The following is a 72,089-nucleotide window of genomic DNA, read 5'->3' as shown; positions in this document are numbered from 1 at the left end:
CTATGTGTTTATTATCTTGTTATCAGAAATAAGTGGGTATCTTATAGCTCTTATTTATTTTATGTCTTATATGTTTTTTATAATATTTGGATAAGTATTAATAATAAAACAAATTAAGTCTCTCTAGTAGAAGTTGTACTTATGGTTTGCTAGACTGACTTTCAAACATAAGCTTTCCTGTTTATAAGCAATACATAAGAAATTAAGTTGGATTTTATTTTTATATTTTTATGCTCATCTCACCATAAACTTTTCTGCTAGTGTCACTGTTGTCAGCTTTCTAGAATCAGAAGTAAGAATATGTGATCATGAATAAGAGTAAAATAAAATACTCAACATGGTATACAATCACAAATTCAGAATCATTAATGTCATTAGCTGCTCTACAAGATTTATTGGCAGAATTCATTGCTGATACAGAAACAGGCCTGAAATCTTAATTAGATTCAGATTCAATCAATATTTCATAACGTGTAGGAAGTGAATTTTACAATGTAGGGCATATCAGCTTTTTCCTACTAAAAAAAAAAAAAAGCCAAGGAGAAGTACTAATATTTCTACTGTGGTTCATAGAGCTAGTAAAAATATATGTAATCAGAAAGAAATATATATGTAATTCTTCTTAATATTAGAGCATAGTTTTTGTGAGGGTTTCAAAATATTGCACCAAGAAGATGTTATTAGTTCCATGAAAATCTAAGATATTGGTACCATATTTTCTAATCTTTATTACTGTATATTGAAGTGATGAGCTTGCTCTGAATTACTTTATTGCTATTGCAGGAGCACTTACAACTTGTATTAAAATAACCAAGAATAATTACTGTCTCATTTTTATATTTCATAATTAAAAATCAAATAATGTCATAAATGTTATAAATATTATCCTATTTATTATTTTTACATTTTTGTTACTTTTTCACTTTTATTTTAAAAATTTAAGGACATGCACTCATCAAAATCTGTGCTACATTTGTATATTGGTCATCATGCTGGGCACAGGGGTTATCAGTATCTTCACTCATAAGTATGTGTGAAATACAGAGAAATGATCCCTTGCAACACTGTGAAGTAAGTGTTATTTTATAGACAGGCTGTTAAAGAAAAGAACACAAAATATGTAACAATGAAGAATAGGACCTAAAGTATATGTCTGAGGAGGACATGGAATTTATGTTATTTTATAGAAATGTTTCTATCTACACCCCTTTTTTGCATAATTATATAAAAGGCAAAAAGCCTCTGGCGCTATGCTCCTTTGATAGGGAGTATTATTCTGTCCTCATTCTGCATAAGATATGGTAAGTGTCAAGTGATCCACAATGAGGAATCAAAAAGGTGCTAGGAGGTGGCATCTACTTACTTATCTGCATCTATATACAATGCATAAAAGAAGAAGGGAAGGAAGGAAGGAAGGAAGGAGGGAAGGAAGGAAGGAAAAGAAGGAAGGAAGGGAGGAAAAACAAAAGCTGAAACTTGGTTATCTTTGTTTCAATATTTAGATGCAGATAGATAAGACCAGCTCAGTAAAAATAGAGAATTGAAGAAGAGATGGCATCTAAAATATCCCTGAGAAAATATGCACTCCTTTTCAGAGTAAATGATATTGAAGTTAATACTAAAAAATAAACAGACTAATCAGATATTTTAAAAAAGAAAACTTCTGACAAAGTTCTTGGTTCAGAATTTTGGAATTCTGGAAGTGTTAGAAAGCTTCACATGGTTGATAACATTTTAAAAAATCCAAATGATGCCCTGACTGGTGTGGCTTTGTTGATTAGGAGTTATCCTACAAAGTGAAAGCTCACTGGTTTGATTCCTGGTCAGGGCACATGCCTGCTACGCAGGTTAGGTACCTGGTTGGGCTGCATACAGGAGGCAACTAATTGATGTTTCTCTCTCACATTGATGTTTTTCCCCCTTTCTTTTTCCCTCCTTCCCCTCTCTCTAAAAGTAAATAAATAAAATCTTAAAAAAAACAAAAATGACAAGTATTTATTGTATGGTGAGACGTGATGAAATATGAGGTTGTGATGAACACGTTATGTATCTGTTTACTACCTTTTTTCCTATAGCTTCTCGAGGACAAACTCTTTGAGAAGGTAAAAGTTTGGACTGTTTTCTTCACTATACACTGCAATATCCTCACTAAAACGTGGTTAGATATTTCCAGAGAAAGTACATATTTTTACATGTTTTCTGGTTGGGGCCTCCTTTCCATAGCCAAAGTTTCCCAATTTGAATGATAAATTGTATGGTTACCTTACATAGATATTGTTCAAAATTATTTGTTGAATGGATGAATGATTGCAACATCAGGAAAGGCATAAAATTCACATTGATATTTTGTCTGGTTTAGTAATTAAAATACTAAAGCTATGCATTTTTCTCTCAGTACATTAATAGATCCTCATATATAATGTTATAGAGAAGTAAAAATTATCATACATAAACAAGTTAGGTAGTGGTTGTATAGTAAAAATAACTGAGCTTGATGGTTTAGATCAAAAGGAAAGTAAAGAGTTTGAGAAAAAATTATTGCATTTTTTATGCATAAAAGAAAATTGATTATTGTGATTACTCAAAATCTAGAGTTATCTTGTGGAGGGCGGGCTGCTTGTAGTACAGGCTTCCCCTGCTAGGTCAGCATTTTAGGAATTCATCTGTATCAGTGTACCAGATGGTAGTGTTGTGAGAGGCTGAATTTGGCTTCAGTGAATTTTTTTGAACACTCGACATGTTTGCTCATTTCATGATGGGTAGATATGAGTGCACCTACCCACACCGTGCTGAGTGTTCAGCAGTTTTTGACCAAATATGGCATGACCAATGTGTTCCACCCTTCTTACTCACCTGATCTCATCCTGAGCAATGCCTTTTTTTTCCAAAATAAAAAGAGTCCTCAAAGGACTCTTTGCTGATATGAAAGAGATAAAACAGGAAATGGCAGAAACACTTTTTAAAAGGCATCAAAATCAATGAGTTCAAAAACTGTTTTGAGCAGTGGAAAAAAATGCCTCAATAGGTGTATTGAATCAAATGGAGAGTATTTTGAAGGTGACTGAAGTTTAAACATGTTAGAATAAGTACACCATTTATTAATAAATAAATACCAGTTTTTTAAATGTATGCAAGTTAATGTCGATGGTGCTATGCACAACAAAGAACACAGGGAAATGTCTAGATAGAAGCAAGTTTTGAGCTAAGTTCAAAATCATTGAGATTGAAAACTTCTGAAACACCTGGAGTGTCAGACAGATAGTGGCAACATGTTAAGGGACTCATAAAAGAAGATTTAGCTGGGATATAATTTTAAATAGTATTTGTGTATTTCCATAACAAATCTTGCAGGTACATATAGTGTAAGAAAAGTGCCAGTGCCTTTGGGATTAAGTACCTTCAAAATTTAATGGCTACATAAAAGAGAATCACTAAAAATGGAAGAATTAGTGGGTAAAAGTCTGGGAACAAAACAGAGAATTTGTCATGGAAACCAAAAAAGTATATTTCAAGAAAAGAGAGAAATAGTCTTAATGCTGCTAAAAGATACAGTTATAAATTGAAAACATGTCAATTGGATTTAAATTATAGAAGTCATTGATGACCTTGGAATAACATTTTTAGGAATAATGTGCATAGAAAAAAGAAAGAAATGTGTTGAGACTAAGTTGAACTGGAAAAAAAGAGAATGGATGTAAATAGATCTTTTAAAGAATTAATTTTGAAAAATAGAAGATGAACAGAGAATTATATAGAGAGAACTAAGAGGTGAAATGAGATACAAACAGTTGGAAAGGATTGAACATATTTAAGACTATTGAAGTATAGTAAAGCTTTTCAATTTATAGTACAATCTACTGATTCTTTAGGAAAGAGATGAAGAAATTGTAGAGTTGAGATAATATTGGGTTGGAAATTTTGGCAAGTACACTACAAGGAATGAGAAGGGAGGTATTTTAATAACACCGGAAAGAATGTTGTTAAAAGTAAAATCTATAGAAACTAAGCTGGATAGAAAGGCAAGTGAGAAGAAGACATATGTAGTGGGCTGGAAATAAGTAAGACTGGCTAGTGGATTTAAAGACTTAATAGGTAAAAAGAAAAAGGATCAAATAGTTTAAAAAGTGCTGGAAGAAGCATCACTGTCCAATAGAAATTCCATCATTTGAACTAGTGATTTTGCAATTAGAAGCCATTATGAGTAATGACAAGATCCAATACGTGATCCAGGGAATAAAGGGCTGAGGTGAAGTGAAAGTAAGATTAATATAGATGAAATTTTAAGAAACTAGAAATTTATGTGGGATCAATCATTTTGTGTTTTTTATAGTTCCTCATGACTGTGGTTAAGACTTAGGATTTAGAGACCAAGTGAAGAGGAATAAAGGAGATCAGCACCCTGGCTGGTGTAGCTCAGTGGATTGAGCGCGGGCTGAAAACCAAAGTGTTGCAGGTTCGATTCCCAGTCAAGGTACATGCCTGGGTTGCAGGCCATGACCCCCAGCAACCACACATTGATGTTTCTCTCTCTCTCTCTCTCTCTTTCTCCCTCCCTTCCCTCTCTGAAAATAAATAAATAAAATCTTTTTTTTAAAGGAGATCAGTAGATAACAATAATGAAGGGGTTTGTGTTAGAGCTAACTCTATATGAAGAGTATAGTTTGAAAAGAGTTATATATGTGCATGCGTGTGTGTGTGTGTGTGTGTGTGTGTGTTTTAACATGGCCTTGGAAGAGAGTTAATCTGGAAATGTCAAATCAAAAATATTAGCCATACCTCCAACACTGAGCTATATGTAGCATAGGAAAGTAAATGGACACAAATAAGATGGATGGAAAGGAAGAGCATTTTTTTATTGGAATATTTAAATTCTACTCTCGCACCAATTTAATTATACAATACTTCATTATCAACTATAGTCATGTTGTGCATTAGATCCTCAGACTTTATTTAGACACATGAAGTGTTAAACTCACAGAAGTAGGTTTCAATTAAGGAATATTTCAAAATTTCTTTATCCACATAAAAAATGGTTGAAAGAAAACTTTGTTTTCTGACAACATTCTAGAAGCATTGACACAGTGCAACACAGACCATGGTCCCCACAAAGTCTACTCACTAGCAGGACCTCTCCAGAAAAACAAGGTTTTCCCCCTTTTAGTTATTGTTGAAGGAGAAAAAAGAATTTGATCTTTTATTTGAAAATAAAACAATGGGTATATTCTTGTGACACCTTTTTGTTAAACTCTATCTTATAATTTTTTTCTTATTTTGAGACATTAATATATTATTTAAACTTAATCAGAAGCTGAAAGTGATTCAGGGAGAAAAATAAAAGGAAATTTGTCCTTGGAGAACTTGTGGGACTTAATCTTTAAGAGGTTTTTATCTTTTTATGTAAATTCCTGTCCTTTTCTTTATTCTCCTTTTTTGATCCCTATAATGCAAATATTTGAGTACTTGATATTTTCCAAGAGTTCCCTTAAACTATTCTCATTTTTAAAAATTATTTTTCTTACTCTGGCTCTGATTGGTTGATTTCCACCAGCTTGTTTTCTAGGTTGCTGATCCATTATTCTGTGTTAGCTAATCTGATTTTGAATTTTTCTTATAGTTTTTTTTTTAATTAGTTATTGTATTCTTTAGGTCTGCCTGTATTTTTCTTATACTTTCTGATTCTTTGTTCCAGTTCTCCCTAAATTACTCTATTCCACTCTGAAGAATGGTGAGGATCCTTATGACCATTTCTTTGAATTTTATTACCAGGCAAATAATTTCACCTGTTAGAATGTTTTTCCTGGGTGGGGGGCGGTCTTGATCCTTCACTTTAGAGATACTCTTCTGTCTTTTCATTTTGTTTAACCTTCTATGTTTATTTAGATGAATTAGGCAAAATTGTTGTCTATTTCAGCCTTGAAAAAGTAGCCTTATGTAGAAGTGGCCTCTGTGTAGGCTGTGTATGCCGCATGGTGTGGGTAGGCCAGTAGGAGCTGAGTAGGTGGCTGAGGCTCATGGGCACTGGCTTATCAAGCCAGAGAAGCCAGTGGGGAGGCCATGTGTGTACAATAATGCACTGTTGATCTAGCCTGTTCCCTTTATTCAAGCTGAAATGGGCTCAGGTATTGTGTCCAGGAACACACTATAGCAACTCTATATCAGGCCAGAGTACCTGGATAGAGTCCCTGCTCACCCTATGGATTTTGAGGATTATTAAACAATGGTGCTTACCAAGGCCTCAGACCCCAGAAGATTCCCACAGTTCCCAAAGGTCCCCAACCTTCCCGATACAGTCTCTCTCTGGTTTGTTGAGCCAAAAGTGGTCCCTGTAGAAGAGATCTCTGTGTAGGCTCTATGTGCCAGGTAGTTTGGGGAAGTTACTTGAAGCTCAACAGACACTTACAGCCCCTGGGGAACTCATCTGACACCCCTGAGCAGCTCCCAGCAGGGAGACCAAGTGGGTGTGTTGACAACCTGATGTTCTAGCTTATTCCCTTTATTCAGAGGCAAAAGGCTCCACATGATGCAGTTCACTGCAGTGATCTAGCACAGAGACCAAAACACTGAAATAGAGCTTCAGCCTACCCTAGAGAATGCAAATAGTGATCCTCACCAGAGAGTTGCTGCAGCAACTCTTCTGGTCCCGCAGAGTTGGTGCAGCTCCTGGAGGGCTCCTTAGGCTTCCCAGCCTTCCCTGTTTGGTCTCTTTCTCCTGTTTGTTGTCAGAAGCTCTTCATTTAGCACCAGATCTTCTCCCTGGAGTTACTGCTATCTATATAGCAGTAGCCTAGACATGTATATGTCTATTTAATTTTGCTCATAGGGGAGGCGAGTTTAGCCACTTCCTATGCAGGCACCATCTTGGACTTCTAAGGGATGTTTATCTGTGTAAATTGTAACCTGATTGAACCTAGTTGTCTCTTCTTTTTGCTGTAACCTTCATGCACAACATTTCTAAATCTCTGGTTGGGAACATGCCCCTCTGCTTTAGAAAATCCTGATGATATACTTTATGAATTTTACTGATATTATCTAGTCTGAGACTACATGGCTGTATTCTCTAACAGAGTTTAGTGCCCAAATTACATCATAAAACAAACATATTTAAGACTACAATAAGCTCAATAATCTTTCTGTGTTACTTGAAAGTTTTGTAAATATTTAGAAAATTACTTTGAAGAAACAGGCTTGTGTATTTATTTTTAATTCAATGAGGTATCATAATTTATTAGGAAATTAACAGCTTCTGGATAGAATGCAACCACAAAGATTCCTTCCACCAATATACAACTAATGTATTGTGCTAATATTTTTATAACAATTTCCCATGCACAGTACTTCCAATCTCAATAAACCTCTTAAAATTCCACTGGAAAAAAATGATTAAGAATATGGTAACTGTTACATCTATGTTAGGGAGAAGTAACTTTGGACTTTGAAAGGCCTTTGTCAACTTCCCAGGTTTTGCACATTGAAGTTGTGCCTCTGTCTCCACACAACATTGTGCCCTACATCACCACTGTCACCACGGGGGGAAGGGCCACCGCTGATGGTAGCATGTAGGTGAAGAAGCAATGGATTATTAAGAGAAGATCACCACCATTTTCACATGTTTGAATTGTAAATATGTTCTAAAAGGATCATGAAATAAAGCTAACTGCAAAAAAATAAAATTCTTATCTGAATGAAGTAGTGACAATGGGAAAAAACAGCTGGAAGTTACAAAGTTATTAATTATCCTGCATCTGTTTGCAACAGAAATGAAACTAAATTTCAGATTTTTAGAACTCACATAAAGAGAGATAAACTATTTGAATGTCAGTTTTTACATTTAGATTTTTTATGTGTTAGGGAGAGGCAAAATAACATAGTTATATTTCTTAAAAGTTATCTGACATCTAATATTGACATAGACCTTAATCAAGGGGGAGATAGAGAGTAGAAATGGGTGGTTACATATAGTTCAATAACATTTTCCCTGCTGCCTGTAAACTCTAAAATATAGAAATCAATTGAAACATTTTCCTTAGTTATTAAAAATTAATTTTTGTCAAGTGGGAGTATAATTTAATAATATATAAACTTGGAGGGATTACATGCCAAATTTTAAAGAGTTTTGGAAGAAACTGAATGAATAATATAATAATTAGAATGTCAGGACTCACATCAGGAAGAACAACAAAAAAAACACAAAAGCATTAAACCCGTCCTTTAGAACAAGGCTATCATCCTCGATATAATCATCCCTATACAGTAAAATTGGTTGTCCTAAACAAAATATATAAATTGCAAGGTATATTATTTCATTTTGTGCACAGGTGGCAAACACAAGGCCTGCAGGCTGAATCTGGCCCTCCACCTTTTTCTTTCTGTCCCGGCACCTTATTTCCACTCGGGGACAGTGCTGAGCTCTCACCTAACTGATAAGGAGTAGTTACAATTATACAGTCCTAAAATTACATTGGCCCTTTGAAGGCAACTGCGAGGCTGATATGGCCCCCAGTGAAAATGAGTTTGACACCCCTGAGTTAGTGATAACTTTGTGATTGTATTTTCCAAATGTTTTTAATAAGGTGAAAATATAGACACAACAGTGTTCATTTACAAATAAATATATGTAAACAGTGCTAATGAACCCAAAAAGCAAGACCGAAGTTTAACCTGACATTTTGGTTGAAGTGGCCTGGTTGATTGGAATTTCGTTGGTTGTTAAGATAATTAAGCCAATGATCCTGTTTTTATACTTTTAACTTTTAGGAAAGCATACTTTCCAAAGGGCTTTGAGAGAAAAAAAAAAGAAAATTCTATCTCATCTCTCTTGAAATTAAATGTTTCTTATACATTAAGAAACTAAATTTCAGGGCATATAGAAAAACAACATGTAATGGAAACATGAAAGTTGCTGACAGGTAATATAAATTTAAAATATGGCATTCTAGCTTTGTCTTTATGGGGTAAGCATAGTGGATTTAAAAGAAGACATAAAATTGGCATGGAGAGCTGCATTTTAGAACTCAAAGTTTGAGAAAAATATAAAAATAACTAACTTAAGTTTCCAGGGCAATAGTAAGCGCAAAGAATTTTTATCTCTTATCTCATTTAATTCGCACAGGCAATGTCTGAGGCATGTACTAGAAGTATTCCTATTTTATGTATTAAGGAATTAAACATAGAGAAACTTGCCCAATGGCACAGAACTAAATAATGGCATACTCATGGTAATTCTCATCCAGGTATTTGGAACTGAGACATTTTTCTCTTTAATATGCATGCATGTGCATATGCATATTTATATATGTAAACACACACACAAATACACACATGCATACATGCATGTACATACACATATCTGTGTTTGCATACATGCATATACACATAAGCACAAACATTAATGCACACACACACATGGGCTAAGTGATCATGGTCTGAATTTTTAAATTCTCTACTTAATGAATGTAATAAAATATTTATAGACAACTTTATATGACATCAGTAGTAAAGAAAAAGAAAGGATGCCAAGAATACTAGTTTAACAGATGCACTCTGTGACTTTAGGCATTGAGATCTCACTTAGGTCATAAAAGGATATTACAGAAATGGCAGCCTTGCATTGTATACTTGAAAGCAATTTTAATATGCTAATTTTGATTTCTAAAAAAAGTCAATAGTTATGAGAAGCAACAGTAAATATCAAATTTGTAGTAGGTATGCAATCTGCAAAAGTCTACTATTTCCTCAGCCTTAGTATCAGAAAGATAACAAAGCTTGTGGTGTTTAGGAGTCATTCTCAAAGCTTCTTTGGATCTTTACTAGAGGAATGCTGTGCACTTCTTTAACATTGGCACCTTTATTTTTATTACCTGATCTGTCTTCTGCATTACAGTGGGATTTATTACCTCCCGAGGTCTAGTTCTTGTTTGTTTTTTTGATTATTTTTATTGAATCTCTTCCACTGGAAAAAAATCCATTTGGAATGTATTTTTTAGCATTCCCCACACTTTTTTGTTCTCAATTGTATCTTCTGTTTCATATCACCCAACCCACATTGCAATGATCTCTTACTGTCTATCATATCACTCCAAAATTAGAGATAACTTTGATGATAATTTATTTTGCTGAAGAGTCTGTGATATGGGCAGGGTGTGATGAGAAAGGTTCATCTCTGTTCTCATCATGCCAGCTAGGGAAGCTCATCTGGGTTAAGAGGATCCATTTCTAAAACTGTTCTCTCACATACCCAGCTCTAATCCATGACCTCCATTTCCCTCCACAAGGCTCTCCTCATGGAGCTACCTGGACTTCCTCATAGCCTTGTGATGGGGTTCTGAAACAGTAATGGCCACCTAAAACATGTGGAATTATTCAGAGTGGCAGAGCCAGTGTCAGCTCCCAGCATCTTGAGGCCTGGGGTCACAGATGGCAATGGATTATTTTTATCAATTTCTGAAGACTGAGCAGTCACAGAGCCCACACAGATTTAACTGTTGGGTACATAGACCACTCCTTTTGAGGAAAAATATAGCAAAAAACTTGTAGTCTTTAACCTACCACAGCCCACATACTAGCCACAAGTATCTAGTCCCCACTATGTGCAAAATATACAGTCCCCCAGTTCCATCTTACTGAATTCAGTATCTTGTTGTGTAAGTTAGGTCCAGATGTTGAGCCTTTTGGGTGCAGTTCATATTAATGTGAAGATGTGAACTAAAGGGTACCATTGTCTGCCTCCTTATATGAACATACAGTGTTGAAATCGTAGGGCAAACATTGATAACCAAAATAATTATTTCCATTCTAGAAAGGGGTAGGGGTAGAGACTGAAGACATAGAACAAACATGGGTTCCTGGGTATTCTTGAATCCCTCTTGCTGTATGTTGCTGGTTCTTTGAGTAGAGCCCAGTCCTACTGGGCTCTATTCACCATTTTTGCAGTTATTGACTCGGGCCCACGAGACAGCTCTTCCTTCCCTCCCATAATTAAAAAAAAACAATGCTCCCAGGTTTGCAGATGAGTAGCCATTTCAGCATGCCGCCTGCTCATTGAAGGTTGAGGATACCAAAAAAAATTATTTTTAGTTTTTGATCTCTTTTCCTTTTTAATCCAAGAAGTACAATGTCACAGATTTTAGGAATTGGGGCAATATACCACTCCCAGGTATAAAAACTCTACTCTGATTATCTATTGCTGTGTAACAAACCATTCCAAACTGAATGGGTTAAAATGATAGCAATTGTTTATTTTGCTCATAATTGGGTTTAAAGTCATAAATAAACTTTAATTTGGGCAGATTTTCCTGGAGGGGACAGTACTTTTTGTTTGTTCTATGTGATACCAGCTGAAACAGCTCAACAAAGCTTTTATAAAAAGGTTCATTTTAAAGAGAATGCCATCACAAAGGTGGGAGATTCATTCTCACTGTTCCTGAGAGCTCAGCAAGGCATGAAGGCAGAGGGCCATTCCCTATTCCACACAGGGACCACTCCATGATGCATTTAAACTGTTTTGTTGTTGCTGTTGTTGTTGTTGTTGTTGTTGTTTTGTTCTGTTTTTGCAGTATGGTAGCTTGTTCCCAAAAGTGAATATTCTAAGATACAAGAAATAGACCCTGAAAGCTTCTTGAGCTCCTAAAACTGCCCTGGAAATAGGTCTGAAATTAACCTTTGAATAGCGAACAGCCATAATTCTATTATCTATTATTTAAAAAGTCACAGAGTTCCCCCAGTTACAAAACATTGGGACCTAGATGCTGAGGTAATATTGTCAAAGAATTATAGTTGTTTAATCCTACAGTTCTAGTTACAACAAACACATGTGTAACATATTAGTAAAAACTAAATTATTTTAGATAAAGTCTAATGTTAAAAATTAAGATTCGAGGAGATTTAGGCAAATTTATTTATATACTTTTTATTTATTTATTTATTCACTTATTTATTTTCTGATGCTAAAATTCATAAAGCATTTTATGAATTCAAGGAGAACAACACAGTTGAAAAAATTTGGCAACACTGTATATATTAACTAGTATATTGTAGAAGAAAAAGAATGTTTTGAAAATTTAAATATGTCCCCAAAGACCAAGGATTCTTGGTTTAATACAGTGGATATTGGCTCTTGGTTCTCTTTCTTTTCAAATGATTATCTTACAAACTTTCTTACCATAACTTTACAAACCTCAAGTTTTTCCCTTATCTCAATAATTTCAATTGCTGTATTTTACGTGATTTTAAAGTTTAGTATGTGCATTCTTATAAGAGATGTATCAAATTTTATATGGTTATTTTTAAAGTGAATTATTTAGGTAATAGGTTTCAAAGACTAGTGTAAATTATCTACTATAATGGAAAAAATAAAGCTATCCTTGTATCTTGCTTTTTTATTTACATGCACAAGTGATATTGTTAAAATTAATAAAGTTTTATATTAAGAATATTAAAATATTACAGATTATTACAATGTAGTTGAAATCATCTGTACATATGTTCTTATATTTTTAGGAATAACATTTTCAAGATCATTTAAGTACTAAAAAGGTTATATCTTCAAAAGAGAGAGGAAAGAAGCAAAAAGTGCTTAAGGGAAAGATCAGACATCCTGTCCTAGGCATAGTAAACTTGATGTGATAGGAAGACATTTAAGTCGAGATGTCTGGGAGACAGAGAGCGATAAGAGACTAGACAGAAAGAAAGAGGTCAGAAATGAGAGAGATCTTTCTATCAGTGTTGATAGAAAGCTGTAAGGAAAATGAGAGCTTTAACTACATGGTAGTAAAGAGGTAAGAAACCTGAGAAAAGTCCATAAAATATAAAGGAAATTACCAGTGGCGCCTACCAAAGCAGGCTTTTTGGTGCTAATATCATTTGGATAGCTTTTTGCAATTATGAAAAGCCTTCACATGCATTATATAATTGTGATAATGTGTATAAGAGTGATAATTATCATTCTTTCACAGACACTAGTGGTCTGGTCTATTGATTTAGCAGCTATGTTTTTAACAGGGCAGAAATGTCTCTAAAGAGGTCCCAGACCCATCTAGTCAAGAAACATTAAGATAGGGAATACATTTGAATGGAGGTTCTGCTACTTCCTTCCTCACTTTAACATCTGTTTCCCATAGCCAATAATATGCTGAATGTCCTCATAATGTCTACCTACTAGCCTAAGCTTCTCTGTCCACCTGCACTGTACACACTGTAAAATTTCCCCAGATTTCTGAGCAAGTCTTTGCACTCCTTCAAACCTCTCAACAACAACAGCAATAACAATAATCATTATTATTAATAGCAAACAATTGTACATTAATTAAATGCTCTAGAAATATATTCTATTTCTTATAGACAATGAATTGTTTACATCTCATGGAAAGCTATGAATAAGAACTATTATTATTCTCATTTAATAGATAAGGAAACTGAAGTACAGAGAGGACATGTGATTTTCCCAAGGACACATAGCTAGAAAATATCAGAATTAGAGTCTAAGGTTAAGCTTTCTCTTTGTGTGTGTATGTTTGTATGTCTGTTTCATTAAAGAATGGGGGTTCTTTAAAAAATGGACTGTAAATAAGTTAATGGTCAGTACCTTAAAGTTTTGGTTTCAAATAACACAAATATTCATTTATTCTAGAAGTAACATATAAGCAACTATTATGTGGCAGAAACTCTTCTACACATAGTGAATATGTTAGTAAGCAAGACAAAACATAATGTCTGTGGTAGGACTAATCTATTCTATAAAAAACCCGAAAGGAAAAAGAAAAGTTCGTGTGTGTGTGTGTGTGTGTGTGTGTGTATACACACACACATATACACATACACATATATAGTTTTTCTATATACATATAAATATATATATTTATATAAATATTAAAAAGGGAAGGACAAAATACCTAATAGTCACTTGACAAAAGATGATATAAAATAGCCAGTATTCACAAAAGAAAAGGTACTCAGCAATGTTAATTAATAGAAAATACAAATTGAAACCAAAATGGGATATCACTTCACATTACTTACAAAGGTTAAAGCGGAGCAAACTGACAGCAGCACACACTGGTAAGGACATGAAGCAGGTGGACTCTGATAGCTTGATGATGGGAGAGCAGTGCAGTTTAACTGCTTTAGGTCACTGCTCCTGAAGGAAAGGGAAAGCAAATGCTAAAAACATGTACTGGAACTCACACAGCACATTATTCATATTACTCAAAAATTGGAAACAATCTAAATTCCCACCAAAAGAAGATTAAATAAAGAAATTATTGTATAGCCAATGCAATGGGAAATTAATTGCAACAAGAAAGAAATATGCAACACCACACACAAAATCCTAAATACATATCTCAAGCAAAAGAAGTCAGACACATAAAAGTATACACAGTATTATTCACTTTACATGAAATTCAAATACAGGCAAACAAATTTTTTGGTGCTTATCAAAATGCTGCAGTGATTTGGGAAAGTAGAGGGAAATGAATAAGGGGCGCATATAAGAAATAACTGAATGAGGAACTGCCTGAGGCAAGAGCAAAGCCTTCCGGAGTGAGGTTTGGAAATGTTTCATTTTATTTTGGGCAGTGGTTACTCAAGTGTATAAATGTCAAAACATCCAACTAATCCCTTAATATAAGTATTTTTATTGCATGTTGACTACATTGCAATAAAGAATAATTCTTTACCTGGCTGGCGTAGCTCAGTGGATTGAGTGCAGGCTTCAAACCAAAGCATCGCAGGTTCAATTCCCAGTCAGGGCACATGCCTAGGTTGCAGGCCACGGCCCCCAGCAACCGCACATTAATGTTTCTTTCTCACTCTCTTTCTCCCTCCCTTCCCTCTCTAAAAAGAAATAAATAAAATCTTTTAAAAATTGACATATTTCAAAAAAAGAATAATTCTTCATATGTCATGGCTTCATAAATTTTATTAGTAGCCTGTTTTTCCCTCTATTGTTGAGGTCCTCAGATTAAATTTTTTTCAGTATAGTCTGAAATTTGCTTTGCTACTGCTGTCTTCACTTGAGAGAGCAATATTTAAAAATTGTCTGAGCATTAGAATTTTTATAAACTGATATTGATTATAAGCTGCCAACAGGGAAACCACTTAGAGTCAGAGCTAAAGAATGGTTAATATTATTGACTATAGCATGAAGACTTTCCTTTAAAATTCCAGTTTTGCTTCTTAATAGTTGTATAATCTTTGCCAAGCTCCTTAAACTTTCTGTGCCTCAGATTTCCTTATATGGTAGTGGCCATAATGATATTTTTATCACAAAAAGATTAATAAACAAAGCAATTTGTTTAAATTAATGCTACTTTATACATAATAACTACTTCACATCAATACAGGCTGTCTATTAAGGCCTGTTGTGATTTTACCTCATTTTATGTTGACAACTTATTCTCTTTTTCTTCATTATAAGAAATTATTATATCAATTTGTAGCTGGCATGACCTTATATGTAGAAAACCCTTAGAATCTACCAAAAACTTACTAAACCTTATAAGTATGTTCAGCAAAGTAGTAAGATACAAGAATAATATATAACAGTAAGCTATAATTCTATACACTAGAATAAACAATCTGGAAATAAAAATTAAATTAGAAAAATTTTATTTATTATAAAATCACACATACAAAATGTTTAGGAATACAAAGAGGACATACAGATGGCCAACAGATATATGAAAACATGCTTAATATATCACTAATCATCAGACAAATGCAAATTAAATCTACAATGAGATACCATCTCACACCTGTCAGAACGACTACCATCAATAAATCAAAAAACAAGTGCTGGGGAGAAAGTGGAGAAAAGGGAATCCTGATGTACTGTTGGTGAGAATGCAGACTGATGCTGCCACTATGGAAAATAATACAGAAGTTCCTCAAAAAATTAGAAATGGAGCTGCCTTATGACCCAGAAATTTCACTTCTGGGTATATCGTTTGACCATAAAAAAAAGAATGAAATCTTACCATTTGCAACAGCATGAATCAACCTAGAGGGTGTTATGCTAAATAAAATAAGTGAGCCAGACAAAGAAAAATACCATATGATTTTATTTATATGTGGAATCTAAAAAACAATATAAAGAAAACAAAACAAAACAAAACAAAAGCAGACTCATAGATACAGAGAACAGAATGAAGGTTGCCAAAGGAGAGGGGACTTGGAGGACTAGGTGAAAAAGAGATGTATAGATTGGTAGCTTCAAAATAGTTGTAGGAATCTAAAGTACAACACAGGAAATATGAGGCAGGACCCAAAGAACACCAGACTTAATTTATAAAAAATTGTGTATTTAATCTTACTTGTTTAAATGTATAAACTACTACAGTAGTTTATAGTCACCTATAAACTACTCTTCATTTGATGCAACACACCTATTGAGACAGTTTTTCCACTGTTCAAAACAGTTTTTGAACTCATCCATTTTGATATCTTTTAGTGCTTCTGCCATTTTTTGTTTCATATCTACCACAACGGCAAAATGTTTCCCTTAGAAGAAACAAACAAAAAAGTTCCTCAGGGCAAGATCGGGTGAATAGCAAGGGTGTAGCACAAGGGTCATGTCATTTTGGGTCAAAAAGTGCTGAACACTCAGCATGGTGTAGACAGGTGGGCTAGTAAATCACTCATTGTGAAATGGGCAAATGTGTTGAAAAGAGTCTTTAAAAAAACATTTACTGAGGGCTAACTCAGCCTCTCAGAATGCCTCCTGGTACACTGATACAGGTGGGTTCCTAGTACACTCATCTAGTGGGGGAAGCCTGTACTACAAGGAGCCCACCCTCCAGAACATAATTCCATTTTGGGGTCTCTCTCTGGTCAATAATATTGTAATGGCTCTGCATGGTGCCAAGTGGGTACTAAAAATATCAGTGGAACACTTTTTAAAGCATATGATTTAATCAATATGCTGTACACTTGAAACTAATATAAATATTACTGAATGTAAACTGTAATTGAAAAAAAGAAAAAATTAAAAAAACATTTAAAATGCTTTAGAATAAATTCAAGTAATAGCAATATCATACACTGAACATACAAAACATTGTTGAAGGGACTTTATAAAGATGACAAGGTGAAAAATTGGTAAAATATCTGTGTTCATGTATTGAAAGACTTAATATTGTTGAAGTGTCAGTATCCACAAATTGATTTGCATATTCAACATAATTCCTAGCAAATTTCAATTGCATTTTTTACACAGTGGACCAGCTGGCACTAAAATATGTATACAAATTAAGGAAAATGAGTAGCCAAAAGAATCTTGAAAATTAAGGACAAAGTTGGAGGGTGCATGCTTCCCAATTTTAAAACATTTTGTGAATCTATAATAATCAAGACAATATGGTACTGGCTTAAGGACAGGCACATATGTTAATGAAGTAGAATTGAATATCCAGAAATCAACTCATCGATAAATAAGCCCTCTTATTTGTAGTAAACTGACCTTCTGCAAGGGTGCCAAGACCACTCAATGAGAAAAGAATAGTCTTTGTAACAAGTGCCTCTGGGACAAACAGACATCCACATGCAAAAGAATAAGCTTGCACTGCTGTCTCATACCATTTATAAACACTAACTCAAAATGGATTGAATACCTAAAAGTAAAACTTAAAATATAAAATTCTTAGTAGGAAATACAAGTGAAATCTACACAGCTTTGGATTAGGCAATGGTTTCTTAGATATGACAAAAAAGCTTAGCATTAGAAGACAAAATAAATTGTGTTTATTAAAAAAATTTGTACATCAAAGAGCATTATGAGTAAAATGAAAAAATAACCCACAGAATGGAGAAAATATATGTAAATCATATTTCAGAAAAGGGCCTACTGTCTAGCATACATAAAGTTATACCTCAAAAATAACACGACATATAATCCAATTTTTAAAATGGACAAAAGGGGTGAATAGACATTTCTTCAAAGAACATATACCGATTGACAATATGCTAAAAAAAGATGCTTCTGATATCATCAGTCATCAGGGAAATAAAATCTAATCCACAATGAGCTGTTACTTTACACCCACTGTGATAATTTAAATACATTTAAAAGATTGAAATCATATAACATATATTCTCCAATTCAAGTGACATTTAAATTAATATCAGAAAAAGATTTTGGTAAATTCCAAATAAGCAGAAATTAAACAACATATTACTAAGAAATGAGTCAAAAAAGAAACCACAAGTAAAATTAAGAAATACTTTGAAATGGTTGAAAATGAAGACATGATGTACTGAAATACAAGATGCTACTAAAGTAAATATATTACAGACCTATGACCTCCAGCAATCCTCAAGGAGAAAAACTGATTCTGGGATACTTAGGTCATTCATGGAGCTTATCAGGTCAAAGTAAGTTAACCTCAAACAAGAAATGTGCTAAGGTTGCACTATAAGTTTCTTTCAATGTGCCCCTTACGTTTAGATTCCCCACCAATTAGTGAAATAGTCCATCACATAACAATCAGTCCTAATGAGTGCACTGAGTTAACACTTCCCTATTAACATATAACTTTGTGTATTAAATAGAAGCTTATTGTGATTAAAGATATATATATGTATACCTTTTCATATAATATTATTGATATTAAACAGCAACTTGGAAATGCCACAAACTGGTACAAATAATAATTATAGGTTTATAATTATAAACCTTAGTAGTTAAACTTAAGAGCTAAACATGAGCAAAAATATATATATGTCCATTGGCAAGTCACTTAAGCCCTCTAAGATTATGTAATTGTCAGTAATTCTTCATCAAAAATATTTACCTATGTGAGGATTAGAAAAAATGTATATTTTGCTCTAGTCATATTGCAGATACTTAGTAAATATGTCATATCATGTCATTGTCTTAATTATTACAAGTTATTCTAAAATTTTTAGTAGGTCATAGGAGATCTGTCCAGGAGTTATCCAGCCATATAACATGAAAAATAGAGACATTTATTGAAGAAAGTATAAGATACAAGAAACACTGTGCATAGGACAATGACACCTCAGTCCTCTTCAAAGTAGACACCTTGGGACCTCACACAGTTCTCCCAATCACATCAACTGCCCTGTCATATTTTCCTGAATCTCATCAATGGTCTGAAATCTCTTCTCTTTCAAAGGTGATTTTAGTTTTGGGAAAAGCTAGAAGTTGCAAATCTGGTTGTAGGGGGACTGAGTCACCTGGGTGATTTGATGTTTTGCCAAAAGCTCTGCACGAGACAGTAACACATGAGGGGTGCATTGTCCCCTGATGAAGCTGCCAATCACCAGTTGCCCACAGCTTTGTCCTTCTGAATCATCCAATTAGTTTTTGCTGAGGAATGTTCAAACAATGCAAAATCTGATGCAGATTCATTGCTCTACTTGTACCATCATTTAAAATGTGATGGCCACACAGCACACGTACTCACTCAATGACATCTGCTGCCCCCCACTGATGAGTATAGTGAGGTCAATCATTGTTCGCACATGCGTATTCCAGTTCACTCTCCTCGGTTGCCAGGTTACATCAATGTCATGCAAACCACTCTCATTAGACTAACAATGGCTGGAGTTTTTCCAGATAGACCTCTCATATATAACTATGTTAATGTGCATTTGTCAAGTATCTGTAGAAATATGATAAGACATAATATAAAGATGAAAAAAACATTTTTCTAGGGTAAAATTTTAATTGTCTAGCAAAAGTTGAAAACAGTTCATCAAAAGAGATTATAAATAAAACAAATTATGCAAAATAGAGAGATAATAAAATTTTAAGTAGAGAGAAATTATAACCCCAGAATAAAATGTGGAAAATTCTGAAAATTATCCATATAATAAACCCTACAATCATGTAACATTTAACTGCTTTGGTATTTGCATTTCCACTGACACAAATAATAAACTATCAAATCAAAGTATTGTGCCTATCTAAGCCTATTATTATTCCATATTTATGGATTTTTTTCTTTGAACGCGGGTTCTTAAAGGTCCTATTTTTCACTCTCATGAAATTATTAACTTTTGAAGTGATGGTAAAACAGGTGCTTTTTATTAACAGTATTTCAAAATTCTCTAGCTCTAGCTTTGCATTTGATTTCACATTACATTTTAGATAGATAGGTACAGGGAGAGAGATAATACATGTGTGTGTGTGTGTTTGTATGACACAGGACGGGAAGCAGTTAAGCTTGTTTAAGAATGTTAGCGTCGATTCCCAGTCAGGGAACATGCCTGAGTTGCAGGCCATAACCCCCAGCAACCACACATTGATGTTTCCCTCTCTCTCTTTCTCCCTCCCTTCCATCTCTAAAAATAAATAAATAAAATCTTTAAAAAAACAATGTTAGTGGAGGGTTTAGCTTGTAAGTTTCTGCGTCTTCATTGTTTTTAAACAAAGCAGCTTGTCTTTTATGTTCATTCATTTTTATACTTTCACACAGAATTATTTGAAGAAATAATACCCAGATGGAAAATAAAGTTTGAAAAGCATCAGTTTTAGAAGATTAACTTTCTTGCTATTAGCATGTGCCTGAATCTTACCATATTCTAACAGGAAGTGACCAGAGGCTTGAAAAATATCATCTTCCTCTTGGCCTGCAGAAATACGACTAAACTCTTGAGATACCATATTTTTCCTATAATTGAAGCATTAAACAATGTACAGAAACAATTCTGGGTTTTCTTTATTAGGAAAAATAAACAGGGCATAAGGGGAAAAACCACCAGGTATAATATATTCTTTATAAAAATCATAATTATAGAATTAGAGGGTTCCTATATTTGTAGGATTTCTGTGTACTTAAAGATAAAATCCCAGAACTGAAAAAGAATAAGCATCTTTAAGGTACATGTTTGGGAGAAAAGTTTGCTAAAGGTGAAAAGTTTTCTTTTTTTTTTCATCATGAAAGTATGTTGATTAGAGATAAAGCAACTAATGAAATTCTATTTACATTGCAATAAGAGAATGTTTATTTTAAAGAATTGCTGAAGTATAAATATTATCATTACATATCAAAGAAACAATAACTAATCTTAAAAATCATGAGTTATATAAAAGGTGATTTTCTTTGTAGTGAAACTACAAAGTATGTGTAAGATAAATAGACAATTTTATTTAGCCAGAATATTTGTGTTTGAAACCACCAGTTAAGAGGTCACCCTCTATCATCAAAAGAAGCAACACTTACTTTTTAATTAAATGTTCAGTCATCTATAGGTGGCATTATATATAAAGCTCAATCAAGTGTAGTGAGCACCCTAGTACTACTTCTTTAATTAGCTAAGGATAGGATCTATGCAGAAGCTCTGCAAGAAGAGCTTGTCACTTTCAGAAATAATTTGGCGTCTGAAGCAGATGATAAGGTTACATTGTAGCTATACCCTAATTTCACAGAATAAACACCTGCCACGGATAGGCATAGGGCACTAAAAACATGCAGGCGGGTTGTGGCATCAGTTTGACCTTTTAATAAAGCTAGAGATTTTCATGTTAGAAACTGTTGATTTCTGAATGTGACCCCGTGAATAATAGCATACTATAGCTCACATTCTCCCTCAAAACACACGCACACACACATACACACACACACACACACACAGTCAATTAACTATCAAGAAAAATAAAGGAGGTTTGACCTCAATTCCACAAGCACTTTTACCTTATTTCTGAAAGCATCCCACAATCACCAGGCTGGCCACATGTGTGGCAGCTGAATTCCCTAGCAGGTGCTTTATGGTGAGCTAAAGCCTGGCTGGTAAGTTGGAGAAGCAGTTTAAGGGCACTAAAGCAGAAATTAAAGTGGCACGTTATCGTGGCTTGTCTACTGGGAAATAAGAAAGTAGCAGATGGAACAGACTAGAGAGCTGCAATCAAAGCTGTGTACCATCAGAAACCTGAGGAAGATGCTGATACAGACAGAGCACGGAGAACAGCAAATCCTGCCAGGATCTGCCAACTGTGACTGACTAGCATCAATGGACGATTTTCATGGCAGCTTTTGCAACTTTACCTCCATTGACTTTGTTAGTGTAGCATTGCACAAATAGAGAGGAGAAAGGCTGTATGAAATCTTATTTGGTATTTAAATGTGGAAGGTACTTTACTAGGTCTTGAGAAAAACCAAAATGAGAAAACAACCCATATTTTAAAGTGCAACCCAGAGGAAAATGCATGACTTCCACATGACTATTCAATAACTGCATGGATTGTTTCTTCATTTACATACTTGGACTAGTACTAACAGATAGGGCTAACATGGGAACACATTTCAGAACATCAGATATTCCATAGCCACTTGCAATCCTATTTCTAAAGGTGATCTGGCTTCTGAGGGATAATTATAAATGCAAGTATGGCAGTGCAACTGGATACATAAAAAACCATTCCCTACAACATAGAGGCAATAGAGATTACTCATAAATGTTATGTGCATAACTAGTTTTAGGGACCCTGGGGATAAAATAAAGATAAATATACCAGAGCCTAGTTCCAAAAGGATATAACAATCAAAGAAAAGGCATAAATATGGAAAGAAATAATTACAATGAAGTGATAGGTGAGATTTGCTCAAAATAGAAAGTATGAAAGGAAATATATTTGGAGATCCAATGATATTTGTTATACCTTGCGTAATCACCAGCAATTTCACAAGCAGAAAAGTAAAGATAGAATTCCAGGTATATTAACAATAAGTAGAAAGACACAAAGTTTTAAGTACCCTGACATTCAGTTCTTCAGTATGTTTCTAAAATACTGCACTTTCCTAACTTTTCTATACTTCATGTTATTGTTTAAGGTTCCTTACTCTATAAACTTTCTGAAATCTCTAAGGCAAATGTTGTATTCTCTGTCTCTAGGACAATGATTCTCATTTAGGAAATGTTTAGTAAGTACATTAAATGATAAATTTTTAGTTTGGTCATTAATGTTTGCTTGTGTCAAGATCCGTATGACGAAACTTGCTTATAAAATAATAGAAAGTCCTGCTGCCCTAATGGATAAATATAAGTGGCTCCACACAGTTAAAGCTAGTTTCTACTCACATCACACATTTCAAGGCAGGTGCACCTGAAACCACAGCTCACCGCCAAGAAATGACATAAAACTAAGGCCCCTTCCATTTTGAGAGTGTTTGCTATCTTCTCCTCATGGCTCCCACATTTATCCTGAGGATTGCATTACATTTCTGTGAGCTCAAAGAGGCAAAGGAAATGTAGGGCTGTGCATTTTTTCAGGTGAGTGGTTTAACAACAAAACCTGTAATCTTACATTTGAGAACCTATGAGAGCTAGTTTATTTTTTCCTGATAAAGTCATTCATGTTTGCTAACTCTGAACACTGAAAAGGATTAGCATCTATGACACCTAGTATCAGTGAAGGCTCTAGCATCTAGGTTCTTATCTTTAATATCATTTCTTACTAAAAAAAAGTTGGGGCTCCTTAAAAAAAAGTGGCTTATTTTGGGTGTGATGAATAGAGTATAACAGGTAATCGATCATGTTGTTGGGACAGGTAGCACAGCAAGCACAGATGGAAGGTTAAGAAATAAGATGAATAGATTACATTAATACTAGTTAGTTCATTGTGATGTTTTGCTATAGACATGTAAGATGTTACCATTGGGAGAAATTGGATGAAGAGCATAGGGGATCTCTATTTTTCTTATTTTTCACACTACTTGTGAATCTACAATAATCTCAACACTAAACTGTTTTTTTTTTTTAAAATGTAATACTCATAGCTATCTTTTGTGTTGCCACCCTTCAAGGCCAGGCAGGTTAGGTTCATGGTATTTGTGCAGGTGGAAAAATGTCCATGGAGCAGTTGGGATGTCTGACATGCCTTTATTCACGGGTGGGCAGGCCATGCATGCCGCAAGCTGTGTGTCAATCTGCATATCTCATGACATGGCCCTTGCTCCCCAGTGTGACCCCCATTGTGGCCCCCATCGTGGCACCTATACCCTTGCCTGTCTCTCATCATCATCACCCCCAGCTGGGAGTCCCTACCTTTTTAAGTAAAAGAGGGGAACAAAGCTATAAAACTGACAGAACATTACATAACACAACATAATTCTGCTCATGTGAGCCTGCTTCATGTTATGGGAGCAGTTTATCGGACCCAGTCTCTAGGCTATAAGAACACTAGTTATCAGGCCCCTCCAAGGCTAGGGGAACACTGCTTCCCTTAGCTACCCAGACACCTGGGTGAGGAAGCCAGACTGCCTCCACTTACCCTACATCTACTGAGAAGAAAAAAGACAAAATGAGAAGAAAGAGAAAGAAATAAGAACTTGAATGTACTTGAAGGGACTTCCATTTAAAGGAGGTAGGATAGTTGGAGCGCCAGAAAAGAATAATACCTGCAGTTTCTGAAAAGATATGAAAACTCTATATAACCAATGAATCACAATGATACTTAGAGAAAAATGTAGCACTCCATTAGAATTTTATTTGGGTACCAATTATCTATAAGATAAGTAAATACAAGAAGGTATTCAAATATTTATACTATTTCTTCTGGTAAACTATGCTTTAGTTTAACAAAAGTAGAAAAAGAAATAAAAATTATACACTTGAAACCCATATAATTTTATTAATCAATATCACCAAAATAAATTCTATTAAAAAAGAAAGATAAACACTAAAAATGTCATGTAAAAATGAATTGTAAGATATTTCAAGCAGGACAATTGGGAGTTGCTGCAGCCCCCTTAAAAAAATGAGAAAGGATAAGAAAAAGAAGGAGAAAGAGAAAAAGATGAGAAGGATAAAAACAAAGAAAAGGAGGAGGAGAAAGAGGTAAAAGGTGGGTGGGTAGGATAGGGTAAGAAGAAACACTATCAGAAAAAAAACAAAACATATAAATGTGTATAACTAAAATTCTGGGTTGAGATATATATATATAACTTTGACCATTCCATCAAGGTAAAGGCCCAATTTATTCAAAGAAAGAGACAGTTATCAGATGAAATCACTTTTAGTAACTTTTGAGAAATTAAGCTTGCTCTTTACTATAACTTCCTCTCTTTTGACTTTTGAAGGAGATAAAGAAAAAGTAGTTTAATCTTTTTGAGGAAATGACCTTTGACATGTTTGGAATCATTTTGCGCAGTATTCCTATCAAGTTTTAGGTCTAAGCCATAACTACAAATAACCACAAAGTAAAGAATCCTTCTTTCATATAAAAACAGGAGTTTTTTTTAGAAATCTAAAAATTGCAACATATTTTATCATGCCCCTTAAAAAGCAGTTTGAACATTTTTATATTAAGTAAATAACCATAATCAGTCAATTCACATAGCTTTTCTATTTTTAACTCATTTTGAAAATTTCTGTATTATAGTTTTAACTGAGCATCATTACCCTTCAGAGTGACTATTTTAATTCTGGTTTGGTTGTCCCTAAGGACAATTAAATAACTGCTGTCATGGCAGCATTAGTGACCTTTGATTTTGGGGGGAAATTATGAGCACATAAGTTAGAAACTGCCTATGTTAGTATCATTTTTCTTACATGTAGTTCTCTAACAAATGTAATGTTTTCTTATCTTCCTTTTCTGAATATTCTCAAAATTAAAACTACCATCATATTTAAAGATATCTTGATTTTACAATTGGGTTTGAATAGTTTTCTCTCAAAGGATAAATGTCTCATAATATCCATACAAATGGAAGTAATGACACTGAACATGAGATCTTTCTTCATTGGTGCAATCATGCAATAATTTTATATCATTTCACCTGGATTAGTTTACTAACAGTTTTTATAATTATTTTTATTATCCATTGCCATTGTGCATTATTTTTATACATTTATTAGCAAATATTTACGCATGCCTCACCTATCTGCAGAATAGAAGACAAAGGTGGCAAATAGAATATTATCTTTTATCTTTATAAAACCAGGAGTTTCTCTGTTCATCTTGTTTCTAGTTATTGCATTATTACATATTAATAATGTATATTTTATAATACTCAGTGAAAGGTTGTATTGTCTCTGTTATCTCATGATATCTTTTGTCTACAGAACACGAGAATAGCTACAGGACTATATCATCCAGAAAAATATTTATTTTATGTTTAGGAGCTAATCTCTCTTTCTCTAACCTTTAAAATTTTCTTTCTTCTATAGCCACCACTTCAGAAATGTCTTCTCTCCTAGAAGTTAGTCATTCTAAGTGTTTTCCCCTTGTAGATACTAACCTACAGGTTTCCTTTCTTGCGTGAAAGCTTTTTATTCTATAATACTAACTCACTAGTTGGAATTTTATCGTTTCCTCAGCTCTTCAGCTAAATGTAGGATTGTTTGTCCTGAGTCACAATAAATACTGACAATTACTTGTGTTTAATTTGTGCTGAGTACTGTAGTAAGCCTTTTACATCTAAAACATATTAAACCTTAATAAAAAGAAACCCATTTTGACAGAGGCATCTCTGACACATATTTCTTCTGCTCATGAGTATCTAGCTCTGTAGTTCTAACCACAAAGGAGGTTGTACTTCCCTATCAACTAGAAGTTAGGCATGGCCATGGGATTTACTTTGGCAAATTAATTATGAGTGGAAATAAATTGTTTCACCTGAGATAGGTATATTTAATTGAAAGAGTTCAACTGTCCAGCCTCGTTATGGGAAATGTGAGGGTTGTGTGATATTATGGAGGTGTTTTAAGAAGGAAACAACCTGGGATTCTAAGCCTACTCATGAATGAGAGCTTCTCTGCAGAGTCACCCAAATAGTAGGTTGGCTTTGCATGAATGAGCAAAAAATAAATTTAGTTATTTGGTATCAAGGTGCTAAATACCCTAAATGTTATCAAAGTACTCTCTGAAAAAAAAATATTTATGTGTGTGTGATGTATTTATAGTCATGAGATTAGAAGAGATCTTCAAAAGGATAAAGACTGAGCCATGCAAACACTCCGTAATAAAGAAATTGAAGAGAGGAGCAGAGAGAGGTAAAGGAGGAGGCAGGAGAAAAACAGAGAGAGAGTAATCAACCATGTCAAGAGCTTCTCATAAATCAAATTAATTTACAATTCATATTTGACAATTGCATTTGGCAACATGTAAGATGTTGATGGCTTTGACAGAAACAGATTAAGAGTGACATGAGAAAATATTAATTTTCAAATAAATGCACAACAATAAATTGCACTGTCTATTAGGAAAATTATTTCATTAACAAAATTGAAATTTTGAAGTACAAAATATATTTGGGAAACATCACAATTTAAAGATATACAATTCTAATTATTCCTTTACTGGCCACCTGAACAGCTAAACATCTGTTGCACTAAACACACTAATGTGAGAACAGGCTTGAATGAGATATATAATCATTAATATATACCACATTTTATATCATAAATGCAATTTGGAAATAATACTAGCAGTTGCAATAGGTTTCAAATTTTACTGAGATGTATTTTCTAGGCTTTATTGACATGAATGACATCTAGGGCACTTAACGTCTTCATATCAACATCTTTCACACTAACTGTGGGGTATTTCATATGTATTTTATAAAAGCTGCATGCTTCCCTGGATTCCCCTAACTTTGCAGACAAAAAGACAGGTGGCATATATTAAAAAATATTGACCTAATGACAATATTATAAAAGTCATTTGAAGAGATATAGATAATAAAACTATATTAATGCTAGTTTATCCTTTTCCTGATGGTTTGGAAGGCAGTTTTAGATCCAGAAATTTTTCCAGGTGATTCTTGGGAGCAAAAGGTATTGATGCAGTTAGATGTGTAAGGATTACTATTTAAGTGAAAAAAAATATTGATGTGTGAAGACGAGATCATTTGCACATAATTGATTTTACTTGTGACTATTTTCACACTAACGGTGATGTGATAAAATTACAATTTTAATTTCTTTTAGCACAGAATCTTGAGATATACATTAGAGTACTGAGGAAATAATACACTTTTTTTTGAGAAGTGGAAAAAAAATGTCTTGTTAGGTTTATTGCATCAAATGGAGAGTACTTTGAAGGTAACTGAAGTTTAAACAGGTAGGAGTAGACACACATTTTTTACAAATAAACCCCTGGGGTATTTTTGGGTCCACCTTGGATGATCGTCTAACTACTGTGTTGTACACCTGAAAGAAGCCGAGTCCACCAAGGTGTTGGATAAATTCCTTTCTTATCTGGAGCTCAGAAGTCCCCTTCCAACCTCATTCAGGTTGTTGGCAGAACTGAGTTCCTTTCAGTTGAGGAACCACAAGGAACTTCTCCATAAGTAATTCACAATGTGGATAAAAACTTCTTCAAGGCCCATGGAGAGGTGTCTGTCTTATGACTATCATTTTCTTGAAGGTTTACACCTGATTAGGTCAGGCTAACCAGCATATCTCCCTTTCTACTAATTCTTTTTATTTAAATTATGCTTTATTGATTATGCTATTACAGTTGTCCTGTTTTTTCCCCCTTTGCTCCCCTCCACCAAGAATGCCCCACTCCCTCAGGCAATCATCTCACCATTGTTCATGTCCATAAGTCATCTATACAACTTCTTTGGATACTCCATTTCCTGTACACACTTTTACATTCCCGTGGCTATTCTGAAACCACCTATTTGTACTTCTTCATTCCCTCACCTCTTCACCCATTCCCCACTGCCCCCCACATCAGGCAACCACCAAAAACTCTCATACAACAATAAACAACAATTTAAAAAAGGAAAAAAAAGCTCTCCATTTTCATAATTCTGTCTCCATTCTTCTGGTTTGTTTAGTTTGTTTTTTGGTTCAATTGTTGATAGATAGGTATTATTTGCCATGTTGTAGTTCATAGTTTTGATTTTTTATTTTTCTTTTTTTTAAAGGCCATTTTATTTTTTATTTTTATTTTTTAAAGATTTTATTCACATATTTTTAGAGAGGGAAGGGAGAGAGATAGAGAGAAGAGAGAGAGAAACATCAATGTGTGGTTGCTGGGGGTTATGGCCTGCAACCCAGGCATGTACCCTGGTTGAGAATCGAACCTGGGACACTTTGGTTCCCAGCCCGTGCTCAATCCACTGAGCTATGCCAGCCAGGGCTGATTTTTTATTTTTCTTAAACAAGTCCATTTAAGAAAATGGTTTGGTGATGATGAACTCTGATAAATTTTTCTTGGCTAGGAAGTTCTTTATCTGTCCTATGATTTTAAATATCTTTGCTGGTTAGCACAATTTTGGCTGTAGGTCCCTGCCTTTCATGATTTTGAATTTCTTTCCAGACCCTTCTTGCCTGTAAAGTTCCTTTTGTGAAATCAGCTGATAGTCTTATTAGAATTTTTTTGTAGGTAACTCTCCTTTTGCTGATTTTAAGATTCTCTCCTTACCTTTAATCTTGGGTAACTTAATTATAATGTGCCTTGATGTGTCCCTCCTTGGGTCTAATTGCTTTGGGACTCTGACCTTCTTGGACTTCCTGGAAGCCTATTTACTTTCACTAGATTAGGGAAGTTTTTCTTCATTATTTTTTTCAAAGAAGTTTTCAATTTCCTGCTCTTCCTCTTTTCCTTCTGGCACTGCCAAGATTCAGATGATGGAACATTTAAAGTTGTGCCTGAGGTTCTGAAGTCTCTCTTCACTTTTTTTTGAATTCTTATTTCTTCATTCTGTTCCACTAGAATGTTTATTTCTTCCTTCTGTTCCAAATCATTGATTTGAGTACAGGTGTCCTTCCCTTCACTGTTGATTCCTGGTATAGTTTTCTTTATTTCACTTTGCATAGCCTTCACTTCTTCCTCTATTTTGCATCCATACTCAATCATTTCTGTGAGCATCCTGATTACCAGTGTTTTGAACTCTGCATGTGATAGGTTGGCTATCTCCTAGTCATTAAGTTCTTTTTCTGGAGTTTTGATTTGTTCTTGCATTTGGGTCATATTTCTTTGTCTCCTCGTTTTGGCAGCCTCCCTGTGTTTGTTTCTATGTATTAGGTAGAGTGGCTTTAACTCCGTTGTCTTGGTAGTGTGGCCTAATATAGTTGATGTTCTATAGGGTCCAGTGGCATAGCCTCCCTTATCACCCCAGCTGGGTACTCAAGGTGCACCCTTCGTGTGGGCTGAGTACACCCTCTTCTTGTATTTGAGACTTGGTTGCTTTTGACAGGTCAATGGCAGGGATTTACCCAGGCCAGTCAGCTGCAAAGATTGGCTGTGACCACTGACCATCAACCTCTGTCCTCTATGGAAGATAAGCTATGCAGCATGGTGGTGCTCTGTTGTGGTTTGTAGTTGTCCACTGGGTGTACTGGCCCTAGGTTGTCCTGGGTGGTTTAGGCCAATGTAAGCCCCCACTTATGTTTTGCCCAGGACCACCTGCTTGAACTATAAAGCAATCTAAGGTGGCAGCTACTTGTGCTGGGCTTAGAGATTGCCAGGCAAAGCCAAGCTGTGAATCTAGGCTGACTGTTGCTAGTGCTGTGCCTGGGGCTCTGAGAGGCCCACTGTTGCTTGTTTAAAAGGATTTAAGAAGTTGTGAAGCATGAGTCAAGTCCAGCCATTCACCTAGAAAAGCAGCTTGGGTGGGCCCCTAAGCTGAGTGGGACAGAGTCTCTGGGGATCTCATGGGGAGTTAAAGAGTATTAGCCAAGTTGATGGAGTCTCAGTTATTGCACCAGCTTGCTGGCTCTGAGGGAGGAGGGTTTAGAAAAAGGGTAATGGCCTCTGACCGCCTTGATTTAAACACTTCAGGTTCTCCCTGTATGCCACTGGTGTGCCTTTCAAGGTACTACTCCAGTGCTGGAGCTCAGAGGGAGTGGGTCTATGTAGGTGAGTTTGTGTGTGTGTTCTTTAAGAGGAACTGCTTGGGGCTCCAGAAATCTCTTCCACCAACTCAGTTCCCACGGGTTCTTGTAGCCACATGTTGTAGGTACTTATCTTCCTGGCATCGGAATTGTGTGCTGGAGATCCTGATGTGGAGATGGGACTCCTCACTCCTGAGATATTCCTCCTAACTTCTTATTCACCCCCCATAAGTGAGGGACCAGCATGGTCTGAGTCTGCACCCTTCCAACCAGTCTGGATGGATGTGGTTTCTTTAATTCCATAGTTGTCAGACTTCCATCCTGGATTTCTGATGGTTCTGAGTGATTGTTGCTCTGTATTTTAGTTGTAATTTTGATGTATGAAGAGGCAAGCCATGTCTTCCTACACTGACATCTTGACTGGAAGTCTACACTTTCTGAATATATTGTAGAATGTAATATTTTGGATCAGTGTTCATTTATTCATAATGTATTCATTGTATATCTACAATTGCTTACACTATTCCATGTTAGCAAGCATTTGTATAATAAACATTTTTATTTTATTTTAGTGATGGAAAACTATTTTAACAAAATATGTATCAAAATTTGATAGCAAATCTTGTATATTTGACAAATTCTGATGCTTATTTAGACATTGATAATCTTGTAGTTCTAATTATCATATCAAAATGTTTCCCTTATCACATTAGAAAATGAAAACTTTTGAGACTAATGATAAAAAGATTAGAGGTGAATATGATAAAATAACTGCTATGCTAGTATTGTAGAAGTAAGAGTATAAAATAGATTTACATGCTTCTCTATTAATACTTATTTTTTTAAATGAATAATATGTATGAGTGTTTAGTGACAAAGCTGGATTTTAACTGACAATATCCATATTCCAGTATATGTATCATTCTTAAAAGTACTACTTTAATTTCTATAATTTATAGTCCATGTAAAAACATTATAGGACTTCAGGTGTTTTTAACCAGAGCTCATTTAGAAATATGAACAGTAGTGACCAGATATTTGTCTGGTTGTCCAAGTTGTCCATAAATGATAGAGATTTACAAATATTAAACTTGTGAAGAAAAGGGGAAGAAAAATAGTAATTAATTAAATGTTTTAGTCATAACTGCAAAATGGACAATTTAAATGGTAAGCTCTAAATTCTCTGTAACAACTGAAAAAATAATATACTGAGTCATCTGTGGAGAACCCTATTGAAAATGGGCAACTGTCCAGATAAACCTGGCCTGACACTTTTCATCTCTTTTTACACTGCAGAGGCAGAAAAAAAATTGTTTTCTTGATTTTTACTGGTTAGACTCCTGATTTGGTATTAGGACATATATTCATTAAGCCTATATATCATTTTGAAAACTGAAATTATATTTTGAAAAAGTCCACTAATCCTGGAATTCTTTCTATGTGGAAATTCTGTAGCAATTTTATTTAGAACTTACTTTTCTGATTTTCCTATGTGTAGTGTTCTATCTAATAAGCAATGTAGTAATTATTGAATTTTAAAGTTAATATAAAATATTTTTACTGATATGGCATTTACCTTAATTTATACCTTATTAATTGATTTTATTCTGTGCAAGTTAGACATAAAATAATGTATAAAAAAGGAACCTTTCTCTTTCTAAGGATCTTATTATACATTAAAGATTAGAACAAAGTATAAAACAAACATACACAGATGTAATAAGTCACATGATTAAGTTATGAAGTAATATTATAATTCAGAGGAGGATGGACTACTTCCAAAATATTTTCTGAGGGAAGAATTTATTAATTTAAACTAATCACCGTTGATGCAAGGGATGATATAGGAGAAATCATCATAGACCAAATCAAGAAATTTTTTCAAGCAATATTTTAGAGTATATCCTGTTTAGAGTTTTCCCTGATAACATTAAGGAAATATTGAAGGACTTAAAACAAACACAATGAAATAAAATGTGAATGTGAATATATTACCCTCTTTGTTTGACAGTGGTCTTTTGTCAATTTATTAAGTTCACAAGACAGAAGAGGCTTCACTTAGTACCAAAATTGCCTATCTTTAATAAAGTATATGACATAGGCAACAATACAGATTTCATGGCAACAACTCAGCCAGGGTTGATGTCTCAGTAACTGTGTACTTGATCTTCAATCATCAGAAGTGAACCTAAGTGGATAAGGAGTATTTGGGTTGGGAAAACCATGATGTCTAAGATTGACTGAGCTTATAGATCTTGTAATTTTAAAATTAATTAGCTCCAATCTGGCTACTGTCTGTGTAATTTATAAAACAACAATAAGATGCAAGTGTATGAGGCAGTTTCTCATTTATCTTGAACCCAGTACAGATATAATCCTATAAATGCTTTGAATTATTGTTGTGAGGAGAATTAACCAAATTCTAATATTCAAGAGCTGCTGAAACTAGAGGAAAGGCCATGTTCAGAACTAACAGTAGACTCTTTCCTCATAATTAGAAAATTCATTCAGGCCACAATATAAAAAGTAGATAGTGAAAATGGTCACTGGTATGAAAACAACTTTATGTAGTCTAGAAGCAGAAAATAGGACAGGGTTTTTGGTAATATTTCAGGAATGATGGAATGGGAAGGGTCAAGGATCATAATATCTATGGTTCCATGTTAGATAATTGGATAAATGGATATTTACTAACATAAAGAATACTAAACATGAAGATAAAGTTGGTATTGGAAAGGGGAAATATGAAAAAGTAATTCTCTGAGTTCATAGATTTCTAGGAAGAAGTCAGATATTTTGTCTAGCTCAAAGATTAGTTCATAATTCTAAACAATACTAAGATCAGATTCTTAATATCCAACTAGGACAGACCTTATATAGGGAAAACAGTAATAAAGTTAAAACAAAATTAAATATTAATAGTATATTCTTTCAGCGCTATAATAATGAAGTTGAAAAGCTCCTTAGCCAATTATAGAATAATAATTATGGTATACCTACCTTGAATTTAATCTGCAATGCAGAAACAAAATGAGAGCAAAGACTATTACAGAATTTTAAATTAAAACTGTCATTCTCATGCCGTAAGAACACAGGTATACAAATAGATAACAAAGACAGGAAAAGATGCTCAGCTTCACTACCCGTTAGGGAAATGCAAATCAAAACTACAATGAAAAACCACCTCACACCTGTTGGAATGGTAATTATTAGCAAGACAAGTAATAACAAGTGTTGGAAAGGTTGTGGAGAAAAGGAAACTGTCATTCACTGCTGGTGGGAATGTAGTCTGGTACAGCCACTCTGGAAACTGTGTATAGAACTTGAGAATATCATGCTAAGTGAAATAAGGTCAGTCAGAAAAAGTTAAGAACCATATGATTTTACTTATATGTGGGATATAAAACTGAAAACTAATGAACAAACAAGAAAAACAAATAAAAACAGATAAGGAAAACAGTGAGGTGGTGAGGAATATGATTTGGCTTTGGGTGGTGGGCACATAATTCAATATACAGATCAGGTAGCACAGAAATGTACACTTGAAATGTATATGATCTTATTAACCAATGTCACTCCAATAAATTTAATTTAAAAAAGAGTACAGACTTGGAGATACTTATACTTCACTTTTAACTTTAGTCCTAGTACTTTCCACCTGTGTATTCTTGGGCCATTTACTCAGTCTTTCTATTTTTCTTCTCTAATGTATAGATAATATACCAGGTTGTAATACCACATAAATGATGTTATTCTGTCCTTATACAGGTATCATGACTGGGACATATAATATACCTCTATTAATTGATTGCCCAGGTCAAAGTATTTCTTTTTTTATATTTTATTTATTTATTTTTAGAGAGGGGAAGGGAGGAAGAGAAACATCAATGTGTGGTTGCCTCTCCTGCATCCCCTACTGGAGATCTAGCCCAAAACCTAGGCATGTGCCCAGACTGGGGGTCAAACTGATGACTGTTTTGTTTGCGTGCTGGCACTGAGCCACCCAACTAGGGCAGTATTTCTGATTTATCCACTATTTTATTTAAACTTTCAACTGATTATCCGTCTTCTGGGAGACACTTTGGAGGTATGCAAATATCCTTCTTCTCATGCTTCTGAAAGCACTACATTTTGTCATAATGTACAAGTTTATGTAAGTGACTTTCTTAATGGAATAACAGAATATGAAGTATATTTAAATCTAAGTAATATGTCTTATTCATCTTTGCACCCCAAGTGCCTCATTTAGGTCCACTTCACTGGTTCACAAAGACATTCAATACAATGAGTTTAAGAAGAAATTAATAGTTAATTAGTATTAGCTAAATCAATATAATTTAGCTTTGGCTTAATTACTTAAATCTTAATCACTATTGATAACTGCCTTACAACTGAAACAAATACTATTAATATTGCCTATATCATTTGTCATTAGTAATCACTTTGTGTCACTTTTACAAAGCCTTAACTGTTACAGGTATAAAAAATCACCTCTATTTACTTAGAGTAGTAGAGAGATATCTTTTTCACTAGCCTATATCTTATGCTTATAATCCCAGGCAGACATTGCTTTCTCCTTTTGTTTCTACCTTTTCTAACCTTACATCTATTTTAAGATTTAGTACATGTTAATTTTGTCATAAAACATTTCTTATTATTACAGTTCATTTTAATCTTATCTTTCTTTCTATCCTTTATCAGAATAGCCTATATTCTGACAACATTATGTGCCAATTATGTTACCCTAGTTATAATCAAATAACTTACACCAGGAAATTTTGACCTATTTGATGGCATATTCTGCATCAAATCATTCCTTCGAAAACTCCACAGTGTTTTCAAATTTATTTCTCAAAATATTTTGTGTGTGATGTGATATCTTAGTCCTCAGCAAATTATCAAGTATAGTATTATATTAATATATGTAAATCATAGTATTTCATTAACACCTTGGCTGGTGTAACTCAGTGGATTGAGTGCCAGCCTATGAACCAAAGGGTCACCGGTTTGATTCCCAGTCAGGGCACATGCCTGGGTTCTGGGCCTTGTCCCCAATGGGGGATATGCAAGAGGCAACCACACACTGATGTTTCTCTGTCTCTCTGTCTCCCTCCCTTCCTCTCTCTCTGAAAGTAAATAAATAAAAATCTTTAAAAATTAAATAAATCATAGTATTATATTAATAATACAATAATAATGTCCACATGGTGTGACAAAAAGTGCTGTGAATGTTTATAGTTTATAAATGTATAATATAGAATACTATGATTGATTAATATGCATGCTCTCCTTCCCTATTATAATGGGAAAAGAGGTCTTTTTATTTTTTTAACAAATAATTATGTGGTTTAAAAAATTATAATTAAAAAGATAGTCCCTACAGGACTTAGTGAAGACTTGGATCAAAATCAAATGAGATGCTTTATCGTCTAAACCACCTTTGGTGAACCAAGCCTTGATATGTTAATCACTTAATTTATGAAAATAACAACATAAAGATTCCATGTATAATGTACATTCCGAAATTGCAGGCATAAGGAAGACTTCTACGAATTATTTAAAGCAAACACAGTCACTGACTTTGATTAATGCTTTTTTTTTAAAGGAAACTGTACTTGTTAGTCAGAAAAAGAGAAGCCCCTACTGGTAGGTCAGTTGGTTGTAGTTTCATCCAATACACCAAGTTTGTGGTTTGGTCCCCGGTCAGGGCACATATGAGAAGCAACCAATGAATGTGTAAACAAGTAGAATAAAAAGTCCATGTTTCTTCCTCTCTCCCTCTCTTTCTCTCTCTCCCTCTCTTTCTCTCTCTCTCTCTCTCTCTCTCTCTCTTTCCCCCTCTCCCTCTCTTTCTCTCTCTCTCTCTCATGATGATGATGAAAGTGATGTAGAAAAGCCTTAGTACATAGGTTTAAGGTTTGAAATGTAGTTAATAATGTTGAGAATTAAGGTATTTAGTATGACTTTAATAAATCTAGAATGTAATCAGAGAACACATAATGCAAAGCATTTATGCAAATATCACTGAGAAAAAATAGAGTTCTAGTTTGCCCAACCTCATATTTCCATCTACGAAATGTAATTGATTTTTTTTTAGTTTTTTTAAGATTTTATTTATTTATTTTTAGAGAGGGAAGGGAGGGAGAGAGAGAGAGAGAGAGAGAGAGATACAGAGAGAGAAACATCGATGTGCAGTTGCTGGAGGTTCTGGCCTGCAACCCAGGAATGTACCCTGGCTGGGAATCGAACCTGGGACACTTTGGTTCCCAGCCCGAGCTCAATCCACTGAGCTATGCCAGCCAGGGATGTAATTGATTTTTATTCTTGAGTAACTCTGTTCCACATGTCTTTTCACAAAAATAGTGCAGGAAGTCTCAGGAATTAGGAAAAATTATCCTGACATTGAAAATGGTGCATTTTATACAGTAGCTTTTGCCACTTTACTGTGTTTTTTTTTCAGTTTTATCAATCATTATCTTTAATTATTATATAACAGTTTCTACTTTGACAGTGTCACCAATGTATTACAGGGCTTTTTAAACAGATTTTTCTTTCCTTCCTTCCTTCCTTCTTTCCTTCCTTCCTCCTTCCTTCCCATTTTTTTCCTCCCTCCCTTTCTCATCCATCCTTCCCTCCCACCTTTCTTTCCTTCCTTCACTTTTCACCTCCATCAATTTAAAGAACATTTATTAAGTGACTACTCACTGCTAGCGTTAGAGGAGAAGTGGTGAACAATATAGTCAGAATTTGTGTCCTCATCAAGTTTATGTTCTAGTGGAGGAAATAGAAAAATCAATCAGAAAAACAATAAAAATCATAAAGTAAGATCAGTGCTGTTAAGGAAAAAAAACATGTAGAGGCATAAAACAGAATAACTAGAGGAGAGCTGAAATCTTTTTGTTGTATGGTTAGAAAAGTCCCAGTGGAACTAAAGTTGAAAAGATACAGAAGGTATCATTTCAGGTTTTTTTTTTACTTGGTGTGAGGAGGGTGGTATTACAAAGATCACAAAATATGAAAATGAAAGGAGGCCTTTTTGTGGTACTAAAAAAGTCAACATGACAAAAGAGAACTAGGACCTACTGGGGGAAAAGGCAGGCATAAGATCATAAAGGCTTTGTAAGGAATTCAGATTTTATTCTGTGCTGATAAGGGAAATACTGAAGAATTTTAAGCAGTGGTATGTATGGCACAATATAAGATTTGTGTGAATTACAGATAATGCCAGTTCAAACTGTGTATTTCTCATAGAAAGCATGAAGGAAGCAATGTTTTGTACTGATATCAATGGAACAGGGTATGGACTATTACCAACAATTGAATAGGGATGTTAAGTCATAGTTATTACTTATATTTGATAAAAATATTAAGATCACTATCCTTTGCTGAAAATGGACACTGATTGAAGACTTGTAACATATACTTCAGCTGGTGCCAGGAAGTTGGGGTACATGCATTTCACCCCACTGGGATCTCTCCACTGCAGTTCCTTTGTTGTCACTGCTGTCTCTCCCCCAGCTCACCACCTAAGGTATCATGCTCAAGCAAGGTGAATACAGCGTTTTACTCTCTTTTGGGACTCTCCTTGTCTGTCCAAGTATCCCTCTAGATGTTATCCAAGACAATTAAAATGTTGTTCTTTCACACATGACCTATATTTCTTTCATGACATCTTTGTTCAAAGCAAATACTGGGAACCTAGCCAAATAAACCCTATGCAGCATCAAACCTTAGGGCATCAGAAGACACATCAGTCACTAACTTCCTAGCCTTATTTCTTAAATGTGAGCCACACAACAAACCTTCGAGTTCCAGGAATTGTAGGTTACAAATTTTAAGCAATCAAAGTAGTTCCCTTAAAGCCGTTCTCTCTGAAAGCTGGACAAAAAGCAGGGCTTGAATTTTCCAATGGTGGCAGGTGAGAGCAAAGCATTGTCCTTTAAAAATATTCCTCTGCTCTTCTACATATGCATAGCTCTGTCTCTCTAAGCTTATTGGAGGCTGGAGTTAGGCCATTGGCTAAACATGGAAAACTGGTTCTTTAAGGTGGTCATGTATCTCACTTTGGAATTTTATGTCTCTCATCTATCTGCCTCAGATCCCCACTTGACAATGAGACTACAGAGTCCTGATTTAACATCCAGTTAAAAGTCAGACATAACGGTGAATCTTTTTGAACTGAGAAATCATTTAGTTTACTCCTTAGATAATGAAGACAGCTAATTGAATTTGAGTGGATGATTTTGTATGTGTTTTATTCAAGCAAAAATAGAATATTAAAATTAATGCTAAGATACTCAAAACTGCTAGACACTGGGAAAACATCAGTCAACCAGACGCCTATTGTCTTACAGTCTCTTCTGTATACAGGTAGGGTGAAAATACATTTACAGTTGTGAGTACATGAAACACAGTTTATTCTTGTATTATTATTTATTAGCCATCGCATTATTCTCCACAAGAACAACTCTAAACCTAGTTTTGTCCCACTCTCTATATATCTATATATAATACCCAGTATACAATAATATTATATATGAATATAGCTCCAAACATCCCATGTAAATATATATGAGATCTATATTCTCTAAGATTAATACTATGATAGAGAAAACAAGTATTTGAAAATCATTGTTATCATATCTGTAGATACTTTTGAGCTTCAAAGGCTTGAAAAATAACTTTCTATGAATACTATTTTATAAAAACAATACACTAGTAAATTGAGTACCCATATAGTATCATCAATATTTCAATGTTAATGCTTAATTATAATTATCAATTTATCTCTGGTTATTATATAATCTCAAATAAAATCACTAGGCTAATCTGATTATCAAACTGGTGAGCCAATGTTCTTTGCCAATTTTAGAAAACAAAGCATAGATAGATCTTTACTAAATTTTAAAGTTCATTAAATTAAAAATACTTGAACAATATAAAAGCATTAAGGGGTAGTTGTGGAAATAGAATAAATTTTAAATAAACCTTTGTTTTCTAATTCAGAAAAAGGAATTTATTCCTCACTTGTGTATATTTGAATTGATAAAAATCCTCTATCCTTTATTTTTTAACTTTATTTTTATTGTTCACATTATTACAGATGTCCCCATCGGCCACCTCCAGCTTTGCCCACCTACACCCAGCCTCCTACTCCTTTCCCTCTGGCCATCACCACACTGTTGTCTGTGTCTATGAGTTATACATATATGTTGTTTGGTTAATCCCTTTACCTTGGCTCTTTCTGTGATCTTTCTTCAAAATGACAGCTATTCCTATCTAGAACACAACTGAAAATCAATGGCTGTGTCAAATCTGCCTTGAACAATTGATGCCAGATTGGTAGCTCTTTCTGTATGCTCCCATTGCATACTGACTGCAGACATTTACAGCAATTGTCTTATTCCCTCATTGCCTTTAATTGTCTTTCCCTTTTTGGGCCATAAACTCTTACAGAAAAAGTGCTGGTTTTTCATTTTTATCTTGTTATTAATAAATATGTATTTAATTCAAAAATTACATATAAAATCTTAATTATTAATTTTAATAGGTATCCTTTGCTCTAATAGTTCTAAGTGACAAGGTCCCACTCTGATTTATAGATTATAGAAAAGTAATGGTAAACATTTAAAGCACATTTATGAGTTATTTCTTTCATCAAGAAATTGCTTGAGATTTCTAACCTTATTTCCTAATAGACAATAATTTAATATAAAAGAATCCAAAATTGGTTTAATAATTTGAAATAAAAATATACTTCCAAATATCACATAACCTATTCAAGAGTTGTAATTTAAGAATTTAATATTTCTTCACATGAAACTGAGACATTTATTACTCTGTGTTTTCAAAGAAAGAGTATAGATTTCACAGCTATAATTTCTTAAAGTGAATGTGTTGAAAAACAAATTAATAGATTTGTCATTTCAGGTTTTCTATTTAAGACAGTTAGCTTAAATTGTCTTGATAAGTTATCAAGAAGTTATCAAGAAGTTCTGCACAGTGAACCTGCCAGACATCTGATATATTTTCTATACTTATATTAATCTATAGGTAATTATAAAACACTTAGAAAAATACAAAGCATGTTGTGATAGATATCTATGCAAATCCCACCGGATTTAAATTATGTTCACAATGTATCATACTTGTCTCAGCTCTTACTTAACTTGAATATTTACTTATATTCAATAATACCAGCTCCTAGTTTGGGGGTAAATACTACTACAAACCCCTAACAAGAAAAACAACAATTCAGAGTTTTAAGTCTTACTCTAATTTTTATTCCCAAAAGGAAATTACTTTAAATTGTTTTAAATGCTTATGATGATATTTCCCCACATTTATAAATCATGTTTTAATGTATCTTCTTAATTTTAGACATTTTCTAAGTGGGATTTAATAATTATACATAACCTGTTCTTAAACAATTGTCTTGACACTTACTCCATCCAATTTTAGATATTCTTGAATAATGATTCTGCTTTCTTACGCAGTATTTTCCTCTCCCAATCCCAAAGCAGACAGACATACATGCACTTCCTAATTAGCTATAACAATATTTGGTTAGTGTGACATTCTGTATTTACATTTTCTTGACATTATTATTTTCAGTTGAGACTATAGAATGCTAAAATTATGTATGTTTTATTGTATATAATTTTAGTTTCCCTGGAGTTAATGATCCTACATTTTAGACATAATTTTCTATTTACTTACATTAATTTCTCTCCAAGCTCTTCCATAAAACTAAAAATTACTTTCAATATTGTTAAACTTATCAGGCAACTGATCAATGCCCTAAGCCCCACTGGAGAAATCTCTCCTGGAATCATGTGTCCTGATAGGTCTTTTCTTCATCATTATTCTCAGAATTTCCTTTTCTTTTCTTTGGTATAACTCCTATTTCCTGAAAAACAGATCTTTTCCTTGATTTTCTGTCACAGATTTGTTGTTATATCCTTTATTACCATTATTATAATGGAAGAATTAAACATAAATATTTTGAAACTTAGTACACTTGAAAATATCTATATTCTAATCTTGTAGTTGATTAATGGGTTGACTGAATGGTGGCTTCTTAGTTGATATTTTTTCTCAGATGCTTGAAGCCATTGCTGGATTGTCTTCTATATTACAAGGTAAATTTTTAGATTTATTTAACTTTAAGTAAAAGTCTATCTGATAACTGAAAACCTTTTTTCACCCTATTACCAAGAACTCTACAACAAAATAGAGGTATGTACTTATAAAATGCAAAAGTGGTGGTGCAGGTATAAAAAGCTTTAAAACCAAATGAATTCTCAACACTTATAATTTTCTATATGTGTTTTATTTGATTAATGAAATCATCCTCAGATGCACCAAAAGGCCAGGAAATTGACTTTTATTAATATTTAAATAAGATTGACATTTCTACTGAAATTATTATTATCCAAATTTTCCATGATGATGAATTGATTCTTCTACAAAGCAATATACAATGTGATTTTTTAAAAATCTACCTCTTTATATTTAAGTGTTCTTGATACCAATTTAACTGTGATTTATACAATGGTAAATCAGCTTTTAATAGTCTGTGTTTATACAATTTGTGTTTCTTAAATACAAACATTTATTTAAATGTCTTTAAAGATTTAGTTTCATATTAAGATAGATGATAAAATGTTTCCCCAATGGGAAGATAAGTACCAATAGCCACCTGTGCCTCTGGACTACCTAATTGCTATCGCCAACTAATAGTATAGAGATTATATACCATGCTACGTCTGTTTATGCTTTTTATTTCATTTTATTTAGTGTCCACTTGGAGGAAGACTTACTTTCTCTCCCCCCAACCCCGGCCCAATTAGGAAGTGATCAAGTCAAGTGACAACCATACAATGAGGCCCTATATGTATTTCAGAACCACTTTCAGGGTGCTTCCCACAGGAGTAAGAAAATAATCAAAGTTATGGAGATTACTAAATTTGGGCAGGGGAATATAACTTTAATTCACAGTTGGTTATGACTGCATTTAGCATAATATAACAAGATTAGCAAAAACAAGTTAAATATATTAATAACATATGAAAACCAGGTAACAATTTTAAGTGGAAAAGAAACTGTCTACTTGAACACATGTCTTTTTCTTATCTTACATTATTATTTGCAGTGACTCATTTTTTCTTTTTAATCCTCACCTGAGGATATACTTATTGATTTTAGACAGGGGTGTGGGAAGATAGAGAATGAGAGATCCATTGCCTCCCCAATGCGCCTCTACTGGGAATCAAACTCACAACCTGACCAGGGATGGAACGCACAACCTTTTCATTGTACATGACAATGCTTTAACCAAATGAGCCACCCAACCAGGGCCAGATGACTCTAGGTCTATGATTTAATCAGCTTCTCTCCTAGTGCCATTATTCATAGATTTGGTAGTCATGAGAAGCAGTATACTCCCCTCTGAAAATATCCAGATGCTATTTTGAAAAAATCTCTGTATTAAAATAATTCAGAGTCCATTCTCCCTTCTGGGATCATCCCCATGCCTTTCTTCCCTCTCAGATGTATATCTTCTAAATTCTAAGGATCCCTAAGGAGACCTGTAACCAGGGTCTCCTGGGCAGCAGCAGCTGCTCCCTGGCTACCCCAACCCCCTGAACCTGTCTCCAAGACCCCATTTTCTCTGACTTCTCAGTACATCAGAAAAAAACAACCCCACCTAGGCTCAATTTCTTTTCTACAACATTTCTAGAGAGCCAAGGCAGCCTTGCCTGGGCTCTCTCCAGTTGCTTCTTCCATACTATGTCCTTCCTTATTTCACTGTCCCCAGCTAAAAAAAATAATAATAACTCCCTAAAAAATCAGAACTCCTTGATTTAAAAATGTAGTACAAGAGAATGCAAGATGATCCTGAGATATCTTGCTATTGTCAGAAATCAAGGATTCAATGAGAGGTTGAATGATATCATTAAAACAGCAATGCTCTCATTACATACAGAGAGCTAACATGGTAACAATTTGAGCATCCAAAAGAAAATGACAGCTAAGAGTATCCAGTTGGTTCTTTGTGAATTCCTGGTGGTGAAGCTTTAAAGAATATAACCTATGTGCTAGAAATAATGCTATGTGTCCCATTATTGCAAGACTGATATAATATATTTCTCATATGAGGAAGTTTAAATAGATGTTATTGTGAAATGGTAATATATTTATTTATTTATTTTTATACAGTACATGACGTAGTACATTTTAGAAACATTCTCCAGGGCTTGTTTTATTTTGTCTTTATTTATGTAGTTACTTATATTTAAACTTTCTCATTTTTGCTCCTCAGTTACAATTTTTTCAGTTGCTTTCTATCTCTGAAATTTTGTTGATTTCTTGTTTACTCCTATCTTTGAGGTTTACTTCTTTTCTATTCCTTAACTATAATTTTGATAGAGTTTGAATGAGAAATAACAATGTAAGTGAATATCCATTAAACCACATTTAGTGTGTAAGTAAAAATTATTTTGAGAAAGAAAACATTTCAGTTATAATTGCATCCATTCACCCATTTATCTCCCTTATACCCCAGAAGACAAACTATATCCTGAGGTTAGTGTATAATTCTCTGCCTATATTTTTATCTGTTTTATTATTTATGTAATAATCTTCAAAAATAAGTGGTGTATCTCCTCCTGTTTATACAAAAGTTTAGGACAGATATAGAGGAAACAGAATGATCTTCCACTATTATATAAATTTAAAAAGACTAGAGATATATTTTTCAAGCTCTTTTTTGGCTTGATATATTCACAGAATGTGATCTGGAGTGATGTGTGCTAATTTATTTTTTAAAAGAAAGTTAATGAACAAATATATTTTCTCTTTTGCCCTTTCTGTCAACTGGAATGCAGAAATGAAGGTTGTGGTCTCAACTTTAGATGACTATAACATTGCACAAATGGCTGAATTAAAATTGCATAAAATGAAGATTATATTTTTAGCTGCATTAGCCACATTTCACATATCAAAAGCCACATGTGGCTAGTAGCTACTACAATGGATGGTGTAGATACAGAACATTTTCATCATTTCAGAAAGTTCTATTAACAGTGCTCTAAGAGGATCGGCAATGTGAAAAATGAAAGCAATCTAGGTAAAAGCTTGAATCCTGCAACATCTTTTGGAGTGAAATCTCTATTCTGTAAAAGGGAAACAAGTGTCTGTCTTACTTGAGCCACTAGTTTTGTGGTCACTTGTTTTGGGGTTACTTTATCAGACAGTGTATTGAAACACACACCCATACACATACCCCCCACACACTCACACTTGCACATACACATATGTGTATACATATATATGTATATTTATGTAGGTGTCTGTGAGTATATATGTATATAAATGTTAGTTCATAGACTCAGAAGTTCTAAGGGCAAAATTCAAAACTGACATCTATGCATGGTAGACAATGAGTGACCAAAGAAAGAGGCAGATCACTCCAGATTGGAAGGAGGCACCAATCACTCACCAATTGATAAGCAAGGGAACTTACATAGGAGGCTTATTTTTAGAAGCTGAAAGACTAGTAAATTTCCACATTGTCTACCAGAATCATAAAAGTGAATACATATCCAGTGCAAATGGTCTGAACAACACATTACTCTCTCAGGATTGCATTTCGAAATCGCTCCAGCTTTGGGAAAGATGGGAGGAATGTACATTCCAAGAGGAGGGAATGAGGAGCCTCTGTTTGCCTGGGTCCAGCTCAGTCCAGGTCTGTCTAGCTCACAGGGCAACCATGAGTCCTATCCTCTCCTCTTGATGACCTCCTCCTACACCCTGCTCCTCATCATGGACTCTTACAAACTTAAATGTCTCCTCTTCTGTAATGTGCCCTGAGCTGTAAGCAAGAGGAGTTATTACCACAGAGGTGGCTCATTTGATGGCTATCTTGCATATAAGCACATGCAAGAGAAAGCAAAAATCAAGGTGATGATTTCCAAAATAAGTAACAATTTTTTTCCACCAAGAGACTCATGATCTAACTGGTGGTCACACCCTCTCCATGACCTCCTCTAACAAAAAAGAGGGAAAGAGGAAGAGAGAGAGAGAGGTTCCAATCTTCAAGTATGCAAATGTTCAACTCCATTAAATATTTCCATATTGGTTATATGTTGATTTTTCCATTTAGTTTTTGAGAGCCTTTTGTTCCCCATAGGCTCACTGATACCTGACATTTTTAGTAACTATATACTTTTCTCAGACCTCCTATTTTTCCATGTGGAGATACTTTAGTCTCATTAACTATCTTGTTTACTGGAGAATTTGTGAGTGCTGGAGGAGGCACTGAGCATGCTCAGGTGATCCTTCCTCTTGGCAGCTCTCTGTGCAAACAGAGAGGGCAAATTCTGATCTCTCATAGCCATGAAAATGATATGGTGGGACAGGCTCTGCCCCTTTGCATGTGGCATGTCTTTAGTCAGTGCTGCCTGGGCCTGGATAGGCAAGATTATCCAGTTCAGAGGGTTTTAGTAAGCCCATTTGTCTGTACACCAAAGCCATGCCTTTCATTCTAACTTTAAGCAGTCATTTAGCTGAGTACTTAAAATCTATGATTTGATTTCTGTTCATACTTCTGGTAAGGAAGAGAAGATTTGTAAATTGATCTCTTAAACTTACACAAGTATAATAATTTTAATATTTAGTCAAGCTCATGTTAATTCACATCCCTGATTATTTATAATTGAGTACATTTTCATGTTGATTTAATTTTAACATTTGTATTTTTTTTGAAAAAGGTCTATTCAATTATTGTATCCAGGGAAAACTAAATTTGCAGATATGGAAAGCACACTTTCAAAAAATGTATTTGTATAATATTCAAAACCAATAAAAATTTGGGTAAGATACTGACTTTAAAAAAAAGAAAACAGCCCTGGCTGGTGTGGCTCAGTGGATTGAGCACCAGCTTGTGAACCAAAGGGTTGCCAGTTCAATTCCCAGTCAGGCCATATGCATGGGTTGCAGACCAGGTCCCCAGTAGGGGGCATGTGAGAAGCAACCACACACTGATGTTTCTTTCCCTCTCTTTTTCCTTCCCTTCCCCTTGTCTAAAAATAAATAAAACCTTAAAAAAAAATACTTTTTTCCTTGCAATCCAAACAGACTAATGAAAGAATCTATAAAAGTTAAAAATTAGCTAATTCCAAACTTTCTACAGTAATATTCAATATTTGGAAAATATCTATAAAATTCAGGGTAGAAAACAATATATATCAATAATATTATTTCCAGCTAAGATACTATTAAAGTATAACTGCATTCAGCAGACATGCTCAAACTTAAAATTTAGATACACAATGCTTGAGATACTGTTGAAAAAATTAAGATGTAAATCAAAATAAGTTAAGAACAGCAAAACGCAGTACAAGGACTAGTGAGTAGAAGAGCTTTTATTTAAATGAATGAATCCTGAAAAATTTACTAATAATGGTTACAGAAGAACCAGCATAAGATGTAAATAAAACAATAGGTTTACTTTGTGAGGCAGACACCTGATTATTCATCCAATGGATAAAGAAACTGAAGAAAAGTTAAATGACTTGAAAATGTTTACACAAAATTAGGTTCTATAGGAAAGGGAGTAAAGTGTAAACCTGAAAGAGATAATTTAACTACTAAAATAATAGCTTAGAAAAGTGAAGATGAGAGAAAAAATTTTGAAGATACCATTATAACCACTAAAAATAAATTTTAAAAATTAACTAAATAGCCCTGGCTGGTGTAGCTCAGTGGACTGAGTATGGGCTGCAAACCAAAGCATTGCAGGTTCAATTCCCAGTCAGGGCACATGCCTGGGTTGCAGGCCACATCCCCAGTGGGGGCCAGGTGAGAGGCAACCACACATTGATGTCTCCCTCTCTCTCTTTCTCCCTCCCTTCCCCTCTCTAAAAATAAATAAATAAAATCTTTAAAAAAATAACTAAATTGTGTTCTTAGCTATTTTCATAATCTTTTAATTTTAGTGTAAGCCTTTTTAAAATTATAATTTATGTTAAAATTATGTTTTATTCAGAAATTTAATTTATTGTAGTTAGTTTTGTCTTTTAAAAACAAAAACATAAATTTACTTAATAATTCTTATTTAAATGTCATCTGCAATACAGCTTTTATTTTCACATGGAATTTATGTCTTTTTACCTACATTATCCTTGCAGATGCACAGTAAAGGTGCCAGGAAATGACTGATATTATATACTAAGATTAATTATGGCATAGGTGAAGAAATTCAAGATAATTTTCCATTATCTTAAATTTTATATAAGATATTATTTTTTTAAAGTTTGTGACATTATTCATTAGTTTCAGTTTTCTAAGTTTATAATTGGCATTTTGTATCCATACCTTTTATCTCTCTATATGTCTATACTTTTATACTCTGTGGCTATTTTTAAAAAGTCTTGTCTTGATTAGTTAGTTACCCATTGTTCCACATTCACTTAGCCCTAACCCCTCTGTCTAGGGTATGTATATTTTAGGTTTGTTTCAATGTTTACATTCTTTATTGTTTCTGCTATGCATTCAGTTTCCTTAATCAGTTTGCTTCCTTACTAAAGACTATCTGATGATGGTCCTGTCCACTTTCAAAGTATACAACTTCATGAGTTGCCTTATATTTTTTAAGTTCTTCAAAAATATAAGGCAACTCATGATAATCAATGATAGCAAGCAAGAAAAATTTTTACTAGTAAGAGGTTTTACTTCACAATAAAAAACGTTTAAAAAGTTAAGTTTTAATATGTCACAAACTCGTTACCCTCTGTCAGTCTCTCAAATGAGAGCCAAAAATGTTCAGTTTTTAAAATATTTTTATTAGGATCATAAAAATTCTTAAGCAGCATATTAAACTGTCTTATCCAAATTAACAAAGATTTATTAAGCACTGATTAGGTGCCAAACACCATGCCAAGTGCTTTATACATATCACTCAATTTATTCCTCACAGCAATTATATTAACTAAACATAATGGCTTCGTTTTACAGGAAGATGGCATAATTAGTAAGTAACTTGCCTAAATTTACATAGTTAGTGAAGAGATAGAAGATATTGAAATCTAGGTCTGACTTCAGATTATGCACTTTTAACCAGTACAGTGTATTGCTTTATAAAGTTTGATATTTACACGTGTTTTGGCCTCATATAAACATTAAAACAGCTAGCCAGGGTACCCTTTAATCCCTGAAGATGTGTTTGGATTTCCTGGGGTATTCTTAGTTATGGTAGACTGCATGTTTGTGTATATAGCAAAGAAAAATGGGAATTTGAAAATACACTATGTTGGAATTGAGGGAAATGGTGAAGGATGTGCTTATCTGGGTATGACAGTATGGCTGTTACTGAAAGCTAAGACCAGAGAAGAAAATTTGATCTTAAAAACAATGGACAGCCCTGGATGGTGTGGCTCAGTGGACTGATTGCCAGGCTGCAAACCAAAGGGTCACAGGTTCATTCTCACTCAGGGCACATGCCTGGGTTTCAGGCCATGTCTCCAGTAGGGGGGCATGTGTGGGAGGCAACCACACTTAGATGTTTCTCTCCCTCTCTCGTTGCCTTCCTCTCTCTATAAAAATCAATTAATAAAATCTTTTTTAAAAAAGAACAATGGACAACTCAGTAAATAGCTTCATAAAACAGTGAAAAAGGTATATTTCAAAAATAAAAACATTGAAATTTCTTTCAACTTCCAGTTTTCTTAGTATTGGGCATAGTCTGAACTAGTGTAACATAAGGATCAGAAAGGAGAGCACAGTGAGTGACATCACCTACAGCTTTCATGGAGATCAATTTTGAACATGAAAATAAATCTTCTGTTTTGTGACATGTATGACAGCTTTAGCTGGGAGGAAGAGGCTAAGTGCTAGGCAATAATGGACTAAAGAGCAGTACATTGGAGAGTGACTACCCCGTTTGCCTTAGCTGGCATAATGAAGCATTAAGACTAAAAACACATTTATTGCTTAAGCATTGCTTGAAAATGTATCCAATTAAATGTGATGATACCTAATTGGTATTATGAAATTAAATTTGTAAATAAACACATAGAAATTTGTCAGCTTCATGCTGCTCATAACTGCCATGGTAGAATGTTTTTAGTCAATTAAAACTATTAAAAATTTACTATTCCTGCTATGTTCTTTAAGTGTTTCTGTATTTAAAACATGAGTCAATCATCAATATTGTGGAGAAAATGTTTAAATATATTTATATATTTAATCGGCATTTGTAAAACATACTTTATATATTTTTTTCGGAGTGTTTTTTTTTTGTAATGAAGGTTATGCAGAAAGCTGGCTCTAACACTGAGCTCATAGAGCAGTGTTTGAAAATTTGCCAAGTTAATCTGATCCTGTATATTTCAAAATGTCAACTGGTGTGGTGGTATCTAATTAAGGAGGTATATTAAATTGCAGACATTAGTGTAGTTCTATCAGTTACTAATTCAACTTTTATGGTAGCTATCAGAAAGTTTTATCTCTAACAGGTTGCATATATAAATTACTGATAAATGAAAATTGAGTACTTTTATCACTCTTTCAGCAAGTCTAAAAGTTAAGAATTATGTTAGAGAGACTAACTTTTTCAACAACTGTCTTCATAGCTATCCATTCACATTTCAGACCACTGTGAATATCATGGAATAATTAATGGAAATACTTGCATAAAAGATAATGTGATGCTATAAGTTTTTTATTATAAAAACTTTACATTTCTTTCTCATTTTTAAAAGTTCGTTATATAAGTAAAATATGAATGCCTTTATGGATACTTTCCATTCTTTCTATTTAAGTACATGAAATGCATGTGAAGGGACGTATAAGGCATTATTTAGAGAGTAGAATAAGTAAAAGATGTAGCAAATAGTAATATATTTAGCTTAAAATGTAATTTTATAAAAGTAAAATGATTTTTATTAAATTTTAGGAATTTAAACATGTAATTTATCTTAAATCAAAGTTATCACAATTATAAAAAAATAAAGTGTCTCTTTATCCATGTATGGGATATGTTTATTAAAAACATGTATCAAATATTTATTACTAATAGGCATTCTTATGTTTTAAAACACAGATATAATAAAATTTCTCTACTAATTATATTTGAGTTCATGGATTGAGACAAACATTAAAGGACAAATACTTACAGTCCTCTCAAAAATAAAGCCAAGATTGATTATGGAGATTTTAAAGACTGCTAACGCAGCCTGGTGACTTTGATCAGGTCTTTTCTTTTTAATTTTTTAAAATTCTTACTGCTATTCTATTACAGGTGTCCCAATTTTTTGATTCTTTGTTCTCCTCTTTCCATCCCACCATCAATCCCACACTGTTGTCATTTCCCATGGGTCATTCATACATGAGTTTTGACTAGTTCCTTCCCCTTCTTTCCACCAGTAACCCATTTCTTCCTTCCCTCTGATCACTATCAATCAGTTCCATGTTTCCATGCCTGTGATTCTATTTTGTTCATTAGTTTATTTTATTCATTAGATTATAGGTGAGATCACATGATATTTGTCTTTCACTGACTGGCTTATTTCACCAAGCATAATACTCTCCAATTCCATCCATGCTGTTGTGAAGGGTTGGAGCTCCTTCCCTCTGCATAGTATTCCATTGTGTGAATGTACCAGTTTTTTGATCCACTCATCTACTGATGGGCACTTAGGCTGTTCCAAAATTTGGCTATTGTGAATAGCGCTGCTATGAACATAGGGGTGCATAAGTTCTTTTAAACTGGTATTTCAGGATTCTTAATGTATATTCCCTGCAGTGGAATTGGGTCAAAAGACAGTTCCATTTTTAGCTTTCTGAGGAAATTCCATATAGTTTTCCACAGTGGTTACACCAGGCTGCATTCCCACCAACAATGCACTGGGTTACCTTTTCTCTGCATCCTTGTCAGAACTTGTTGTTTGTTGATTTATTAATGTTAGCCATTCTGACAACTGTGAGGTGATATATCATTGTGGTTTTAATTTGCATCTCTCTGATGGCCACTGATGTTGAGCATTTTTCATATGTCTATGGGCCATCTGTTTGTCCTCCTTGGAGAAGTGTCTCATTAGGTATTTTGCTCATTTTTCAATTGTATTATTTGTCTTCCTTGTGTTGAGTTGTATGTGTTCTTTATATATTTTGTAGATCAAACCCTTATCTGGTATCATTGGTAAATACATTCTCCCATATGGTTTGTTCCCTTTTCATTTTGATGATGGTTTCTTCAGCCATACAGAAGATTTTTAATTTGATGTAGTTCCATTTGTTTACTTTTTTCTTTTATTTCCCTTGTCCAGGGAGATATATCAGCAAAAATATTGGTATATGAGGTATCTGAAATTTTACTGCCTATGGTTTTCTCAAGGACTTTTATGGGGTCACAACTTACATTTAAATCTTTTATCCATTTTTAGTTTATCCTGGTGTAAGTTGGTGGTCTAGTTTCATTTTTTTTTTTGCATGCACCAGTCCAATTCTCCCAACACCATTTATTGAAGAGGCTATATTACTCCACTATATGCTCATGCCCCCTTTGTCAAATATTAATTGACCATAGAAACACGGGTTTATTTCTGGGCTCTCTACTATGTTCCATTGGTCTTTGTGTTTGTTCTTATGCCAGTACCAGACTGTTTTCATTACAGTGGCCTTGTAGTCTATTTTGATATCAGGTATTGTGACCCCTCCTACTTTGTTCTTCTTTCTCAAGATTTCTGAGGCTATTTGGGGTCTTTTTTGGTTCCATATAAATTTTGGAAATATTTGTTTTCGATCTGTGAAATATGTCATTAGTATTTTAATATGAATTGCATTGAACCTATAGATTGCTTTGGATAATATGGACATTTTAATGATGTTAATTCTTCTAGTTCATTAACATAGTATATATATGCTTCCATTTATTTGCATCTTCTTCAGTTTCTTTTTTCAGTATTCTGTACTTCTCCAAATACAGGTCTTTTACCTCCTTGGTTAAATTTATTACTAGGTACTTCATTTTTCTTGTTGCTATAGTAAATGGAATATTTTTCCCTAGTTCCTCTTTCTAATATTCCATTGTTGGTGTACAAAAATGCCATAAATTTCTGAGTATTAATTTTGTACCCGACCATTTGCCAAATTTACTTTGTAGGTCTTAAGAGTCAGATCTGAGTTTCAATATTTCTTTCCTTTTATGAACTATATATATAAATTTATATTTATATAAATTTATATTTATATATTTATATGTAAACATATATTTGTGGACATATAAGTAAATATATATATTTATGAACTATATGTATAGAGCTCTATACGTATAGAACTATGTATTATACAGAACTATATACAGAACTATATAACATAGTTCATAAATATATATATTTACTCATTTATTTCCATATATACTCATGGATATGGATATATATATTCAGTTAAAAATGCTTACTAATTATGTCTTGATTTGCATGTAAAATATGGAACTAGATGTTTTTGTAATGATTAATATAGTTGCCACCAGGACTAAATAATATGTGTCAAGTACTTGTGTAAAGTACTGTTGTAGTCCTTAGGTGTAATCCATACTTATTAAATCTTACCTTTTTCTCTATCATTAATTATCAGTTCTTTCTCTCTCCCCCTTCCCAGAGGGAAACATAACAAACATAACAAACATTGAAAACACTTTATGTAATGCCTGTCCCCATTCCAAATCTTGACAGTCCTACTCCTCATGCTAGTTTACTTTTCAGACTACCTCTATTAGAAAAAGTTATTGAGCAAAATGTCTACTAGTAGAGAATGCTATATATTAGGATCAGAATAAAAACAGATGCTACATCACTAAATCTAATCTTAGATGAAAGCATATGAGGATAAACAAGTTAACACTGGAAAAATGAAATGAAAAGCCTGGGTTGATCCAGGCTTGAAATATGCAATGTTGAATGTCAAGAAGTCTACAATCTCTTTTCTCTTTGCCTAATAGTCTGTAGAAAAATAAATCGCCATTGCTTGAATTGATGCCTGAATCAAAGGAAAAGGGATAGCTCAGAAGACGTAGTGGGCCCCTATGAAATTTTGTCTCCAAAATTTCCCTTCTTAGAGCTAATAATAGGTTACTGCAGTGCCAGTGTCAGGTTTAATATAGCATTTTGGTCAACAGAAGTCTCCTTAGACCCTTGAAAGTTCTTTTCGTTAAATTGAATTTTTGGGTCACACAACCTTTTCTTACAAGCTGGTATTTTTCAAAGCTTAAAACTCAAATGTTTCCTTTCAAATGTATCAAAATTTTCCGAGATATATTATGTTTACCTTTTTATTTAAAACAATGTTAATAAAAATAAAATGTGTCAAAAAGAAATATGGAGAAAAGGACCAACTAAGATGAAAAGGAAATGAAAATGTAAAAAACTACCAATAATTATTTAAGCCTTCAAAATTTTACCTTGGAATACTCTTGTTGATGTTTAGACATCTGTGTTGGTATTAAGGAATTTCTGGTCTGCCAAAGATAAAACATACATATTTCATGTCTTGAATGTAAATAAAATATTATAATAGAAACTTCAATGGTGAGTAAACCATGTTATCCAAAGCTAAGGATTACATGATCTTTTTGCTTAATTTAAACAAGAAAAATGAAGAAATAGGTAATTAAATCCTGAGAATAATCAATGGAGGAAACTATCCAGATTAATTTTGCCCCCAAATTCTTATTTCTCCTTAACATTTGTTTTTGCTTTCCTCTCTGGAAATCAGAGAAACATATATTTATCTGGATGAAGGCATTTACTTATCATTTTTGCTTTATTAACACATAACTCCTCTTAATCCAACCTTTTTTTTTAATATCCTCACTCAAGAATATTTTTATTGCTTTTAGAGAGAGAGGAACAGGGAGAAGAAGGGAGAAAGAAAGAGACACATCATATGAGAGAAACATTATTAGTTGCTCCTGTACCCACCCCAACTGGGGATCAAACCCACAATCGAGGTATGTGACCTGACCAGGAATTGAACCCACAAACTTTTGGTTATGGAACAACACACCAACTAACTGAGCCATAGTGGCCAGGGTCTGAAAATATCCATTTTTAAATTCTTCCACTGAAGCCAGTGAACAGGTATCCTAGAGGACTACAGATCCCATCATTTATTATAAATGCTGTACCAAGGTATGCTAAGATTCAGTTTATACACTGGATGGGTATGTCTAGATACATATATATTTTGATTATTTATCTTAATTATGACAGCACCATAGGTAAAATTATGTTTCAGAGGATTAATGGCACTATCTGTAGTGTAAAAAATTACTCCCTTCTATTTTAAATTAGCATTAATAGCATTTTGAGAGGAAAAAGACAGTATATTGGAGAAATGCATGGTGGAGGGAGTTAGCTCTGTCATGTTCAATACTTAGAACCATTGAAGAGCTAAAAAAATGTCCACTGGCTTTACATAGAGGGTAACCTGGAAAATTCCAATTAGTAAAGTAGAAAACCATGATTTCTAAATTATAATAGTTTATCCTGACAGCCAGAATGCTCTACACTTCTTAAGTTTTGGTAATCAATGTAAAAAATCTCTCCTTGGAAATGATGTAGTTGATTTCAAACTGATTCTAACCCTAGCTGTAATGACTTACATAAGGCACTCTTTTCCTTATCTGTATAAAGGTGACTATAATAATTTTCATGCATGTAACAGTTAAAGTAATAGTGTATGCAGAGTGCCTAACACAATGCCTGATACAGACTGAGCAAATACTGGTTGATAAAAATTCAATTAATTAGATTTATATATAACCAACCCTACATTATAAAAGAAACCTTTACTGTGAATTTTTTTATTTTATACAATAAACAAATTGCTTATTGATTTGGTATTTCTGTTAAAAATTTTAGCTTTAAAGAGTGTATTTTTTTTTTACTTTTAGGTTGATATGAAGTGACCTGAAGGCATTAATGAAATATATGATTTTTGCTGCTAAAATGTGAGACAGGGTATCAGATATAAAGCATGATGTCTCACTCTGTCTAGGACATCTTCTCCAATATGTAATAGAAAACTGACATCCTCTCTCACGTTTTCATGCATTCAAAAGCAGAAAATATTGATGACATATATTTAGATTCAAGTCTGAATTCCTTTCTCTAAACACATTAGGATAATTTAAAGTGACTATGCATGGAACAGTGACATATTTTTCCTCATGAAAAGTGTGTAGAAGAGTGAATAAAAATTGGCAAATTATTTTTGGCAAGTTACCTTTTACAAATGCCAGAATAACATATTGGCTACATAAATAAAATAGAAGTAAGGGAATAGCAATTTTAACAAAGAGACTAGAGAGACTTGTAAGCAATAGGAGGTAAGAAGCATAAATAGAAGAACAAACAAATAAGCTTATGTTCAGCTCTAGGATATTCATTTAATTGAATGCAGTTTAATACTAAAGAATGCTGAAAAAGGTACTTAAGTAGAATTGAAGCGCATGTTAACATTAGTGTAAAAGTAAGACCATATCTTCTGCATAATTAATTAAAAAACAAACATTCTAGGAAGAAAGATGTTTTCCTACACCCATTCTAGTTAGCTCCACATTTACTGTATCATTGAATGGTTTCTCACCTTTTATGTGGAGGCATAAGTTATTCACTTTATCATTAGTAACTACCCATATGTAATTTAAAAAAAAAGCAGTTTGTAATAATTCCAGGCCCCAAGTTAGACACTAGTTTAATTCAAATATATATATATATGTGTGTGTGTGTGTGTGTGTGTGTGTATGTGTGTATATATATGTGTATATATATGAGAAAAAGCAATAATCGAAAAGGGAAATATTGCTAAAAATGTCAAGTGTGAGGTAAATTGTTTAATTGTTTATAGATTTATCAGTTGCATGACCTTTTCTGTAAGAATGAGTTCATCAAAATTGGCTAATTTCAAATGGAACATTTCTTATTGACTCCTAAAATTGGGCATCTGTTAGATTTGATATTGCTTAATCCTCTGACTTACTATTTGCCATTTGAATGTTGCATCAGATATCCTTCAGATACTGTTAAAACCATTTGAATGTGTGTCTTAATAATATAAAATATTGATCCTTAAATAGAGGAAAGTACTGAGAATAAATGCAATACTAAATATTAACTGTTCATTTTCTTCATCTACTCTTCTAAAAATTGATTTTTAAACTAACTTTTCCTATGTTCAAGAAAAATTTGGATTCAAAGGCGATAGCAGCTCTAATGATTTCAAATGCATGTATAGAGTCTGTCCATTTGTTATTGGAGGCAGTATACACAACCTTTTATTAGGGGATGTTTTTCCAAGTATTTTCCTAAACACTTAAAAGAGTTGCCAAGAGTTTGACTGTAACAGAATGTTAAAGTAATTAGTGTTATGCTTCCTAACAGGTCCCTAAAGTGTTTTTGGAATAGCATCATTACAACTACTTTTCAGCCCTGCATAGTATAAGCTTATACAAACATTTCCACAAGCTACTGTCTTTTAACATCATTTTTCTGAAGTCTTAGAGCTCGTATTTTCTGGCCCTACACATTTGTAGCTTTTAATAAGGTTGTGATTTTCCATCAGTGGTCTTAAGCATTAGTTGAACTATATATCAAGACTTACCATCTAGTCCCATTCAATTTAAATTACAGTGTGATTTTGCCCTACCAACAAATCAATACACTGTAATTTTGGTGGGCTGATTTATCTGGAGAGTTTCATGAGAACAGAAAGGGACAAAAATGAGACCAACTAAGGGGTGACATTCTTGGTATTATTGAATCCATGTATGATTTTACTTTTAAAGGGTGAATCCATGTGGATATTGAGTGTCAAAAGATGTACTTTTTATGGTGCCCTTGGGTATCATTAATATGCATAGAACATCTTCTGTGATCTAGATATTTGAGCCAAAATAAAAAATATACTGAATAAAGTCTATTCTGACCCAGAGACCTTTATTAGATGTATAAGTTATTAATAATATAAATATTAGTTAAATAAATATCTCCCTTTTATAATTATAAGCTTTTTGGAAATGATTTTTTGTAGTGACAAATTATTCTTCTTATTAAACCCACTCATAAAATTCTTTTTTTTTTTTTTTACAGTGGTATCAGTATCTTTTTTTTTTCTTTATTTATTTATTTTTTATTTTTATTTTTTTTCATATATTTTATTGATTATGCTATTACAGTTGTCCCATTTCCCCCCTTCTCTCCCCTCCACCCTGTACCCCCTCCCACCCACATTTCCCCCTTTAGTTCATGTCCATGTGTCATACTTATGAGTTCTTTAGTTTCTACATTTCCCGTACTATTCTTGCCCTCCCCTTATCTATTTTCAACCTACATTCTATGCTACTTATTCTCTATACCTTTTCCCCCTCTCTCCTCCTCCACCCCCCTGCTGCTAACCCTCCATGTGCCCTCCATTTCTGTGGTTCTGTTCCTGTTCTAATTGTTTACTTAGTTTCTTTTGGTTTTGCTTTAGGTGTGGTTGTTGATATTTGTGAGTTTGCTGTCCTTTTACTATACATGTTTTTTCTTTATCTTCTTTTCTTAGATAAGTGCCTTTAGCATTTCATAAAATAAGGGCTTGGTGATGATGAACTCCTTTAACTTGACCTTATCTGAGAAGCACTTTATCTGCCCTTCCATTCTAAATGAGAGCTTTGCTGGATAGAGCAATCTGGGATGTAGGTCCTTGTCTTTCATGACTTGGAATACTTCTTTCCAGCCCCTTCTTGCCTGTAAGGTCTCTTTGGAGAAATCAGCTGACAGTCTGATGGGAACTCCTTTGTAGGTTACTGTCCCCTTACCTCTTGCTGCTTCTAGGATTCTCTCCTTCGTTTTTACCTTGGCTAATGTAATTATGATGTGCCTTGGTGTGTTTCTTCTTGGGTCCAACTTCTTTGGGGCTCTCTGAGCTTCTTGGATTTCTTGGAAGACTGTTCCCTTTGCCAGATTGGGGAAGTTCTCCTTTATTATTCGTTCAAATATGTGCTCAGTCTGTTGCTTTTCCCCTTCCAATTCTGGTACCCCTATAATTCGGATATTGGAACGTTTAAAGGTGTCTTGGATGCTCTTAATCTTTTCCTCAATTTTTTGAATTCTTATTTCATCATGCTTTCCTGCTTGGTTGATTCTATCTTCCTTGTGGTCCACTGTATTGTTTTGAGACTCATATTCCTTCCTTTCACTATTGGCTCTCCTCCGCGTGTCTTCCTGCATCTGTTTTATGGTAATCTGCATTCTTTCATCTAGGTTTTGTCCAAAATCCACCAGTTCTGTGAGCTTTCTGATCACCAGTGTTTTGAACTGCACATCTGATAGATTGGCTAATTCTTGGTCGCTCAAAAGGATGAGTCCTGGGGGACTGATCTGCTCTGTTGAAAACATGGTTTTGTTTTGTTTTGTTTTGTTTTCCCGTCTCTCCTTTTTTTTTTTTTTCGGTCTGGTTGCTCTTGTTACGGTGGGGGGTGGAGACTTAGGTGCTCATCGGGGCTGGGCACCCCGGTCGCTAGATTGTGACGTTGTATGTGGGGGCGGGGCGGGAGCGGGAGCGGGGCGGGAGAAAACAATGGCGGTAGTTCCGTTCCCCTGGACTCAGACCCTTGTCTGGGCTTCCGGGCCGCGAGTTCTGCCCTGGTCCACAATCGCTGCCCCTCTAGGTCTGCCAGCCGCGGCTTGCGTACTCAGGGATCACCGCTGCCTTCTTACGCGCCCGATGGCTTTTGCGCCGATTTCGCACCAAACCTTCCCCCGACCTCCGCACGCCGCCGACCCGAGCCAGCCCCACGCCCGCCGGCTCGTCTTCTCCTACCAGTCCGGATGAACGCGTCTACTTCAACTTCTTGGCTGCCCGACTTAATCCTCTGCCGGATCTGGGTGTTATTCTGATAGTAAATTATTGTTGTAAATTATTGGTTTTCTAATCTTGGTTGTTCGAGGAGGTACGGTGCGTCCACCTATTCCTCCATCTTGCCGGAAGTCCCATAAAATTCTTGTTATTTTTCTCAGTTAGTCTGAAAACCCCAACTACAAAGATGTTTTAATTCAAATTAACTTTTTCAAATTAATCTTGAATTTTATCAAATTAGAGACATTAAAAAATACACAGTCCAAGACAACAGGGGATAGGATTGAACGTGGGAGGTTATGGGTGGGTAGGGCAGGGAAGAGTATTGGGGGAAAATGGGGACAACTGTAATAGAAAGAACAATAAAAATAATAAAAAAAGAAAAAGAAAAATACACAATAAAAATAAATGGCAGAGAAAATATCACTGCTTCATACTTCTTGGATAAATAGGAAGGGTGGGGCATGGATGTCATACCATTTTTGGCCAGAAACTACTGAAAACTCAATGGATGTTGTATGGGCAGGTGGTCTAGTAAATCACACATCATGAAATGGGCAAACACATTGAAAGAGTCTTCACAAAAATTCACTGAAGCTGAACATATTGTCTTATAACAACCCCACCTGGTACACTACTATAGATGGGTTCCTAGACCACTCACTGAGCAGGAGAAGCCTGTAATACAAAGGGCCCACCCTGCAGAAGATAATTGTATTTTTTAATACAAATCATCTTAGCATATATAGCTCTTGAGTGTTTTATTTTATAGTATTGCTGATTGTTTCACTGCTTTCCTTGAGTTAATTAGAATCTATCTTATTTGCCTATACTTTGATTATATTTATTATAATCAATGTCTGCTTGTCTTTGTACTGGAATTATAGAAGACATTTTTGCATCATTGTTGTATGTTTAAGATCACAGCTTTATTTAATCATTCAGGTTTACTAACAATTATCACAATTTCATCTGAATAGACACTTTTAAATTATAAACTTCTGATCTTTTCATGTACTTCTAAAAATCTCTCTCTTGGCTCAGTCAAAAAATTAGAATGTGTAAAATAAAAAAAGATTTTGCATGTGAAAATGGTAGAGTTGATTGACTTTTGCAATAACTCTTTTGTTTTGAGCAATGAAAAAATGAACAAAAGGAAAACTAAATTATTGTTTTGGCATCAGACATTTGACCAACGAGTGAGAAATTAATGCATAAAAAACAAGGAACTAAACTAGAGCAGTGATTTTCAACCTTATTCATCTGATAGCACATGCAAACTAATTGCTACAATTCTGTCGTACACCACAAATACATTTTTGGTTCATCTGATAATTGTACTGGCTGTCGTCATTTTTTAAAATTTGACAGTCTAAGGGAAAAGAGGTCAGTTCTCCTGACTAAATAGTCAAGTATTGCATCTTTTACATTTTTTCTGGCATACCAGTTAGAAATTGCTGCTCTAGAGCATTAAGATCAGCATCTGGGGCTGCTTTAGCCTTTCAGGAGTTTTCTAATTCCTAAAATAATAATAAGGAAGTTTAGAGGAAGACAGCATACTTACAGATCCAGGAGTATACACAACAGAGACTTCTTGGCCCACCAAAGTTGGGAGTCTTGGAAAAATCCCAGGCTTTCTGTGGAGGCCTAAAGGAGTTCAGTCTAGGAATAAAAATAAATTCCAAATTAACTGAGCCTCTCTGGGATTGACACATATATTGAAATCAAACCATAGGAATAACCTAGCATCAGACATTAATTTCAGAATAACTCCTCTACAGCATAAAAAATAACTTCTCAAAAACTATTCAAGAACAATAAAAACTCTAAGAAAAATAATAGAAATTCTAGAGCTAAAATATACAATGCACAATAACTAAATTTAAGAATTCAATCACAGGTTTAACAGAAGATTAGGCAGAGCCATAGTGAAATTTAGAAAACAAAGATATAATGGAAATATCTAGATTGACGTACAGAGAAGTAAAAGACTAGGAAATAGAAAAAGATTGCAGGACTGATGATGAAATATAGTTGCAAATTTATGTGTGAATTCCTGAATGAGAGGAAAAAGAATGCAGTCTCCAGGAGCAACAACATCCACATTATGATTACCTGGGGGAGATGGCCTCCAGTGCCATATATGTTATATCAAGATTCGGTGGAAATTTTTAATAACTTGCTAAAATCCAAGTGTTAGTTTTTGAATATGCGCTTTATGAAGACTTCAAATATAGAGGTGATTGCACAATTTTTAAGGCTATTTCTCCAAGAAGCCCACCAGAAACTTACAGGAAGGGTAAAGGGAAAGGTAGAGATGAATAGCTTTCCCCTTGAAAAGTAGCCTTTACATCATGATTTTCTTTTAACAGGGTATGGAATTGTAAGAATAGTAAACTTAGAGTGGAGAAACCTGGCAGATACCACCCTAAACAAATAACCAAAGTGGACATCACTCATCATGTGTTTTATTATATTGTGTACTTCCTGATGTCAGGTGCTGAGATGACTCTATAATTCTTTTGATATTCTTCTAAAAATAAATATCCCCAATCATATAACAATCAGGACAGAACATTAGACCTTGAAGCACATTCTTGATCATTATTCTTCAAAAATATCAAATAAGAAAAAAAATTCAGAAAAACACTACTTTCTAGTGGCAGAAGCCAGAATTGTGGTTATCATGAAGATAGAACATAGTATTGATTGTGGAAGAAGATGAGTAAAACATGTAGAGTGATGCAAATTTTCTACTTCTAATAGAAGTGATAGTGATGGGTACATCAATCTATACTATACACATACACACACACACCAATCTGTATAATTGTTTGTTTACTTACATATCTTACTATATAACTTTACACAAATTATTTTATACTTCAATAATAAAGATAAAAATAAGAAGAAAATGATAAAATGAATCACTTGTAGAGGTATACATATACACCTGAATAAATGGAAGAAATCTTCCTTTATTTGGAGAGCATAGTTTAGCAGTATAAAAATGTTCATTTCTCCTATGTATATAAAATTTAGTGTAATGCACATATAAATACAAACAAAATTTTTCTTCAAGAGATGACAAGATAATTTTAGACATTATATAGAAAAAACATTTAAATATAATAAAAGACATCTAATAAAAAGGCCAATGATAGGGCAAATATTCTCATAAGACATTAAAATATTGGTAAGGCCTCAATAATTAAAAAGTGTAATGTGTAAAGGTACATGAATAGACAAACCAGGGGAAAAAATATAAAGTCTGGAAACAGGAAAAAAAAGCAAGAAATTACCAGTAATTGTTAAATGGTTTATGTAAAATAGGAAACTTTTAAAATGTTTAGGTTGGATATTTTGATAGCCATTTATAAACACAAATACCTAATTCATAACTCATATTAAACACCAGAAAGTTTTGGTATTGGTAAAAGACCTAAATGTTAAAAAGCAAATATGTTAAGTTAAAACGTCAATTAATTGACATCTGAGTATAGGGAATGGCATACAACTATAGCTTAAAATTGAGTAAAGAGAAAAAATTATAAATATGGTTATAACATTTAAAAATATTTTTATGTTTTAATGAAAGAAAAACATAAAAATGTAAAAACATTAAATGAATTAGAAAAATATTTTCAACATATACCACAAATTTTTGAAAGGGCCAATGTCTCATATATGTGTCTCATATGTATATGAGATTGTCAAACACCAAGGGGAACGAACAATGGGCAAAGAAATAACGGAAGTTCATATTGGGGTATACCAATGAATCTTATACACATGTAAAGTAAGCTCTATATTATTCACAATAAGGAAAAGCATATTATTAAACTGCACTGAGGTTCCAATTCTGAACTCTTTCTTTGGAAATATTTAAACACTTGACATAAAACTACTGAATTGAAATAGTAGTGGAAGAAGACAGTCTTCTGCAGTGTGAGGGTGAGTAAAATAATAATAAAACACCTATGGAAGAACACTTGGTAAGACCTAGCAATACAAGCATTTATCAATGTCAATATTCCATTGGTGAGATAAAAGGATGGGTTTTCAAGATGTTACCATTGTGGAAAAAACTAAATACAGTGTCCATGGTATCTCTCTGTACTGTGTCTTAAAACTGCATGAAGATGAAACTATAATTCTTTCAAAGTAAAAAGTTTCATTAAAAAAAGAATTAGCTCAGACTGGTTATCTTTGGAGAAGAGGAAGGGATTAGAGTTTATTAAGGGGGGCAATGGGAATTGTATGATATTGGTAATTTTCTATTTTTAGCAACCTGAAATGTGGTTAAGTGGGTTTTCATTTTGTGATATGCTATTTAGGTGAAAAACTGTTAGATTTGAAATTCTAGAGTTAGATAATGGAATTATATATATAAATATATATGTATTTATATATATTATATATGTTATATTTTGATTTAAAATTTTTTAAAAATATCTTGGGAAAATCTATTTTACCCTTACTAGCATTTTGGCTTTTGGGTATAACTTTTGTAGCAAAAAAACAATAGGCATCATGAGTGGACTTTGTGGAAATAATAAGATATATGGAGTAGAAAATAAATGATTTGCCCTTTAATTTTGTACATACAAATGGACATTTCTGAATTGGCTTTTGGCTTTCTTTAATGGGACTTCTGATCTTATTAGATTTAAAGACATGAATAATTCTATTTGATTGTTTACACTATTACAGATTTCCCCAATTTCTCTCTTTCATCTACCTCCTCCCTATTCTTAACCCCCCTTCCCTCTGGCCACACTGTTGTCTGTGTCTATGAGTGATGCATATATGTTCTTTGGCAGATCTCTTCACCTTCTTTCACCCAGTACCCCACTCTCTCCTCCCCTCTGACAGCTGTCAGTCTTTTCTGTGTATGCCTCTGGTTCTATTTTTTGTCAGTTAATTTTTCTCATTAGATTCTACATACAAGCGAGACCATGACTCTTATTTATACTGTATTGCCTTCTTTATTTCAGCCTGAAGCTGTGGTCTCATGTGGAGTTTCCTGTAATTAATGGAAAAGGAAAGAAAAAACCCAGGTAAATTGTCATACATTTATTTGCTTATTATTACTTTATATAATGAATCAGTATTTATTCAGATTAATTGCTATTTTTAGTGATGACTTTGTACATTATTTTGTTATGTTATAGCTTTCTGATTCTTTTGTATGTGTGTAATTGAATAGAACATTATTTACAAAATTATACATAATCCATAAAAAACATTTTGTTAAATTTATTGGGGTGGCACTGGTTTATAAAACTATATAGGTTTCAGGTTTAAAATTCTATGAAGCATTATCTGCATGTTGTGTTATGTATTCACCACCCAGTCAGGTCATCTTCTGCTCACCATATACATGGCCCTTTTTACACTTTTCTACTTCCTTCCACTCATGCCCTTTTCCTGTGTTAATCACCAAAGAATTATTTGTAACTATGACTTTTTGTTTGTCACAAATTGTGTGGTTGTTAGTTGCTTTAAGTTTTATATTTCACATATGAGTGAAATCTTATGATTATTGACTTTCTTGTCTGTCTTATTTTGCTTAGCATGATATATTTAAAAACAACTAAATAGTACTAACTGTGACTAGGTATGTCACATAACCTTTCTTGTCTGTTTTCTCATCTATATAGTGATAGTAATAATCATTCCCATTTCATGGAAAAATTAAGAAATAGATGATTAGTGATATATATGTAAAAGAGTTAGAACAGAGTTTGAAAATATCTTCAATTTTAGCATTAATTGTTATTATCACCTATCAGATTCCTATTTTATCAGAAATTTTGATAGTATCAAAAAGTGTGTGAAACAGTAGTCATTTAACTTACCTTCGAACAGTACAACCTATGATTCTGAAAATAATTTCAGAATAATTTTGCCAAACAGATTTGCTAAATCAAATTCAGTTACTTGGATGAGTACATACTCTTTGTAGAAGAAAGACTTCTAACATGTATTTTTCGGGTACTAGACATTATTCTAAATTTATTTTTCCTGACTTTGTATGCTCTAAAAAAATATTGCTTGTTCAGCTAAATTTGAGCTGACTCTTTAATATCCCTCATTATTATTTTTCAGCATGAATGGCCCTCCATACATTTTCCTGTTTCCAAATATAACATTCATGGGTTATGCAGATATAAACAACTCTGTTCTAAACACTGATGCATTTCAAGTGTAAATATAACATATTGGTCAGTGAAGACTCTGACACCACCCCATATGCCAGTGTTCTATTTTTATATGGTTATATCAAACTCAGCCCTAACATACCCTGATCTCTCCTCATTAATTTTTGCCAACCTCCTAAACAAGCCCTGCACATTTTAGCTTTGCCTCGCCTTTTGTCAGCTTATTATTTTATTCAACAAATATCTATTGAACAACTACTATATAAACATTCCCTATCTAGAATAAAAATTGGCAAAAAAGCATACCTCATTAGTTTTATATACAAATGAGATGGAAAAATATTATACACGTACATACATACATACATACACACATATGTTGTTAGATAATCAAAATAAATCAGGAAAAAATGAAGTAGAGCAAAAGAACATAAAGTCTGGGTAGAGTGGACACTGAGCTTTTTCTCTGATAGTCAGGAAAGAACAAACTAGTCAGAGAGATCATTTATTTTGAATTTCATTACTTTATTTTTACTTATCCTATATTATAAGTATGATTATTACCAAACAGTAATTGGAGTTCTGCTGCCCATCACCTCCCATAGGCTAATTCCAGAGGCAGAGATTTGGTGAAAAAGAAAAGACATTTAAGAACTGCACAGTTTAGAAGAATGGCAGGCTTCTGTTTCAGAGTTCCTTCCCTCCAGAATACCCAAAGGGAAAAAAACCCACCACCCTCTGCCAGATCAGTCTAAGGGTACACCTGGAGTTCCTTCTCCCATAGAAAAATATCACCCTTTGGGAAACTGCAGATGGCCCCTGCATAATCATCCAAGTATCTCAGCTTCTTTCCCCATCCCTGTTGGGTCTCAGGCTTCTTTCTGGAGTTTGCATGTGCAGATGATGCTGCCAGCTGGCTGCTGCCATTTCCCACATGGGAGGTGTGAGGTTGCTGCCAGCCACTGTGGCTGGCCACATCAGGCCTCCGTTGGGCTGGCTGTGGACCCAGTGCCCGATCCCAGGCCATGAGGCTTCTGGGCCCACCAGTGTGCGAGCATGCCAGCTTGCATGTCTATGCCACAGATCCCAGAGGAGGACACAGAGTTTCTCCTTCCCCTACATGTAAATCTCTTGTTACAAACTTCTGTGCAGTCTGAAAGGGTGCAGTTCCTCCAGTCAATCCTATCCTTTTCCCAGGCTAGAATTATAGGTCTTACTCTAGTGCAGCACCTCATCCACTGCCACATTTACCTTTAAGGTACACAGGCCCATGCCCTCTAGTTCTCCTTTACTCAGGGACTGAAGGGGGTAGGAGGGCTTTCCTTTAGTCCATCACTATCTAGCCTCACTCAGAATCCATTCAGGGCTTCCTCCTACCATGTCTCTGCCCAGGGGTAGGAAAATTTGTCACCACCTGCTGTGATAGCAGGTGGGCTTCAACCCCACTGCCTTGGGCACTTCCTATAACCCCTCTCTCACTCTGGACACCATGCTGGTATCATGGTTAGAATTAAGTTATTAATTAAGTAGCCATCAGAAATTTCTTTTGGAAAAACACTGATTAAAGTGAAGCCAGAATAAAAATTTTCAGATACCCAAATTTTTATGAACTACCCTCATTACGTATTATAGTTAAGTACCAGTTCAAAGCCCTTTGGGGTATATAATCATTATCATTCTTCTTTGTAGACATGCCATTTTATCTATACTGCCTACAAAGTAGAAACTATTTGATTTAATATATCATATGGAGGACAAATTGGTTTGTACCTCAAAGTGGGATTAATGCTAGTAGGTGCACCAAATACAGTCTATCTCTTCTTCTCCTTCCTGTTACATCAAATTATGTTGTCCTATTGTTCTTGAAGGTTAGAATGTTTCCTATAAACTTAGAAATGAAAATGGCATTTCAACAGTAATTACTAGTAGTTTTTCAGATGCCCATTTTAAGAATTCATCTGTAGGATATGTTTTGCTTCATTTAAATATAATAGATAATTAATTTCTATCTAATATATGTTATTAAAATTGGGATACAATAATTGAGAGCTTTTTAAATTACAGAAGACTTTTATAGAATTTTAAAATATTGGTTTGTTTTGATTTATATTGATCCAAGGTCTTTTATTTGAACCCTGTGGGTGAAATAGATTTGCAAGTGAGAGGTTTTCATATTTTGGAAATGAAATACAGTTTATTTGACAGTTCATAGTATCCTCAACAGGGGCTTGGAAAGCAGTTTCCAATTAAGGATATTAAATTTTTCAGTAAAATATTAATTAAAATGTTAATTATAAGCAGAATAAAAATAGATTTATATCATTTCAAAATTTTTTCCATGGAACCAGCTCAGGCAAGTCAGATGTTTCAATAAAGAGTACTTTTGAAAGCTTGTATGCTTCATAAAAGAAACTTTTAGAGATTTATATTAAGGATGAGAAATTTTGCAATCTGTATAAATATTTCATATCTTGTCCCATGGTCTAAAATTTAGTCATGTTTTAAATACAACTAAGTTTTATAGCAGCAACCAAACAACAACTACATTACTGGTTGGTAGTCTACCCTCCCAAACTCCATACCCAGTATTCCCAATGTGCACCCTTCTTGCTATATAAGAAAAATGCTAGTTGATGGTCCAAAGAAAAATATTTTGTTTTCTAAGAATTGCTCTTATATCTACATTTTGTATAAATTTTTAAAACTCTGAGTACACATAGCCATCTTATAACAATTGACTTTTGTTGCTCTTATTGTTTTGTTGAGATTATAGAGTATTTTCTCCTTCACTGCATTATTCACCTTCCTCTTTGTCTTGTACTGCAGGGAATATGAATCATGAGTCTGAGTCCTAGAAAGATTGTAATTTTCCCAAGGTCAATCAATCAGTACATGTGAGAGTCAGATAAAGAAGTGCCATAGTACTAAATAAATACCTTCTAGAATGTTCTATTTTACCCAAATAATATTGGAAAGTATGAAGGCAGGGTAGCACAGATTAAAACAAAAATAAACAACAATAATAAAGAGGAGGAGGCTATGGAGTCATGATTATCTGAGTTTGAATTGAGATCTATCTCTTTTTAACTATATAACCTTGTGAAATACTCATGTTCACTTAATCTTATGGTACTTCTTCCCTTTAATCTTTGAACATTTTAATGACAACTTATTTTAAAATCTCTTTCACACACTTTTATTATCTGAGGTTCCTTCACTTTTAATTTTCTAATTTTTCAACTTTTGAAATATTTTCATACCTTTGGGTTTCCTGATGCACTTTGTCATTTTATCTGTGAGATCAGTTTTAACAGAAGTTACTCTCTGATGAGAAAAATCAGCCCCTCCATAAGTCATCACTGCAAATCTGTAGTTAGAAAAAGAAATGATAAACTCATGGGGTTTTACTGCAAAAAAAAGAAGTCTTTACAGTACACCCTTCAAATTCCTATAAAGTGTCTTTTTAAATTTTTGCTAAATTACTCTACAAAACCTTCTCTCTTCTCACTGGAAAACAAAATGCAGCCTTGTATCATATTCTATATTGATAAATCAGAGAATATACAGCGGAGAAAATCCTTTCTAATAATTTTCTAAACCAAAAATATTAAATCAACTTAATTATATAAATTTTATTTTAAAAATATATATATTTTAGTGCTAGAATTTGCAGTAACAAATATTTTCCTTTTATCTAGTGAATTTAAATATTGAAAACTTACTCTATTTTCTGTTGATTTGAGGAATGTTGAATTTATATACTCACTGACTCCTTTCTATAAACCTATAATAATCTTTTTTAAAATTCTCACTGGAGGATGTGTTTGTTGATTTTAGAAAAAGAGAAAGAAAGAGGAGGGAGAGAAACAGAGGGACAGAGAGACACAGAGAGAGAAGCATCAATGTGAGAGAGAAACACTGATCAGTTACTCCCTGACCAGGGACCAAACCCACAACCTTTTGGTGTGCAGGAGGATGCTCCAATAACTGAGCCTCTCCACCATTGCTATGATAATCTTTAAATTAAGACATATAAAAATTAATTTATAAACACCCTCCATACATAGAAAAATACTTCATCCTAAGGTAAAGTATTTTCTGAGATGTAAAAAAAAAGAGAAATGTAGACTGCTTGTAGTTTCAATTCAAATAGTCACATATAAAAGTAGAAATGGAAACACAGAAACTCAACATTACAGATATCAAAGAACTGTTCTTTTAATTGGGCACAATTTTTTGAAGATTTTCAATTACATTTTTTATCTTTTGATCCCATAGAATTGTAAATTAGTTTAGCAAATGACAAACCCATCAAAGTTGCAAACGCAACTCTGCACTGCAAGAATATCCAATGATATCTTTGGCTATTTCTATGCTACAGATTATTTTTAAGACATATTTTAATTAAATTATTGGACATCTAGCTTCATGAAGTGTCCCCAAAATTTTTGTGGGTTATATTTTTGTTGCATTCATTTTGTTTTTCATATTGATTTTTAAAATGAATATCTATATAAAAGTATATATACATATACATACATATGTTTTTGCCCTTATTCATCTCTTAATTTGTGTTATATTACTCTGCATAACTGCCATTTTCTCAAGGTCTCATTTCTTATTACATGTGAGGAATAATAACTGCTTACTAGAATATTTGATTGATAGGAGATTAAATAAGTAGCAAAGTTAATATTTATTATTCCAGCTAATCCACCAAAGTAGTTTTAATACAAGTGTTCAGGCTTGTATTTAATATATGACTCTTGTTTTAATACTCTAACAGAACCTTAAATAGCTGTATTTCTGAGTTTTCACATAATTATATAGGAGGGAAAACTATAAATTTTATGTTATTATAATTTAAAATTTAATTCACCTTAAGAATTGGGGAATAAAGAGTCCTAAGTCATGTTTATATGTCAGAGCTTTATATAATTCTTCCTCTCGAATTTCCATTTTTATTTTACTGATTATGAGAACATATATGTAGTGCCATATTCTTATAGCTATACCCAGAAATAGATGTAGGAGAATCATAAAAACTTATTTAAAATGTATTATTTGGGGGGATTCAGTTTCAAGTGGTGGTGGAGTAGGAGGATCTTTCTCACACCTCTTCCCAGAACCAAACTGAAAATAAAACTAAGTAAGGGAACAGGCACCTGGAAATACCAACCGGAGACTTTTAGCCAAGGATGGGTAGAAACCACCTCCTAGGAAGGGCAGGGTCACAGAAGTTTCTGCAGCTCCTACAGGCAGCAGGCCAAGGTTACTGAGAGACAGCACGGCTGGGTAGACCAGGCTCCCAAACACAGAGTACCAGAGCTGGGAGCAGCTGCCCACTCAGCAACCAGCGGTTTGAAGTGGCAGACCCTGTCAGGGAGACCCTGAGCCCATTAGAGAGAAAGTCACTTTTTAAAAATGGATCAAAGCACAGTTCTTTGTTGTTGTTGTTGTTTTTGTTGTTGTTTGTTTGTTTGCAACCACTGAAGTTGGGCCCTGGTAAAGGGAGGGTGGTGTGGACTAGAGCTGCCTGAGGGAAGGCTAGAGTGAAGTGCATTGAGGAGAGACATGGGGTAGCAGCTGTTGGGACCCCTGTGCGTGGTCATCTCTTGAAATCACAACAGCCATTTTTCTTGAGAAGAACAAAACCTTCCCAGGGTAATCAGCCTGGGGAAAAACAATTACCTTACCTTGTGAGGTACCATTCACCCACCTCTGGAATCCTGCTTACCCCACCCCACATCTTTTTTTTTTCTGCACCCTGCATCTTAATCCCTGCTGAGGAAACAGACAGAGGCTTACTCATGGGGTGTCAGACACTGGCTTTGGAGCACAGCCATTCCCTATACTTTCCTGCTAACCAGACTGGTACATTCCCCTCACAGAAGAGCCATGAGAAACACCCTTCTGGTTTCCCTGCACACCCAAACTCTGGGCTCCAGAGACTCCACTCCCTTGCCAGCAAGGGGCTCCTCCCTGCTGAGTTCAGAAAATAATATGGGACAGATTCAGACATGTAGCTCGGGGGTGGGGAAAGACATCTCTGAAATCTGGTGAGTGAACGACGCCTCACTGCCAAGGGAGATCCATGGATCCCATTCTCCTGATTCTACCAGAAGCCATTCCAGAAAGAGTTGGTTCAGTGACTAAGACTGACAGCAGATTGCAGGCAGAGGACAGTGGAGGCAGATCCTGAGGTGCCTTGGTACATTTGCTGACCCATCCTTGGACCCTGTGCTAGTAAAAGCCAGTCTTTTAGCACAGCATGACCCC

The sequence above is a fragment of the Phyllostomus discolor genome, chromosome 6, assembly GCF_004126475.2.
Source record: "Phyllostomus discolor isolate MPI-MPIP mPhyDis1 chromosome 6, mPhyDis1.pri.v3, whole genome shotgun sequence".
Lineage (NCBI taxonomy): Eukaryota > Metazoa > Chordata > Mammalia > Chiroptera > Phyllostomidae > Phyllostomus > Phyllostomus discolor.
The sequence above is the reverse complement of the archived record's forward strand: the minus strand, read 5'-3'. Positions refer to the sequence as shown.